General features: G+C 46.2%; 1 long non-coding RNA gene across 1 annotated transcript; it reads left to right on the plus strand.

Annotated features, from left to right (window-relative positions):
• The first annotated feature begins 14,131 nt into the window (after positions 1 to 14,131).
• Positions 14,132 to 59,522, plus strand: LOC119970462. Its single transcript, XR_005461622.1, has 5 exons — positions 14,132 to 14,445; positions 14,835 to 14,909; positions 49,165 to 49,281; positions 50,840 to 50,922; positions 57,258 to 59,522. It is a non-coding gene; the product is annotated as an uncharacterized LOC119970462 (long non-coding RNA).
• Positions 59,523 to 72,089: the final 12,567 nt, after the last annotated feature.

The raw sequence follows: 72,089 nt of genomic DNA on the forward strand, positions 1-72,089 counted from the left end.
TTCGGGGAGGAGATTAGATTGGAGCTGAAGAAGACAAGATTCATAGTGTATTACAGAGCTAGTTAAGATATAATAGTTAACGTTAGTAGATAGAGATAGTGTTAGTGAGTGTAGTTTAATTCTTACATGTATGTTTGCTATTTATAATAAGTGTCAAACTCAAATTTAGCAGTGTTAATAAAATTAGTTTAGTTCTTCAAAAAAGCTTTGTGTGTCTTTGTGATCACTATGCCTTACATCCTGGAAACCCCTCATACAGATCACCACAGATGCCATACAGTCATAAGGGAGTTGCCCTTGGAGTCCTCAACATTGAAGTTTCACAGCATTAGGTCAAACATGGGCAATCTTGCTGATTACCACCTACTGCAGCTCCTTTCTCCAGCTGATGAGTTTTTACTCCTCCCTGTGGGCATCCCTAACTAGGCCAACATTTATTGCCCTTCTCCTTGAGTGGGTTATACATCGTGGCCTTTCTGGATGAAGATATTTACAAATGATGGGCAAGAAATGTTGGCCTTGCCAATGACATCCACATCCTGTGAAATAATATAAAATGTACTGAGGCCAAGAAAAGGAAAATAGGCAATCCAGAGTAAAAATAGTTAACTGGGGGAGAGTTGACTTCAATGGAGTAAGAACTGAGCTGGGCCGGATAGGTTGGAATAAAAGGTTGGTGGGAAAAACTGTAGCTGAATAATGGACTATCTTCAAAACAGAAATGGGTCTGGACACAGTTAAGGTACAGTCCCTTAAAAGGAGAAGGTAGGAAAAACAAATCCAGAGCTTCCTGGATGAAAAAAGAGATAGAAATTAAAATAAGGACGAAAAAGTGTTCTTATGACAGGTGTCAGGTAGAAAATACAATTGAGAGCCAAGAGGAATACAGAAGGTTCAGAGGGAGGTGGAAATGCATATTAGAGAAGCGAAGAAGGATAATGAGAATAGACTGGCAGCTAACAGAAAGGGGATCCCAAGTTATTTTATAGCCATATGAAGAGTAACGGGTGGTAAAAGGAAGAGTAGAGCCAATTAGGGACTGAAAGGAAAATTTACACATGGAGGTATAGGCATGGCTGAGGTGATAAATGAACACTTTGCATCTGTCTTTACCAAGGAGGTAGACGCTACCAAGGACATAATGACAGAGGAGGAAATTCCCCCTAGAAGGTTTGAAAATTGATATGGGGGAGTGTTGAATCGACTCTCAGTATTGAAGTCCTTGTTCACAAAAGGATGTAAGGTTAGCCCAGCAATTACAGACCAGTCAGTTCAACATCAGTAGTGGGTAAGTTTCTAGAAACAATTATTCAGTGTTATTAGCAATCACAGAGGGACCTGGATGTATATGTGCATAAATCATTGAAGGTGGCAGGATAGGTGGGCAGAGCAGTTAATAAAGCAGATAGTCATAATAATAATCACGTATTGTCATAAGTAGGCTTCAAATGAAGTTACTGTGAAAAGCCCCTAGTCACCACATTCCGGAGCCTGTTCGGGAAGGCCAGTACAGGAATTGAACCCGTGCTGCTGGCCTTGTTCTGCATTACAAGCCAGCTGTTTAGCCCACTGTGCTAAACCAGGCCCATGTATATAGTATTCTGATGTGGAGATGCCGGCGTTGAACTGGGGTGAGCACAGTAAGAAGTCTTGCAACACCAGGTTAAAGTCCAACAGGTTTGTTTCAAACACGAGCTTTCGGAGCGCGGCTCCTTCTTCAGGTGACTGGAGAGGTATGATCCAGAAACATTTATATAGACAAGCTCAGACGAGGAGGAGCGTAACAGACACCTACAGATGCTGAAAGATGCCCTCGTACGAACGGGATATGGCGCTCGACTAATCGATCGACAGTTCCAACGCGCCACAGCAAAAAACCGCACCGACCTTCTCAGAAGACAATCACAGGACACCACTGACAGAGTACCCTTCGTCATCCAGTACTTTCCTGGGGCGGAGAAACTACGACATCTTCTTCGCAGCCTTCAACACATCATCAATGAAGATGAACATCTTGCCAAGTTCATCCCCACACCCCCACTACTGGCCTTCAAACAACCGCGCAACCTCAAACAAACCATTGTTTGCAGCAAATCACCCAACCTTCAGAACAGCGACCACAACACCACACAACCCTGCCAGGGCAATCTCTGCAAGACATGCCAGATCATCGACTTGGGTACCACCATTACACGTGGAAACACCACCCACCAGGTATGCGGCACATACTCGTGCGACTCGACCAATGTAGTCTACCTCATACGCTGCAGGAAAGGATGTCCCGAAGCGTGGTACATTGGCGAGACCATGCAGACGCTGCAACAACGAATGAACGGGCATCGTGCAACAATCACCAGGCAGGAATGTTCCCTTCCAGTCGGGGAACACTTCAGCAGTCAAGGACATTCAGCCTCTGATCTCCGGGTAAGCATTCTCCAAGGCGGTCTTCAGGACACGCGACAACGCAGAATTGTCGAGCAAAAACTTATAGCTAAGTTCCACACGCATGAGTGTGGCCTCAACCGGGATCTTGGATTCATGTCGCATTACATCCACTCCCCACCATCTGGCCTGGACTTGCAAAACCCTACCAACTGTTCTGGCTTGAGACAATTTACACCTCTTTAACCTGTGATTATCCCTCTCCCTGGATCTGTAATGATTTGATTACCTGCAAATTCTCGCATTCCAAGCATTGTCCGGCATCGCTGACTTTGTCTATATAAATGTTTCTGGATCATACCTCTCCAGTCACCTGAAGAAGGAGCTGCGCTCCAAAAGCTCGTGTTTGAAACAAACCTGTTGGACTTTAACCTGGTGTTGTAAGACTTCTTACTATAGTATTCTGGGCTTTATTAATAGGGGCATAGAGTACAAGAGCAAGAGGCTATGCTGAATTTATATCAAGCACTAGTTAGAGAGAGCAGAAGAGGTTTAGGAGAATGGTTCTCAGAAACAGAAACATAGAAAATAGGAGCAGAAGAAGGCCATTGGCCCTTCGAGCCAGATCTGCCATTCAGTATGAATATAAGGGCTGGTTTAGCACAGTGGGCTAAATTGCTGCCTTGTAATGCAGAGTAAGGCAGCAGCACGGATTCAATTCTTGTACCAGCCTCTCCGAACAGGCGCCGGAATGTGGTGACTAGGGGCTTTTCACAGTAACTTCATTGAAGCCTATTTGTGACAATAAGCAATTATTATATTATTATTATGGCTGGTCATCTATCTCACCGCCATATTCCCACGCTCTCCCCCATACCCATTGATGCCTTTAGAGTCCAGAAGTGTATTTCCTTCTCAAATAATTCAGTGACTTGGCCTTCACAGCCATGTGGTAGAGAATTCTAAAGGTTCACCACCCTCTGAGTGAAGACATTACACCTCATCTCAGACCTAAATGGCCTACCCCGTCTTCTGAGACAGTGAGCCCTTATTTTAGATCTCTCAGCCAGAGGAAACAACTTCTTTGCACCCAGACTGGCCAGTCCTGTCAGAATTATACACATTTCAATAGTAATAATCTTTCTCATTGTCGACTTCCGGTGGCGGTTTTGAAGGAGTAAGCCGCACATTTGGTGGCTCCCGCTCTGGTTGGACTTTTGGACCTTTTCCCCGATTTTCTACCGGACTTGAACTGTAAAACTGAAGACAGAGGCAATTGTGTACTGAATGCCCACATCGGTGCATGGAGAGAAGGATTAGAAGTGCTTGTAAAGGCAGAAACAGAAGGACAGAGAAGACTTGGGTTGAAGCTGCAGCGGGAGGCAGCATGGCGGAGGACTGGACCTCTGGTTTGTCGACCCAGCGGTCAATGGAGCAGCTGATGCAAGTTATTCAGGAAGGCTTTGCTAAGCAGAAAAGGGACTGCTTGGACCCGATTAAAGAGTCAATTGCGCGGCTGGATCTTAGATTGGATGCCCAAGATGGGGCGATCCAGAAAGTAGAGAAGGCGCTGGCTGAGGAGGAGGAACATCAAACTGCGGTGGAGTTGGAAGTGGGGATGCTGAGAGACCAGCAGAAAAGGCTCCTGGAGAAGGTGGAGGACCTAGAGAATAGGTCCCACCGGCAGAACTTGAGAATCGTCAGTTTCCCAGAGGGGTCCGAAGGAGCGGACGCTGGGGTATACATAGCGGGTATGTTTGAGAAGCTGCTGGGAGAGGGGACATTCTCCCGACCCTTGAGATGGACAGGGCTCATAGAGCGCTCACAAGGAAGCCGCGAAGGGCAACGGTGGTGAGATTCCACAGGTACTTGGATAAGGAACGCATTTTACAGTGGGCCAAGCAGACCGGAGCTGTAAATGGGGCAACAGTATCCTGCGGGTTTACCAAGACCTGAGTGTGGAGGTGGCCAGGAGAAGAGCAGGCTTCAATCAGATTACGCCGATCCTTTTTAAGAAAAAGGTGAAGTTCAGACTGTTGTATCCGGCCCGTCTCTGGGTCACGCACGAGGAACAGCACTTTTATTTTGAGTCGCCTGAGGACGCGCTGGACTTTGCGAAAAGGAAAGGTCTGGTGGTGGACTGAGAACTTTTGAACTTTGCTGCAACGTTTTTTTTTCTGTTCTTTTTTTAAAAAAAGTTTCTAATTTTTCGTTTTGTGGAAGCTGTTTGTAATGCCTTTTGTATTGATCTGGGACCAGTGGCAGAGCTGAGTGAGTTAAGGTTTTCATTTGCACTGTTGGGGGATGGGAGGTGTGCTTGTTTAGATTTTGGTGTTTTTCTGTCAGGCAATTGTGTGGGGATTGTTTGATGTTGGAGTTGGAGTATGTTTGTATGAGTGGGGGGTGGGGGGGGGGGGGGGGGGGGGGGGGGGGAGGTAATAATAGGTGGGAGACTATCCGGCACCAGGGATGGGGGCCCCCCATGGGCGGGCTAGCTCATAGAAGTGCAGTGAGAGGTGTGCATATGTTCAGTTTATTAAAGGGGTTGGGTTACAGAGTGTTGTTACTAGGAGGAAGAGGGAGGTAAATGTTCTGCTGATGAGGGAGGGACTTGGGCTAAGGGACAGAGAGGAGGTTGGGGGCAGAGGCTGCCTGGGGGCGGACCGCTGGAGGCGCGGAGCATGGGCTGGAGGGGGGCCCAAAAAAGGGGATGGCTGATCTGCAAAAGGGGGGGCAATGAGCTCCCCAACTAGGCTGATCACCTGGAATGTTCGAAGGTTAAATAGGCCGGTCAAGAGGGCACGTGTGTTTGCGCATCTTCGGGGACTGAAAGCGGACATGGTAATGTTGCAGGAGACGTACCTTAGAGTAACTGACCAGATTAGATTGAGGAAAGGCTGGGTCAATCAGGTCTTTCATTCGGGACTGGATTCAAAGACTTGAGGGTCACGATCCTGATCAATAAGCGAGTGGTGGTTGAGGCGGGTAGAAAAGTTTTGGATGTGGGAGGTCGGTACATTATGGTCAGTGGGAAACTGGAGGGGGTGCAGGTGGTATTAGTAAATGTGTAAGCGCCAAATTGGGATGATGTGGAGTTTATAAAGAGGAAGATACCGAACCTGGACTCGCACAGGTTGGCCATGGGAGGGGACTTCAACACAGTTATTGACCCTTGCTTGGACCGGTCAAGCTCAAAAACGGGCAGGGTACCATCAATGGCAAATGAACTAAAAGGGTTCACGGGGCAGATGGGGGGGTGGATCCATGGAGATTTGGGCAGCCAAGGGTGAAGGAGTTATCCTTCTACTCACACGTACATAAAGTGTACTCCCGGATTGATTTCTTTATTTTGAGCAGGGCCTTACTAGCAGGGGTGGTGGGCACGGGGTACTCAGTGATCACAATCTCAGACCATGCTCCGCACTGGGTTGACCTGCAGGTTAGTAAAGACAGTAACCAACGTCCGCACTGGAGGTTAGATGTAGGACTTTTGGCTGATGAAGGGGTGTGCGAGCAGCTGAGGAAATGTAGTCAGAACTACCTGCAGGTCAACAACACGGGGGAAATTTCAGCAATGATGGTCTGGGAAGCACTGAAGGCGGTGGTCAGAGGGGAGCTGATCTTGATACGGGCCCATAGGGAGAAGGTGGACAGGGCAGAGACGGACCGACTGGTAAAGGAGATATTACAGATCAATAGGAGGTATGCAGAGACCCCAGAGGCAGGGCTTTTAAGGGAATGGTGGAGGCTACAGGCGGAGTTTGGCTTGTTAACCATAGGGAGGGCGGTGGAGCAGCTGAGAAAGGCGAGGGGGGCGATCTATGAGCATGGAGAGAAGGCCAGCTGAATGGTTGCACAGCAGCTGAGAAAGAGGGAGGCAGCCACGGAGATAGGGAAAGTAAAGGATGGGGACGGGAACCTGGTTGGAGATTTAGCAGGGTTGACTAAGGCGTTTAGGGAATTTCTACAGTAGGCTGTATCAGTCGGAAGCCACTGCGGGGCCGGAGGGGATGGGGCACTTCTTGGGGAGGACTGAATTTCCCAAAGGTGGACGGGGAGCTGGTAGAAGGGCTGGGGACCCTGATCAGGTTTGGAAGAGATAGTGGAGGGTCTGAACGCCATGCAGTCGGGTAAAGCCCCGGGGCCGGACGGGTACCCAGTGGAGTTTTATTAAAAAATCACTGGGATATTGGGGCCCATGTTGATGAGGAAGTTCAATGAGGCAAGGGAAAGAGGGGTGCTGCTCCAGACGATGTCACAGGCCATGATTTTGCTGATTCTGAAGCGGGACAAGAACCCGGAGCTGTGTGGGTCCTACAGGCCGATATCCCTGTTGAATGTGGATGCCAAATTGCTGGCCAAAATTTTGTCCTCCAGGATTGAGGATTGTGTTCCGGACATTATTGGGGAGGACCAGAAGGAGTTTGTTCAGGGAAGACAGTTGGTGGCCAATGTAAGAAGGTTGTTAAACATGATCATGATGCCCCCGGAAGGTAGGGAGGCGGAGGTAGTGATCGCAGTGGATGCAGAAAAGGCTATTGATCGGGTAGAATGGGATTATCTGTGGGAGGTACTGGGAAGGTTCGGATTTGGGCAGGGCTTTATTGACTGGGCCAGGTTGCTGTATCAGGCTTCTGTGGCAAGTGTACGGACAAATAGGACAACATCAGACTATTTTAGACTGCACCGGGGGACGAGACAGGGGTGCCCCCTCTCCCCAATGTTGTTCACGCTTGCTATAGAGCTGTTGGCAATTGCTCTGAGAGCCTCAAGGGGCTGGCCGGGGGTGAGGGGTGGGGGGGGGGGGGGGGGGGGGGGTGAAGCTCAGAGTCTCGCTCTATGCATACAAACTGCTTCTGTATGTAACAGATCCATTAGAGGGGATGAAAGAAATCATGAGGATTCTAGGGGAATTTGGCCGATTTTCGGGGTATAAACTAAATCTGGGGAAAAGTGAAATGTTTGTGGTCCAGACGAGGGGACAGGAGAGGCGATTGGGGGTGCTGCCGTTTAGATTAGTGGGGGGAAGCTTTAGATATCTAGGCATTCAAATGGCACGGGAATGGGACCGGCCTCATAAATTAAATCTGGCCCGACTAGTAGACCAAATGAAGGACGATTTTCGGAGATGGGACGTGCTTCCGAAGTTACTGGCTGGGAGGGTGCAGACGGTGAAGATGACGGTCCTCCCGATATTCCTGTTTGCACTTCAGTGTCTCCCCATCTTTATTCCACGGTCCTTTTTTAAACGGGTCAACAAAGTGATCACTGGCTTCGTTTTGGCGGGCAAGACCCTGCGGGTAAGGAAGGTAATGCTTGAGTGGAGTCGGGGAGAGGGCGGGGAGGCGCTGCCAAATTTTAGTAACTATTACTGGGCGGCTAATATAGCCATGATCAGGAAGTGGGTGGTGGGGGAGCGTATGGAGGCGGCTTCATGCAAGGGCACCAGTTTGGGTGCATGATAACTGCGCCTCTGCCGTTCCTGCTGGCACGGTACTCTACCAGCCCCGTGGTGGTGGCAGCCCTGAGGGTCTGGGGGCAATGGAGGAGACATGTGGGAGCAGAGGGAGCATCAGTCTGGTCCCCAATCTGTAATAATCACCGGTTTGCCTCGGGAAGTATGGATGGGGGGTTCCGGATATGGCGGAGAGCAAGGATTGAGAGGATGGGGGATATGTTTATAGAGGGGAGCTTTCCTAGCCTGAGGGAGCTGGAGGAGAGGTTTGGGTCGATGAGGGGAAACTAATTCAGATATCTGCAGGTGCGGGACGTCCTACGTAAACAGGTGTCAACCTTCCCGCTCCTACTGCTAAGGGGGATTCAGGACAGGGTAGTTTCCAGAGGGTGGGTGGGAGAAGGAAGCGTCTCGGACATTTACAAGGAACTTATGGGGTCAGAGGAGATGCAGACCGAGGAGCTGAAGCGCAAGTGGGAGGAGGAGCTGGGAGGTGAGATAGAGGATGGTCTCTGGGCGGATGCATTGAGTAGAGTCAACGCATCCGCAACATGTGCCAGGCTCAGCGTGGTACAATTCAACGTCGTTCATCAGCTTCACATGACAGTGGCCCGGATGAGCAGGTTCTTTGGGGTGGAAAACAGGTGTGCAAAATGTGTGGGAGGACCAGCGAACCATGTCCACATGATCTGGACATGTCCGAAGCTTAGGGGATTTTGGCAGGGGTTTGCGAATGTCATGTCCACGGTGTTAAAAACAAGGGTGGCGCTGAGTCCAGAGGTACCGATTTTCAGCGTGTCAGAAGACCCGGGAATCCAGGAGGAGAAAGAGGCAGATGTTCTGACCTTTGCTTCCCTGGTAACCCGGAGACAGATACTATTCGCTTGGAGGGACTCAAAGGCCCCGAAGTCAGAGACCTGGCTATCGGACATGGCTAGCTTTCTCTGTTTGGAGAAAGGCTTAAATTAACACTGCAATGAAGTTATTGTGAAAATCCTCTAGTTGCCACACTCCGGTGCCTGTCCGGGTACACTGAGGGAGAATTCAGAATGTCCTATTCACCTAAGAAAGGACGTCCTTCGGGACTTGTGGGAGGAAATCGGAGCACCCGGAAGAAACCCACGCAGACAAGGGGAGAATGTGCAGACGCCTCACAGTGTCCCAAGCGGGAATCAAACCCGGACCCTGCCGCTGTGAAGCAACAGTACTAACCACTATACTATGTGCCGCCCTTGCTGCCACACCACCCAATTAGATCCCCTCTCATTCTTCTACATTCCATTGAATACAGGCTCTGTTGACCCAATCTCCCCTCATATGACTATCCTGGTATTCCAGGAATCAGTCTGGCGAACCTTCACTGCACTCTCTGTGGCAAGTATACTTTTTCTTAGATAAGGAGACCAAAACTGCACACAATCCTCCAGGTGTGGTCTCACCAAGGGCCTATAGAGCTAAAGTAAGACATCCTTGCTTCTGTACTCAAGTCTTCTTGCAATGAAGGCCAACATTATATTTGCTATCCTATCTGCTTGCTGTACTTGCTTTCAGTGATTGATTTACGAGGGCACCTACATTTCTTTGTATGTCAACACATTACAATTCATAACTTCACTTATGAAGATAGGTTCGAGAGGTTGGCACTGTCCTCCTTGCGAGGGAAGAAAGCTCAGAGAAGATTTACATAGAACAGTACAGCACAGAACAGGCCCTTCAGCCCTCGATGTTGTGCCGAGCAATGATCACCCCACTTAAACCCACGTAACCCGTATACCCAACAATCCCCCCATTAACCTTACACTACGGGCAATTTAGCATGGCCAATCCACCTAACCCGCACATCTTTGGACTGTGGGAGGAAACCGGAGCACCCGGAGGAAACCCACGCACACACGGGGAGGACGTGCAGACTCCACACAGACAGTGACCCAGCCGGGAATCAAACCTGGGACCCTGGAGCTGTGAAGCATTGATGCTAACCACCATGCTACCGTGAGGCCCTTTGATAGAGATATTCAAGGTCATGAGTACACTGATCACATACACTGTGTCCAAGGAAGGTTCCAGTAGCAGCGTGGTCTGCTTCAAAATCTATTAATTTTTAAAATTACCAAAAATGTACTAATAAATTACTTGCCATCAGTCTACCATTATAAAACCACTTTCATAGAATCATAGAACCACTACAGTGTAGAAGGAGGCAATTTGACCCATTGAGTCTGTACCGACCCTCTGAAAGAGGTGCCCTAATCAGGCTCCCGCCCTAATGCTGCAACCCCATCTGACCCACACATCCCTAGACACTAAGGGGCAATTTAGCATAGCCAATCCACCTAACCTGCACATCTTTTGACCGTGGGAGGAAACCATGGAACCTGAAGGCAACCCACGCAGACACGGGGAGAAAGTGCAAACTCCACACAGACAGTCACCCGAGGCCGAAATTGAACCTGGGACCCTGCAGCTGTGAGGCAGCAGTGCTAACACTGTGCCACAGTGCCACCCCTGTGTCAGTTCTGTTGTTTATCAAATGTTATTGTTCACATCGCCATTATGAACCCATTGCACCTGTTTGAACAAGGTGTAACATTTTATGTCAGGGTTGGACAACCTGTGGCCGGGGGCCACACGCGGCCCATCAGAGTTCTGAGTGTGATCCACAAGACATTTGTTGGTTATTGCCCATGTGCAGAGCTGCCACATTCCGCTGGTTTCCATCTGCATAATTTTTCTTCCTACCAATTTGACTGAAGCGATACTCGCATAAAACAAGGGCCAGTGAAGTGAGGTGTATGCTGATTGCACATAACATTGATGTGGAGATGCCGGTGTTGAACTGGGGTGGGCACAGTAAGAAGTCTTACAACACCAGGTTAAAGTCCAACAGGTTTGTTTCAAATCACTAGCTTTCGGAGCACTGCTCCTTCCTCAGGTGAATGAAGAGGTGGGTTCCAGAAACACATATATCGACAAAGTCAATGATGCAAGACAATACTTTGAATGCGAGTCTTTGCAGGTAATTAAATCTCTAGAGGTCCGGATGGAACGACTGGAGAGAGGGATAACCCCAGGTTAAAAAGGTGTGAATTGTCTCAAGCCACGGCAAATGGGAGGATTTCACAGCCCAGGTCAGATGGTGGGGGGTGAATGTAATGCGACATGAATCCAAGGTCCCAGTTGAGGCCGTACTCATGTGCGCAGAACTTGGCTATCAGTTTCTGCTTGGCGATTCTGCGTTGTCACGCGTCCTGAAGGCCGCTTTGGAGAACACTTACCCGACGATCAGAGGCTGAATGCCCTCGACTGCTGAAGTGTTCCCCGACTGGAAGGGACTGGGGCTAGTTTAGCACAGGGCTAAATCGCTGGCTTTTATAGCAGACCATGGCAAGCCAGCAGCGCAAGTTCAATTCCCGTACCAGCCTCCCCGAACAGGCGCCGGAATGTGGCGACTCGGGGCTTATCACAGTAACTTTATTTGAAGCCTACTTGTGACAATAAGCAATTTTCATTTCATTTCAACATTCCTGCCTGGCGATTGTCGCGCGATGTCCGTTCATCCGTTGTCACAGCGTCTGCATGGTCTTGCCAATGTACCACACTTCGGGACATCCTTTCCTACAGCGTATGAGGTAATGTTGGCCATGTTACACAAGTATGTACTATGTACCTGGTGGGTGGTGTTTTCACGTGTAATGGTGGTACCTATGTCGATGATCTGGCACGTCTTGCAGAGGTTGCCATGGCAGGGTTGTGTGGTGTTTTGGTCGTTATTCTCCTGAAGGCTGGGTAGTTTGCTGCAAACAATGGTCTGTTTGAGGTTGCGCGGTTGTTTGAAGGCAAGTAGTGGGGGTTTGGGATTGCCTTGGCAAGATGTTCGTCTTCATCGATGACGTGTTGAAGGCTGTGAAGTAGATGTTGTAGTTTCTCTGCTCCAGGGAAGTACTGGACGACAAAGGGTGCTCTGTCAGTTGAATGAAAATTGCTTATTGTCACAAGTAAGCTTCAAATGAAGTTACTGTGAAAAGCCCCTAGTCGCCACATTCCGGCACCTGTTCGGGGAGGCTGGTACGGGAATTGAACCCACGCTGCTGTGGCGCATTGGAACTGTCGATTGATGAATTGAGCGCCATATCCCGTTTGTATGAGGGCATCTTTCAGCATCTGTCAATGTCTGTTACGTTTGTCCTTGTCTGAGCAGATTCTGTGTATACGGAGGGCTTGCCCATAGGGATGCCTTCTTTAATGTGTTTAGGGTGGAAGCTGGAGAAGTGGAGCATCGTGAGGTTATCCGTGGGCTTGTGATAAAGCAAAGTGCTGAGGTGACCGTCCTTGATGGAGATGAGTATGTCCAAGAATGCAACTGATTCTGGAGAGTAGTGCATGCTGAGTCTGATGGTGGGATGGAACTTATTGATGTCATTGTGTAGTCGTTTCAATGATTCTTCACCATGGGTCCAAAGGAAATAAAATGTCATCGATGTATCTGGTGTATAGCGTCGGTTGAAGGTCATGTGCTGTGAGGAGGTCTTGTTCAAACTTGTGCATGAAGATGTTGGCGTATTGAGGTGCGAATTTGGTCCCCATGGCTGTTCCATGCGTCTGGATGAAGAACCTGTTGTTGAAGGTGAAAACGTTGTGATCCAGGATGAAGCGGATGAGTTGTAGAATTGTGTCTGGAGATTGGCAGTTGTCGGCGTTGAGTATGGAGGCTGTTGCAGCAATGCCGTTGTCATTGGGAAGCTGGTGTAGTGTCACGTCCATTGTGACGAGGAATGTTCCTGGTTCAACTTGTCCATGTGTGCTGAGTTTCTGTAAGAAGTCCATTGTATTGCGACAGAACGACAGAAGCTGGGTGTTCCATGTAAGATGGGTTGCAGAATATATAAATGGTGAAGCATTTTCTATAACTTGTTCTGAAATATTCAGTGTGCATTAAATGTAATAAACCTTATTCAAGTATCATAGTTAATGAACATCCGCGATTTCAATCTTGTGACCCACTGAGATGAAGGAGGGCCACTCATGCAACCCACTCACTAACGTCGGCCACCCACCACTGCTTGATGTGGGAGTGGGACCGCTGAAATTCTCACTGATTCAGTGACTGCTATCTCTGGGACTGCGGGGACAGCGCAGTCTGTCAGAGTGATAGCTCCGAACTTTAGGATTTCCGCGCTAATATGAATATGCCTGAAATTGGGGTGGGGATTCAGTTTCAGACGAGTATTAAGGGAGAACGTTGATAGTTGGACGTTAATATCCACACCCCATGCCTCCGGCGCTTGAACTGTGCTTCTCTTTCCACAGATGCTGCCTGTTCTGCTGAGTATTTCCAGCATTTTCTGTTCTTGCCATTTTTTCAGGATCCCCAGTATTTTGTTTTTTGTTGTAACATGAGGTTTCCATGGCAGTTCAATCCCATCCGGAAGGATGTATCTGTCTGGAAGCTGGAATATTTTACAGTCTCAAAGGGCAGAGTCTGGATCTAAAAGATGTATCGCCAGGACAGCGTTATTAAAACTTAGGATGGTAAATTTTTTTTAACATTTGCGGCACTTCTGTCTGCATTGTACGTACCGATTACATCATTATAACCCCAGTCTGTAGCCGTTTGAGGGAACAGTAACAACTTGGTAGAATGAATTTAATCCAGTCAACGCAGATTCCAGGGTTTTGTGTTTGGCTTGTGAAACAATAATTAGATGGCATTTTCGAAGTAACTTGCAACTTTCATACTAGTGTGCAACACATAACGAAAACTGTGCCATCTTGCGGTTATTCCGGCAGGGGCATGCCAATCGTTCTTTTCTACCCATATATTCATGAAGTGGGGGGAAAAAAGCATTGATGTGGGTCTCCCCCCGCCCGCCCGCCCGCCTGAATAACGTGCAATCTCCGAATGCTGGGAGCGCACTGGATTTTTGAAGATAAATATGAGATTATCTGCATGCTTTTTTTGCTGTTTCTGGCTGGTGTCTGAAATGTTTCTCCGTCACCTTATATAACACCAGCTCCGAGCCTCCCAGTTGGAGAGTCTCTTGGCAATGAGTCAACACAGCAGCATTGAGATAGCGCCTCGCACCCTAACCTGCTGGGGGCTCCTGCCGCCTTGATTGACAGCGAGCTGCGGCGCTCGCGACGCCCTTCAAGGCTAGCAACGTTCCAAAATAGAATCCCGGTGACGTCATGGGACCAATGGGAGGCGGAGGGAGGCTTGGGCCCGGATCAGCAGGCTTGGTTGAGCGGTGGCTCCCTGGGCTGTGCGCGCGCTGATTGGCTGGCCGTGCTAGACTGGGGGACTGAGCAGTTGATTATTAATGCAGAGTAAGCAGTCTGGCTTTGCAGCAGCACCACTACCGGCGCTGAGTGTTTGGAGCAACGCCAGCAAGCTACAGAATTAGCTCATTGTTCTGTACACTCCAACTACGGGCACCGGGGTAGACAGTAAAGCCGCTTTTTTTAGGGGGAGCTTTTCAAACGCTGGCTGTACTTCATTTCTGGAGTACAGTAAGTATTGCTTTTATGAAAAAAAATGCTCCCTATTTTGGGAGCTCTAATGCAGGTCTCTATGTAGGGTAGGAGGTGGAACGGGGCAGAGGGCTTTGTCTGTAAGTATTGTACCGTGAAGCAATCTGTTCTGCAGTTCAGTAAAAAAAACATTCATTTTATTTAAGAAATCGATTTTGTTTCTGGTCAGCTCGTTCTGTATTAGCTGGCGTGGTAAGCGCTGAGCTGAGCTATCCTTATGAGCATTCTTTTGTTCTTTCTATCTGAGAACCTAATACTCCGACTTAGTTTTCTTTCAACCCTTGCAGATTTAAAACGGTGGTTTTTGTACTGAGTATTGGCACATTTAGCTTGTCTTAAATTACAACTTTTTTTTTGAATTGCCAGACATTAACATCGTGAAGTTAACAAATGTATGTTTGAAAAGATCATTGTTACGTGCATTGCAAATAATTAGAAATAAAAGCTGTACATGTGCTTTCCTTTATAGTTTGTTGCCTTTTAGGAACTGGGGAGATCTGCCTGCAGTCCCACCACCTCTGCCAGAAAAAACATGCAGATAAGGGTAAGGATTGACCGTCTCAGTACAAAAATGTGTAGTTGTGATGTGTCGTTCGTGGTTAATAAATCACTAAAACGAGTTCCATGCCTATTTGTACAGTAGTGCAAACCAATGCCGTAGGTTCGTGGGAAAATGTATGCGTTTAATTGCGTTAATCAATTCCAGTTATATTCATGTGCTGTTTTAGGCTTATATTATCTAAGCTCTTTAAGTATGTGGATATAATTTCAAACTAAGAGCTCAATGCACCTCAATTTATCTTTTCTGAATCTAGACATTTTGAAATTGTATTATTTTTGTGAATCTAATACCTTTTAATACAGCAAATACATAATTGCATTTTCCAAACTAATTGACCCATTAGATTATTTGCCAGTATATTTGATGCATGCATATGTGTAATAAAATATTATGGATTTTAGGCCTCCGAACGATGTTTCTGCTCAAAAGAGGCCTTATTCTCATTACATTGACTCTTTTATATTTTAAAGTACATAGGATAGACATCAAAGCCAAATCCTCTGTGTTGGAGGTTATTCTCCACAGGAGTCACCTCCCATTCAATCTACCTCACCTCAGCCTTTCAGAAAACCTTTCCAAATTTCGTGATCACGTTCTTATTTACACTTAAAAGGTGGTATCTGAATCATTTTGTTTCTTGTTTATTTTTTCCATTGAGTTTTCAGATTGCATTTTTAAAACAAAACTCAAATCAATAAAACGTCAAATAAATCAGTATGATATTAAATTATTATTTAAACTTTCAATTGATACATCAATTTGCAAAGTGTAAATAAAGTCCTATGACGAACAAAAGCTGAAAACCATTGATTATTTAATTCCACTGTAATATACTAAATTTGCTTTGTGACCTTTCACTGATCCTATGTTAGTCTGCTACTTCACTAATGCAGTCCAAAAACAATTTCCTTCTTTTAAAATCAAAACCTGTATTTCTGGGTGCGAATTGTTTTGTTAGTCAGATTGAATTATGAATACAACAACAACTTGCATCTTTAATGAAGTAAAATATTCCAAGCAACTTCACAGAGTGTTATACAAAATTTGACACCGAGCGATATAAGGCGATCAAGAGCAAATTCAAAGGCACCATGTTTACCAAGGTTCAGCCTTGAGTTTGTCGGTGGGGTGGAGATGAAATCAATGACAAGGGCAAAGAGTTTGTGGAAGGAGCCAAACACAATTGTTCAAGTCTTCCCAATGCGCAACATGCTTGGAGAGATTCAGACATGGAATTGTGAGAAATACTCACATGAATTTGGCTGGGCCGTGTGCTTCCAATAACTTTTGGAGAGGTAAGAGAGGTTGGAGATAGTATACTAGTGTTAAGTGACAAAGGTTTGTGGTACTTGAAAGGAAGAAGAGATGATGGCGGTTTTGAAAAGGAGAAGGAACCAATTTTGCTGTCATTTAATATTTGGGCCAGGAGGGCAGGTAGGGTGATCAGCATTTTAGCAGGAATGGGTTCATGGGAACAATAGTCGGAACTCTTGAATAAGAGGAGCACGGTAGCATGGTGGTTAGCATAAATGCTTCACAGCTCCAGGGTCCCAGGTTCGATTCCCGGCTGGGACACTGTCTGTGCGGAGTCTGCACGTCCTCCCCGTGTGTGCGTGGGTTTCCTCCGGGTGCTCCGGTTTCCTCCCACAGTCCAAAGATGTGCAGGTTAGGTGGATTGGCTATGCTAAATTGCCCTTAGTGTCCTAAAAAATAAGGTTAATGGGGGGGGTTACTGGTATAGGGTGGATACGTTGACTTGAGTAAGGGTGATCATTGCTCGGCACAACATTGAGGGCCGAAGGGCCTGTTCTGTGCTGTACTGTTCTATGTTCTAGGAGCCTGGAGTAGCCATGAGGGGGACAAATGAGAAAAAACAAAGGAGTAGGTTCAGCATGGCAGCAAAGTAGGGGTGTGGGTGGAAGTAGGAGTGACAATCAACAGATTGGTCTGCATTTTAAGGAGAAAAGAGCCCACACTTAGTGGTGGAGAAGATGATGTGGAGATGCCGGTGTTGGACTGGGGTGAGCACAGTATGAAGTCTTACAACACCAGGTTAAAGTCCAACAGGTTTGTTTCAAACATGAGCTTTCGGAGCACTGCTCCTTCCTCAGCATGAGAACCATGAGAAACCTATTTTTATACGTTTCCTCACCTGAGGAAGGAGCAGTGCTCCAAAAGCTCGTGTTTGAAACAAACCTGTTGGACTTTAACCTGGTGTTGTAAGACTTCTTACAGTGGTGGAGAAGGCAGGGGTAGGTGACTAGTAGCGTTGGCATTGAAGAATGAAGCTTGGGAATGCTTGATGAGGTTCAACCAGTCCAGTAATGAATGATTAAATTAGTTCAACACCAGATATGATTATGTCTGAGATCCTTGGACTTGAAGGTACTTTGCCAGTGGAATGACAAATAGTAGTATAATATAAATCCAGTGCACATGTTTTCTCACAGTGTAACCTCCTAGGGAAAAGGGGCATTGTGTGAACTATTGAGGAAACATATTTTTATATGTTTCCATAGAAATGGATTCTTAGCTCCTGTTTGCCATGGGCTGCAATTAAAAAAACTACTTTATATTTTCAGGAACTATTAGTTGTTTTTCTTTGCTTTGCAACAGGTTTACTTACCTCAGTATGAAACAGTTTGAAAGGGTGGCTTTTTTCCTCAGTCAGACCTGACGCTATTTAATGTTACTCCAAGAGGCGGGGCTGTTTATCAGTATTGTTTTTTCTTGCATAAAGTTAAAGGAACATTATTTGGTTAAACTGTCATTATAAACTAAATGGCATTTTAGATTAGCTATTTTTCATTGCTTGTACCTGCAAAGGCAAATGTACTCTCTGTTACGTATTGGAGAGTCACCAAAGTCCCAGATGATCAGAGGCTGCTTTCCTCTTTGATGGGGAGAGCTGACTACTGGTAATTTAACCTGAGGATCACCACACCTCAGGCGAGGGGCAAGGTTGAAAAGGCGGGGCCTTCATGAATAACCTCAGCCAGTACGGGAATTGAACCCACGCTGCTGAGCTCGCTCTGCGTTACAAACCAACCGTCCAGCCAACTGAACTAAAGTTTACATATAGACCGGCATGGGTAAGGACAGCGATTTTTCCTTCCCCAGTGGATGTTATTCCACTGGCTGAGATTTAACAGCAAAAATTACACTCAGGCCTTGGGATTACCAGTCTAGTAACATAACCACTCCACTACCATAATTACTTGGCTTCTCCTGCACCTGCACCCAATGATATATACCAACATTGTACCATTCATGTCATCCCCATTGTAAATCTGGAGAGGTAGAATTAACTTGGAGAATATCAGTTGGGTTTGTGTGTCTCTCCCAATTTCTTATTAGAACATAGAACAGTACAGCACAGAACAGACCCTTCGGCCCTCGATGTTGTGCCGAGCATGAATCACCCTACTCAAACCCACGTATCCACCCTATACAAGTAACCCAACAACCCCCCCCTTAACCTTACTTTTTAGGACACTACGGGCAATTTAGCATGGCCAATCCACCTAACCTGCACATCTTTGGACTGTGGGAGGAAACCGGAGCACCCGGACAAAACCCACGCACACACGGGGAGGACGTGCAGACTCCGCACAGACAGTGACCCAGCCGGGAATCGAACCTGGGACCCTGGAGCTGTGAAGCATTTATGCTAACCACTATGCTACCGTGCTGCCCCAAATTCGATTAGAAGTGGCATCTACTGTTTTCATAGTAACACAGGTGTGCATCCTTGTTTAAGATGTTCTTGGAGGCAGTGCAATAATGACTCTTGCTTTGTAAAGCACTTTTTTCTGAAAAAGAGACATGAATAGATGTTAGTGGTAAACTTCATTCAACAAGACTAAGGTTTACCCATTGGCTTTTAAGTATTGTTATGGTATGTTCAATGAAAATGTTTTTTAAAAAAGTATCTTATTTGTGATGTTTCACAAAATTATTTTAGTGCTTTTTCAGGATTAAATTTGTATTTTTATAACAGTTTATTCCATCATACGTTGTCATATTACAACACTTGATGTGATTGTAAAGGCTGTAAATATTTTATTTTCATATTTATTCATTTATACATTATACAGAAGGACCTTTGGACTTCTGAAAGCACTTTACAACCAATGAAGTACTTTCAAAGTGACTTGTATGTAGGAAACATGCCAGCCATTTAGTGCACAATAAGCATCTATTAACAGCAATGAGATAAATGACCAAATTATCTGTTTTATTGAGGTTGGTTAAGGGGTAAATGTCGGCCAGGATAACGGGAGTGCTCCCCTGCACTTTTTCAAAGTTCCACTTGTACTGTGGAATCTTTTATGTCTGACTGTAATTTTTCAGATTCTTCCAGGAAACCAAATATAAAAGGCCCCATTGACCACTCGAACAAATAAAATCAAGATTTGTTGATGGATATCCGTTCTTGGGTCTAGTCTAAGAAACATTCAGGGCTGCTCAACATTTTCAACTTCACTAATCCTGCAAGAAGAAACCAATAACAACACATTTGGAGAAAATGGCTTGATGTGCTTTGCAATTTCCCCCCTCCTATTTCCAAATATTTCAGCTTCAATGGCATAACCTTATGCAAAACTATACAATATGAAAGATACTTGTCCTCAAGCTAAATTTATGGTTCAGGAAGGAAAAACAGACTTTCCTCTTCAATCCTCAATAGTAATCAAGTAAAATCTCCTTTAAATTCATTTAATGTTGTGATGCGCATCACTTAATCCTCATCAGTTGCACAGATAGCGTTTCCATGCTTCCAATACAATTGGATCAAAGTATATACGACCACATGGGAACAGGGCTAGGCCATTCACTCTTGGGCTTGTTTGTCGCCATTCAGTGAAATCATGACTAATTTGCATCTCAACTACGTCCACCTGCCATAGCTCCATTTCTGACATTCCATTTGGCTAGCTAAAATCTAACAATCTCAGGTTTATATAATTAATTGAGCGAACATCTACTGTTTTCTGTGTAAAAGAGTTCCACATTTTTACCATCTTTTGCTTGAGGAAGTGTTTCCTAACTTCTCTCCTGAATGGGCTGGCTCTAATTTTAGAGTTGTTACAGCTCAGAAAGAGGCCATTTGGCTATCATGTATGCGCCAGCTGTCCGAATGAGCAATTGTTTAGTGCCATTTCCTGCCTTCTATCTGTGACCATGCACATTCTTCCTCTTCAGGTGACAGTTCACTTTGCGTTAAATGCTTCGATTGAATCTGCCTCCATTACACTCAGAGTGCTGCTTGAAAACATTTTTTCTCATACAGCTTGTGCTTCTTTTGCCAAATGCTTTAAATCTGTGCCCTCTCATTCTTGATCCTTTTACAGGTGGGAATAATCTCACCCTATTTACTCTTCAGATGCCTCATTGTTTTGAAAACCGCTATCAAATCTCCTTTCAGCCTTTTCTGCAAGGAAACAAGTCCCAACTTCTCCAATCTGTCTTCCTAACTGAGGTTCCTCAACCCGGTACCTCTCTTGTGAATAAGTCTCCTTGTTCCTGATTCTCCTGCCAGTGGACCACAGTTTTTCTATCTAGTTATCAATTCCCTTAAAAATCCCCCAAACTTCAAACAAATCACTCTAGAACCTTCCATATTCCAGCAAATCCACTATCAGTTCATGTAGTTTCTCCTCAAATGTAAATACTTGAAGCCCTGGTGAATCTACTCTACATTTCTTCCAAAGTCCGTTATTCTTTCTATGGTGTTGTGCTCAGATCTGTATTCAGTACTTCTGAGGTTGTTGAGCCAGGGTTTTGTCCGCAAACAAAACTTTAATTTACATAGCCATCAGCCCTTTTGATTAATTTTCGTATGTGACTGCTACATTTTGGTGACCTGAGGTAAAGGCTGGGATTTTCCAGTCCCTTCGTGGCGGGATCTGCTGCAGGCGGTGCGGTGGGCCAACCAAAAATCCATTGACTTGCGGCAAGACCAGTCAATCCTGGCAGTAGGCAGGGCCAGAAAATCCTGGCCAAAGATCCAGACAACTAGAACTCAGAATCGATAGGAAACATCCGGAAAGGCAGAAAATAAATTCCGTTCGGGCGGCATGGTGGCATAGTGGCACTGCTGCCTCACAGTGCCAGGGACCTGGGTTCAATTCCTGCCTTGGGTGATTGTCTGTGTGGAGTTTGTACATTCTCCCTGTGCCTGCACAGGCTTCCTCCGGGTACTCCGGTTTCCAACCACGGTCCAAAGGTAGTCGTATTGGCCATGCTAAATTGTCCCTTCGTGTCCAGGGATATGTAGATTGGGCTGTGGGTGGGTGGGGGTGTGAACCTGGGTAGAGTGCTCTTCCGGTGGGTCAGTGCAGACTCAATGGGCTGAATTGCCTCATTTTGCATTGTAGGGATTCTATGATACACTAGAACCTCAGGTGATGCTTTTTATCCATGATCCCAGGCAAATTGCATTTAACTTTCATGCCAGGATAGTTCTAATGCTAAAAGTGACAATACGGAATAACTTGATGTTGGGTGAGGTTGTTGCTGTTAGTAACTACCTCTTATCACAATTCTGACCTGCTCTGGTAGCCACGCTATTTATAGGCTAGTCCAGTTAAGTTTCTTTTCAATGGTGACCCCCAGGATATTGGCAGTGTGGGATTCAGTGATGGTAATGCCATCAAATGTCAAGGAGAGATGACTAGATTCTTTCTTGTTGGTGATGGTCATCTCCTGGCACTTGTGTGCTGCGAATGTTACTTGCCACTTTTCAGCTCAAGCCTGAAGGTTGTCCTGGTCTTGCTGTATGCGGGCACGGACTGCTTCAGTATCTGAGAAGTTGAAAATAGTAAATCCCCACTTCTGACATTATGATGGAGGGCAGGTCATTGATGAAGCAACTGAAGATTCTGGGTTTCCCATTGACTCCAGTTTTGCTGGGGCTCCTTGATGCCATATTTGGTCAAATGTTGTCTTGATGTCAAAGTCAGCCACTTGCCTCCTCTCTTGAATTCAGCTGTTTTGTGCATCTTTAGACCAAGGCTGTAATAAACTTTGGAACCAAGTGGCCCTGGCAGAACCCAAACTGAGCAACATTGAGAAGGTAATTGCTATGTAAGAGCTTTTGACACCTTGCTAATGAACAAGATTAGACTGATGGGATGGTAACTGACCGGATTGGCTTAGTCCTGCTTTTGTGGAAAGGACATACCTGGGAAAATGTACACGTTGTTGGGTGGATTCCTGCATTGTAGCTGTATTGAAACAGCTTGGCTCGGGACACAGCCAGTTCATGGAGAACAAGTCTTCAGTCTTACAGCTGGGGTATTGTCAGACTCCATAGTCTGCTGTGTCCAGTGCCATCTATCATTTATTGATATCATGTGGAGTGAATTGTATTGGCTGGCATCTGATACTGGGGACCACAGGAGGAAGCCACGATGGATCATCCACTTAGCATGTTTGTCTGAAGCTGTTTGCAACTCTTGCTGCCCTGTTCACTTCACTGAGATACTGGGCTCCTCCATCATTAAGAATATGAATATTTGTGGAGCCTCCTTCTCTAGTTAGTTAGTTAATTATCCACCACCATTCAGGACTTGCTGTGATAGAACTTTGCAGGCCTTTGATCTGATCTGTTGGTTCTGAGATTGCTTCGCTGTGCCTATTGCATACTGCTTGTACTTTTCAGCATTCATCTAATCCTTTGTTGTAGCTTCATCAGGTTGGTACCTTATTCTTAGGCTCCTGCTGGCATTTACGCCTACATTCCTCATAGAACCAGGGTTAGCCCACCAACTTGATGGTCGCATGGCAGAGTCAGGGATATGCCGGACATGAGGTTACATATTGTGGTTGAATGCAATTTTTCTCCTGGTAATGACCCATGGCACCTCATGTATGCCCAGTTTTGAGCTTCTAGATCTGTGCAGAATCTGTTCTATTTAGCATGGTGGTAATGCCGGAGAACAAGGTGGAGGGTAACCTAAGCATGATGGTGACCTTCCATTCTGCAAGGACATTGCGAGGGTCACTCCTGCCAATATTTTCATGGACAGGTGTATCTATAACAGGTAGGTTTGTGAGGACAAGGGACATATTTTTTCTTTTGTGTTAGTTCCCTCACCATCTGCCGCAGGCCGAATCTGGTGGCTATGTCCTTCAGGATTCTGCCAGCTCGGTCAGTAGTAGTGCCACTGAACCAGTTTTGCTGATGGAGTGCCCCTTCCAGAGTACATTCTCTGCCAATACCACCCGCAGTGCTTCATAGAAACCATATAGTGCAGAATGAGGCCATCCAGCCCATCAAGTCTGCACCAACCCTCCAAAGGAGCCCACACCCTGCCCTATCCCCGTAACCCCACCTAATATTGTGGACACTAAGGGGCAATTTAGCATGGCCAATCCACCCAATCTGCACATCTTTGGATTGTGGGAGGATAACCAGAGCACCCGGAGGAAACCCACGCAGACACGGGGAGAAAATGTGAACTCCACACAGGCACCCAAGGCCGGAATTGAACTCTGGTCCCTGGAGCTGTGAGCTGTGGGTGCTAACGTCTGTGTGCCACACCACAGGAAGGACGTGAAAGCATTGGAGAGACTGCTGAAGAAGTTTCTAAGAATAGTTACAGGGTTGAAAAACTTCAGATAGGAAGATAAATTGGAGAGGCTGGGACTGTTCTCCTTGGAGAGAAGAAAGGCGAAGAGGAAATTCAATCGAGGTGTTCAAAAGCATGAAGGGGCTGGATAGAGTAGATAGGGAGAATCTGTCCCTGCTCATAAAAGGATCAGGAATGAGTGGGCACAGATTTAGAGTGATTTGCAACAGAAGAAATGTGATGTGAGAAAATCTTTTTCACAGAGTGAGTAGAAACCTCCATGAAACCTCACCTTTATAGACCACCTTTACCAATTTGATTGGTCCAGGCTATGTGAAGATTAAAGTCACCACGATTACACTGCCTTTTTAACAAGCTCTAATAATTGCTTGGTAATGCTCTGCCTATCAGTATAACTACAGTTATGGGGCTGTAAACTACTCCTATCAGCATTTTCTGACCGTTGCCATCCCTCATCTCTAACCATACTGGTTCTACATCCTTACTTTCTGAGCCAAGATAATTTCTCACTAACACCTTTATGTCATCCTTTATTATCAGAGCAACCTTCTTTTCCACTGTGTCTGTCTTTTCAAAATGTTTTGTACCCTGGAACATTTATTTCCCATCACTGGTCACCATGTACCCATGGCCTGGATTTTCAGAGTCAGAAAGACTCTGGAACAAGTTGAAAATGGTGGATGAGACCTATCTTCCAGCTGGAGGCCAGGTCAGGAAAAAGAGGCTGGGAAGAGAAATCAGTGGCTAGTAGAGAATCAGAAGCCCGTTAAAGGGAATTTAAAGGGCTGTGATTGGAGCGGGCACGAGAGGTGAAAATCCACATTCTTTAAATGTGGAATCAGAGCATTCCTTCTGGCTCTACGTTCAAGCTTGTTCTTGGTGTATTTTCATGCACACATTTCTTTCCCTTGGGGAAATAATGGAAGGATTCCTGAGCTGATTTTCAATCCATTGAACTTCGTTATGAACACTCATTCCATGGCCAATAAGTCCTGATGGTCGACTTGAACCTGGAGCGTTTTGGTCCAGAGGTAGGGTCGCTACAACTGTGCCACAAAACCTTCTACTCTACATTCAGGTAAGTATATTTCAAAAGAATATTCTGTCAGTAAGAAATGGCATGGTTTTCCTTAATGCAGCTTGCTGCCTCAGGGAAACCAATCTTGCAATAGAGGCTCGAGTGCAAAAGACCTAATGCCTGTTACAGGAAGGAACATTTCTAGACAATTTCTCATTTACTATGAAGGCATGTTTGGTGCTCTTCCTGCTCTCCACATTGCAGACTTGGCAGGCTGTTTAGCCCCTGAAAAATGGGTGCTGCACAGCTGAACAGAGTACTTGATTATTAATACCTAGACAATTGTCTGCTCAGAACATACACGCAGGAAAAGCCATATAATAAAGTGACTAACTGCTCATGGTACTTAACAAGTAAATTGCTATGTAAATTCAAAAAAAAAGCTGACTATTTTATTCCAGGAAAACAGAAATACACCTGAACCTCTGGCTGGCCTGCCACCTTGGCTCTAAGCCAGATAGAAGAGTTGCAACTGAATGTTCCCTACCATCTGCAGCTTGAAACCATTACCCATAGTGCTTAGATTTATTGGATAGATTCATGTCTGTGCTTGTACTTATCCTTGTATGAACTCAGAAACTGACAGACAGCCCTTTGAGAGGAGTGCTGTGCAAAAATGTACATTCGTTATGCCCTTCACAGGAATGAGGATAGGCCAAATATGATACATTTTACAACATTCTTTACACTGCAAAAATAATGTCTATATCAGTTCATGATTAATTTGTTAATCAGTATGTGAAGAAGTTTAATTTTTTTGAAATGATAGAAGCTGCTATTTTAGACTTTTCTTAACCTTAAAGTAGTGCACAACAAACAGTAACTTTAAAATATGTTAATTCTGTAAGTATTCCTAAATGGCACCTGCTAAATGGCAAAATTAAAAATAATAAAGCATGTATTCAGGCACTGATTAATTCCACATTTTAATGTTAAAAAAAAACAGCTAAAGTTTGCATTGGACTCTGATTTACCATATTGTTCAGTACTGCTCGTGAACTGGAGTTGCTATTTGCTAAATTGTCTATTTGAAGCAGAGAAATCATAGTGAGGTTTCTATTCATTGATGCCGATAAAACCTTGGGGCTTTTCAGAGTAACTTCATTGCAGTGTTAATGTAAGCCTACTTGTGACAATGAAGATTATTATTAGTATTAGTCTAAAGCTAGCAACACATTTATGTTCATAATTTGAAGGACTTTGTACCTTGTCGTAAGCGACAGATCCATTTTAAGAAATTCCAAAATATCTCCAATGCAAAAAGAATATGAAGAGGTAAATAAATCTGTGGCAAGCTCCGAATCTAATAATAATAATAATCTTTATTAGTGTCACAAGTTGGCTTATATTAACACTGCAATGAAGTTACTGTGAAAATCCCTTGTCGCCAAACTATGGCTCCTGTTTGGGTTCACCGAGGGAGAATTCAGAATGTTCAATTCACCTAATAAGCACATCTTTCAGGACTTAAGGGAGAAAACCGGAGCACCCAGAGGAAACCCAGGCAGATATAGGGAGAACGTGCAGACTCTGTACAGACAGTGACCCAAGCCGGGAATCAGACCCAGGTCACTGGCACTGTGAAGCAACAGTGCTAACCACTGTGCTATTGGAACAGTAAAAGGCAGGGGGCCTTTTGTCTGTTTTCTGTGTATAATAGTAAAAGCTAATACACTCCTTATAGAATTACCACATTGTTCCCGCGGTTATGGGAAAATATGGACTTGCCATTCTGTGGTGAGTGGGGTGTGTGGGGATTATTTCCCACTGCCCGATCGCCATTTAGGTGTAAAATCTGTCAAAATTCTCAGGTTGCATTGTTTCTCTGAAGCCGGTTTCCTGCTGAATTTACAGTGAGACACCTGGAGAAACCCAGCAGAATTTCAGGTTGTATGTCCTTTATAACGAGAGCTTGAATGTCTTTTCCAGTTCAATTATTATTGAGCACTGCTGTGGAAGTACGGTCATAATTCCTCAGCACTGGTAAGGATAGTAATGTTATAACAGTTTACCTATTATTTTGCATTACAAATAAAGATTATTATTAAATATACCATTGGTCAAATGAATACTCTGAAATGTTAGTATCCTTGCTCTGTCATCAGGAACTGCAGAGGAAGGGTGATCTGTTAAAGTGGGTATTCACCCTAACCACAAATCCTGCGAGTGGGGAACATCTTAATAATTAGGGCAGGTAGTGGGACCTCTGGTGACGTTATGTAGGGGGAAGACCTGTATGAGGTGCCTCTGACTAGGGTACTGTTTTTTTTAGTCCTTTATGTCTGTTTCAGAGGGTATTTTTATTTAAAAACTCCCTCGGTTAATGGAATAAGGTGCCTACATGTGAGAAATGCCTCGAAAAACCAGGGGAAAAAATCATGAAAGCAGAAGTTCATTGACTGAATTAGAGGCTTTTCGGGCTCACCGGTGGAGAAACTGGTGGAGCTGCTTCTGTGGCTCCGGCCACTCTACTTTTTTTTAAAATTTAGAGTACCCAATTATATATATTTTTCCAATTAAGGAGCAATTTAGCGTGGCCAATTCACCTAACCTGCACATGGGGAGAATGTGCAAACTCCACATGGACAGTGACCCAGGGCTGGGATTCGAACCCAGGTCCTCAGCGCCACAGTCCCAGTGCTATCCACTGCGCCACATGCTGCCCCTGACTCCAGCCACTCTACTAACAGCCAAGATCCTTACTAGCACCGTTGCTGCAGAATTCAACAGGCACTGGTGCGTTGTCGGGGCACCTCTACAAATCAATGGAGGAGGCCCTGGCCCCCATTTCTATGGTGCTAGAGAGAACCAACGAGATGGCAAACGTGCATGGCGACACGATTCCAGGCATGGAGGTGACTCTTTCGAGGCATAGCGATCAGATTGCCTTTCTGAAGCGGAAGTGTCTCTGATGGCTGATGCAAATAAAGCGTTGAAGGCCAAAGTGAATGATTTGGAGAATTGATCCAGGAGGCAAAATACCTGTGTTGTGGGGTTGTCAAGGGGGGATGGAAGGCCCAAATCCCACAGAATATTTTGTGAAGATGCTGGGGGAGGATGGACCGGTGTCCCCTCCCGAACTGGACCGTGCCCACCGAGCACTCTGACAGAAGCCCTGTCCAAAAGAACCGCTGAGAATAGTAATTGGGAAGTTTCCAAGAGAAAGCGCGGTTCCTGGGATGGGCAAAGGAACATCGCGATTATAAATGGGAAGGCTATGCCATCAGGTTTTATCAGGATGTGGGAGCAGAGCTGGCAAAGAAGTGGGCAGCATTCAACAAGGCCAAAGCCGTCCTGTATAAAAGTAGAGTCTGATTTTGGAGTGGTGTACTTGGTGCGGCTAAGGATGGCTTATGTGCTGGAGGAGGTGGATTGCTTTGTAAGAAAGCTTGGCTAGGAATGGAATAATTGAGGCTTTTTGGATATTGGCGATGGGCATGTGATATGTGGAATTGTTGGGGTTCCTTGTTTATTTTTGCATTTTGCTGTTCTTGTTTGAGTTAAATGTTTTGTAAGTGGGACTTGGGTAGGGGGTTTAATCTTTATTTGCAGTTTTGCTCTATTTGTTATAACTGTTGTGTAAATATATAGCTCCCTGTTGGAGTACCAAGTGTTAAGGGATTTTTATACATTGTGTCTTTTTTCTGTAAGCATTTTCCTTAACTCGGGGTGGGAGCCACCCTGTTAACCGAAGAGTTATCTAACTAGAGTGGTGCTGAGAGGTTGACTGCAGCTCATTATATTAGTTTGGTTTTGGATAATGAACTTAGTGTTTTTGTTCTGTAGGGGTTAGGTTTAATAGTAGTAGATTTTAGTGATTCATGTTCATCTTACTGTTTTCTGTATGTATATTTGGCTGTAGTAATGTCTGAGGCCTGGGTAGGGGGGGGGGGGCATGGGCATGGGAGATAGAGGTAGTTTGCTGATGGCGATTGCAGACTTTGCTTTATTTTATCTTGTTAGTGGGTTTGGTGGCCATCTTGGGTGGGTCTGTTTGCTGTACTTTCTATGTAACTGTTGTTCTCGCCCCCTCTTCAATGCCAGAACTGGAGGCGATTGTTTCCCTGGACGCCGAAAAGGCTTTTGATAGGGTGGAGTGGGGATATCTTTTTGAGAGTCTTGGACAAAAGTTTATATCTTTTGTGAGGGCCACGAAGAATCCAGCACGAGTTGAAGGATAGAAAGAAATAATATTTATTTACAATAACATATATATATATATATATATACGCAACAGCAGTAGCAACTTCCTTACTGCTCACTCTCCTCTAGCCGGTTCCACATCTGGCCAGCTTTATTTATGCTGGGAATCTGCTAATGATTTCTCCGCCCCGCTCATTGGGGAAGCTCATACTCCCAAAGGATTGTGGGATGGTCATTAGTCCCCAACCAGTGGTAAGCAGGCAGGTTATAACAGCCCTCCCCCCCCCCCCCCCCAAAGTCCAAGGAATCTACCGAAGACCCTGGCGAAGGAGGGCGTCGGACTCGTTTTGCCGCAGGCCGGACACCATTTGCACGAGGCGCTGGGATGGGCAGCGTTTAACGAGACGGAGAACGGCGCTTCCGTGATGAATGGCGTAACGGTTGTACATCCACAGCCCGTGGGCCCGAGGATTCCCCCTCTGATGCGTCCTGTGTCTCCATCTCGGAGTCGGAGTCCGCTGCCTCCGTCATCTCGGCGTCTCTATCTCCACGCGGTTCTGCAACGACCTGCGCAGGCTTTGAGTGCGGCACCAGAGGAAGATTGTGAGGAACACTCTCCACTGTGTCTGGTCTCTGTGGCTGTAGAAATGAGCTCCGGGAGTCGGGGAATCTTTGGAAGGGATGGTCTTCTGGACCGAACGTGGTCTATATGCTTGTGCTGGAGACGACCCTGGGCTTGCACCTGGTAAGAGATGGGGCCCGTTTGGCAAAAGATTACGCCAGGGATCCACTGGGCACCACCAGCAAAATTCCGAATGAACACTGGGTCACCGGGCGCAAACTGCCAAATCGGCCAATGCCAAGAAAAACCACATCCCTGCCATTCTTGTGTGCGGCGTACTTTTGCGCCAATATCCGGGAAAACCGTGCTGAGGCGGGTGCGAAGTCTCCGGCCCATTAGGAGTTCCGTGGGAGCTACCCCAGTCACCGCATGTGGGTTGGTCCTATATGAAAACAAAAAACGAGCCAGTCTCGCGTCCATCGACCCAGAAGACTGCTTCTTTAGGCCTTGTTTGAATGTCTGCACTGCGCACTCCGCCAACCTATTTGAAGCCGGGTGGTATGGGGCTGTGCGGATATGGCGTATGCCGTTCATCTTCATTAATCTCGCAAACTCCTCACTTGTGAACGGAGTGCTGTTGTCCGTGACCAGCACCTCGGGGAGGCCATGCATACTGAAAGACAAACGCATCTTCTCGATTGTTGCGCTGGACGTTGTGCCTACCATCTTATGCACCTCTAGCCATTTAGACTGGGCGTCGATTAATAGCAGGAACATAGATCCTTGGAAAGGGCCAGCGACATCCGCATACAAGCGCGCCCATGGCCGCCCTGGCCATTCCCAGTGATGTAAGGGCGCGACCGGCGGAAGCTTCTGATGCTCCTGGCAAATGGAGCAGTTTTGGGCCACTTTCTCGATGTCAGTGTCGAGGCCTGGCCATTAGACATAACTCCGGGCCAACATTTTCATTTTGGTCACACCCGGATGCCCATTGTGCAGGTCTCTTAATATCAGCTCCTGTCCTTTTTCCGGGTCAATCACACGCATCCCCCACAAGGGGGGCCTGTTCTGTGCTGTACTGTTCTATGTTCTAAGAGGATACCGTCTTCCACGCTAAATTCTGACAGCTTGGAGGAAAATGCCCGCAACTCGCCTGGGAGCTGTCTATGCTGCCCACCATACAGGACTATGTGCCGAACCTTTGACAGGACTGGCTCCATCTGGGTCCACTCACGGATCTGTGATGTCGTGACAGGCAAAGTGTCCATAAAATTTAGGTTTGCAACCACCTCGCCGGTCGTGGGGATCGACATGGGGCCGGTCGATAAAGGCAATCGGCTCAGTGCGTCGGCATTCACTATCTGGATTCCTGGTTTGTGCTCCAGAGAATACTCGTCGGCTGCGAGCAACAAAGCCCAGCGCTGGATCCGTGCGGAAGCAATGGACAGTATTGGCTAATCCTCTCTGAAAAGTCCCAGCAGAGGCTTATGATCAGTCACGATAGTGAAGTGGTGGCCATACACGTACTGGTGTAAGCGTTTCACTGTAAAGACCACCGCCAAGCTCTCCTTCTCGATCTGCGCGCATTTCTTTTCTGCTGCAATCAATGTGAGGGAGGCGAAAGCTATCGGCCGCTCGGCCCCGTTCTCCATCTTGTGGGACAGGACGGCCCCAATGCCATAGGGGGATGCATCACACGTGATGACCAAAGGCTTTCCAGGATTATAGTAGATTAGTAACCTAGACGACGACAATTGTTGTTTTACCCGCCGTAAAGCGGTTTCTTGCGGCTGACCCCAAACCCAGGTGTGATTCTTCTTTAGGAGAAGGTGCAATGGGGCCAGCGTAGTTGCCAGATTGGGGAGGAACTTCCCGTAATAGTTTACGAGACCGAGAAAAGAACGAAGATGTGAAATGTCATTCGGGGCGGGGGCCTGTTGAATTGCGCGTACCTTCTCTGCGACGGGGTGCAAACCTTCGTTGTCCACCCGATAACCCAGGTAGACTACTCCTTCGCCTGAAAGACTCACTTTGTGCGACGTAAACGGACTCCGGCCTCTGAAAAGCGTCTAAGGACAGCCTCCAAATTTTCCAAATGTTCCTGCTCTGACGTCCCTGTAATCAAAACATCGTCTAAGTAGACAGCGACACGAGGTAAACCTCTCCAAATGCCCTCCATGACGCGTTCAAAAATAGCGCAGGCAGAGGATACCCCAAAGGGCAACCGTGTATATTCATACAGGCCCCGGTGTGTATTAATCGTTATATATGGCCGGGAGGCAGGGTGCAGCTCCAACTGTAGGTAGGCGTGACTCATATCTAATTTCGTAAACGAGAGTCTGCCTGCAAACTTCGTGTAGAGGTCCTCTATGCGAGGCATTGGATATCGGTCGAGCTGGGAAGCCGTATTCACTGTAAGTTTATAGTCGCCGCACAAGCGAACTCTGGCGTCTGGCTTCATTACAGGTACAATTGGTGCTGCCCAGTCAGCGAAACGGACGGGCCTGATAATACTCAAAGTCGCCAAACGAGTGAGCTCCCCTTCTACCTTCTCGAGCAAGGCGTAAGGCACCGGGCGCGCCCGGAAATAGCGCGGCGTGGCTCTTGGTTCGATTTGGATACGGGCTACGGCCCCTTTTCTTTTCCCCAAACCGGGCTGGAATACATCTGGGTACCATCCTAGCACCTCAGTCAACCCTCCAGAAACTGTTTGGAGGATGTGCTGCCACTGCAGCCACAAATGGCGCAACCAGTCCCGACCCAACAGGCTGGGCCCTTGGCCACGCACCACAATACCCCGAACAGGTGCTGGAATGTGGCGACTAGGGGCTTTTCACAATAACTTCATTTGAAGCCTACTCGTGACAATAAGCGATTTTCTTTTCATTTCATTTCAATAAGTGGGAAACGCCCCTCCTGGCATCCATAAACAACAGGGGTCATCGTAGTTCCTGCAATGTCCAATGGTTCCCCCGTATAGGTGGCCAACCTGGCCTGTGTGTCAGTTAATGTAAGGGTCTGTATACCCTGCTTGATGTGGTCGAATGTCCTCTGGGCGATCACGGAGACTGCTGGCGTCGATCCGGACGTTGCCTCACCCAAGGTACCGTAGGGGTGCGGGGGGACGCTTTTGGATGGAAGGGGTTGTGCCCCAAGGCATGCACCTCCATTCCCTGTAGCTCCTGCACTCCCCATTCTGCGCTCTCTCGGGACAATATTATTTGAATGGCCTGCTGAAAAGTCAATGTTGGCTCAGCTAACAACTTTCTCTGAGTGGCCGCATTGATAATACCGCAAACCAAATGGTCGTGTAACATTTCTGACAAGGTCTCACCATAGTCACAGTACTCCGCAATCCTGCGTAGCCTGGATAGAAAATCGGCAAGGGATTCTCCTGGGTCCTCTCTGCGGTATTAAAACCGGTAATGCTGGACTATCGTGGACAGGGTTGGGTTAAAATGTTGCCCCACTAAGTTCACAAGTTCATCAAACGTTTTGTTGTCCGGCGCAGCTGGGTACATAAGGCTCCTAATCACCCCAAATATATGCGGGGCGCAGGCAGTGAGCAATATGACCACCTGGCGCTCATGTTTGGTGATGTTGTTTGCCCGGAAACAGTAACACATCCTTTGTGCGTACTGGTTCCAGCTTTCCAGCACAGCATCAAAAACATCCAAACGTCCATACAGAGGCATGGTGTAATAGAAAACAACTTCCAACCTGTATCCAACAAAAATCCAGGGAGGTGGCTTCAGCAGTGTAGACAGCTATTCACTTTAACTCTCGAAGCCAGTTTTGTGAGGGCCCACAAACTCGAAGCCAGTTTTGTGAGGGCCATGAAGAATCCAGCACGAGTTGAAGGATAGAAAGGAAAAACATTTATTTACAATAACATATATACAACAGCATTAGCAACTTCCTCGCTGTTCACTCTCCTTTGGAACAGTCAGTTCCAAACTGGCCAGTTTTATTTATGCAGGGAATCTGCTAATGATTTCTCTGCCCACCTCATTGGGGAAGCTCATACTCCCAAAGGATTGTGGGATGGCCATTGGTAAGCAGGCAGGTTATAATAATATCCTAGATTTGTTTATTGTACAGGGCCCCTACTGCAATGTTAGCATAAATGTTATTTTTCGCTGAAAAGGGGCACGAGGGAGGGGTGTCCATTCTCTCTACTCCTATTTGCCCCGGCAATAGAGCCCGCTTGCCATAGCGCTTAGATCTTCTAATAAGTGGAGGGGGATAAATGGGGATGGGGTGGAGCGTAGAGTGTCCTTGTACATGAATGACTTGCTTCTTTACATAATGGATGGAGACAGTGGCACAGTGACGTTGTCATTGGACTAGTTACCCAGAGACAGCGGGTGATGCTCTAGGGAGCCGGGTTCAAATCCCGCCATGGCCAATTGGTGAAATTTGAATTCAATAAGAATCTGGAATTAAAGTCTGATGATGACCATGAAACCATTGTCGATTGTTTTAAAGATCCATTTGGTTCGTTAATGTCCTTTTAGGGAAGGAAATCTGTCATCCTTACCTGGTCTGGCCTAAATGTTACTCCAAACTCATCGCAATGTGGTTGGCTCTTAAATGCCCTCTGAAATGACCTAGCAAGGCACGAAGTTCAAGGTCAGTTAAGGATGGGCAATAAATGCTGGTGCAGCCAGCGATGCCCAGATCCCATAAATGAATAAGAAAAAGGACCCAGTATCCATTATGGATGAGATAACAAAGCTGCGTGGGAACTTCTCTGGATATAAGTTGAATTTGGAGCGAATCCTTTCTGGTTAACCCTCCCCCGGGGGAGCCCATATGGGGATGTTACCATTTTGATTTGCCAGATCTAGCTTTTGTTATCTGGGAATTCAGGTGGGTACGATTGAGCCTTGCTCCATAAATTAAACTATACGGTGTGCTTAATGGGGGTTAAGTCTGACTTACAGAAGTAGGATAACCTCCCCCTTTCCTTGTCGGGCAGAATCAAGATGATGTGCGTCCGAGATTTTTATTTCTTTTTCAATGTTTCCCCATTTTCATTCCCAAGTCCTTCTTTGTCAAGATTAATAAATTAGTGTCCTATTTTATTAGAGCGGTTAAGACCCCAAGGATCCGTAGGGCGTTTCTTGAGAGATCGGCAATCAGGTTTGGCTTTACCCAATTTATGACTTTATTATTGGTCAGCCAATATTGAGACGGTACTGGGGTGGTTTAGTGATCCAAGTTCAATATGGGGGCAAATGGAGGTGAGTTCTTGCAAGGGTTCTCGCCTGGGTGCATTAGTAACCACATTGTTGTCATTTTCTCCGTCAAGATTTTCCTCGAATCTGGTGGTGATGTCCACCCCGAGAATCTCAAAGCAGTTTGGACAGCATTTTAAACTTGGTTCCATGTCTTTGTTGGCCCCTACCTGTAATAATCACCTCTTTCTGCCAGCGGGTTTGGATTCAACCGTTAGGTCACTGGAGGGTAAGGGTTTGGAGTGGTTTAGGGACTTGTTCGTGGAGGGTAGGTTTGCTATCTTCACGTAGTCTCGGAGAAATTTCAAATCCCAGGTTTAGATACTATCAGATTCACGATTTTACGCACAAGGCTTTTCCCTCTTTCCCTTTGGCACCACCCTCCTCCCTGTTGAACAGGGTTTTGTCTTTGGCCAGGGGTGGCGGGGGCAGCATTTTGTACGTATAGAGTCAGATCTTACCTGCAGAGTCAGCTCCGTTGAATGAGGTAAAGGTGAAATGGGAGGGTGAATTGGGTCCCATTCTGGATGATGAGATATGGAGTGAGGCTCTTTACAGGGTCAACCCCTCGCCCTCTCGTGCTCGGCTTAGTCTGATCCAATTCAAGGTGGTGCACAGGGCCCATCTGACCAAGGCGAGGATGAGCTTTTTTTCCCTGAGGTGGAAGATAGGTGTGAGCATTGTTCTCGGGGGACCAAACTCGCTGGTGCTGCAGACTGGGGTGATGGCGGATGCCCTCACCTTTGCCTCATCAATAGCTTGAAGACAAGTTCTGTTACTGTGCCGAGTGCTACTGCTTGGTTAGGTGACCTTGTGTTCTTGCATCTGCAGAAGGTCAAGTACACCATTAGAGGGTCTGTAGAAGGTGTCTACCTAAGATGGCAGCCATTCATATCCGTTTTTATAGAGCTAGTCACCGTCAGTCATTAAGGGGTTCAGTTCAATGTTAGGGGGTTAAGTTAATTTGTGCATCAGGTGCCCGGCCTGATGAAGTTCTGAAAAACTGGAGTGGTTACTTAACCGTACTGCTCAGGTGTACAAAACCAGAGGCCCTGGAATGCAATTATCATAAATTGAAAATAAAATTTTTCCTTCAAGGAGCCAAACTGGTTGAAATTAACCTCCACACTCCCTCCATATCATTCACGAGAGAGACTGGAGGTACGGAAATGAAAAATTGCAAAACGCAACCCAACCCATAGCAAATATGCCTGCCGCCATTTTTACAGCAGTGGGTTGCATGGCGTTTTTGTATATGGCTGTGGAGAGGCAGGACAGTCTATTATAATATTTAAATCAGGCATTCACAGTTCAGTTGGGAACCTGATTAATCTAGTTTTGGGCCCCGTATCTAAGGAAGGATGTGCTGGCCTTGGAAAGGATCCAGAGGAGCTTCACAAGAATGATCCCTGGAATGAAGAGCTTGTCATTTGAGGAGCGGTTAAGGACTCTGGGCCTGTACCCGTTGGATTTTAGGATGAGGGAGATCTTATTGAAACTTTCAGGATACTGCGAGGCCTGGATAGAGTGGACATGGAGAGGATGTTTCCACTTGTAGGAAAAACTGGAAGCAGAGGACACAATCTCAGACTGAAGGGACGATCCTTTAAAACAGAGATGAGGAGGAATTTCTTCAGCCAGACGGTGGTGAATCCGTGGAACTCTTTGGCCATAGTCCTATTCAGCTGTACCAGAACACACTCAGCTGTAATACCTGTCATGTGAGAAATGGGTGTTTATAAATGGGTGTGTATATAAATATCAGTAGTGAGAGAACCTTTAAGAAATTGGTGTTTACTACTGCAGTGATGTCAGTGAGTGGGTGGAGCTGGGCTGTCTGTCAGCTTTTTACTTTCGTTTTTGAGCAGGCTGCAGGTCGTGTTTTAGTTTTGTTTTCAGCCAGACCAAGCAGGTGTACTGCTGTTCTCTCTACCATCAAAAGACTATGTCTTGATCCTTTAGTGAATTCAGAATTATAAATGTTCTCAGTAGTGAATGTAAACCTAATGTGCTTCTGTTGAAAGGTGTTTCTTCTGTCTTCTGGATGTTGTTTGGGAAGTTATTAAGCATTACTTAGTGTTGTATTCTTTGGAGGTTGTATTTGAATTAATGGTTGCTAAGATGTTCACTGTATGTTTTAAAAAAATTTAACTTGAGTTCATAGAATAAACATTGTTTTGCTTTAAAAAATACTTTTCCATTTCTGCTGTACCACACCTGTAGAGTGGGTCATGTACTCCCCATACCACAATCTATTAAAAGTTGTGGGTCAGGTGAACTCCGTGTTACACTTTGGGGTTCTCTAAACCCTGGCCCATAACATACCTTTCAGTGACCTGTCTTAACTCCTTTACTCCCAGGGCCTCTAATTTTAAATTCTTGTCTTGAGGGTTTCAGAAACAGCAATGAGGTTCTTTTCTTTGTAAAAGAGAAGATTTGGGGGCTGACCTGATAGTGTTTTTTAAGATTATTAAAGACTTTGATGGGGTAGATACAGAAAATTAGTCTCCAGTTTGTGTGGGAGACCAAAATTAGGGCCATAAAGATGCAAGTGAATCATTGGGTAGAATTTTCACAGTCCCGAGCTAGGCGATGTGACCAGAATCAAAGTTGAAAAGAAACACAGATTGACTACCGCATTACCACACCTGAGTGTTTTTGCCAGAGGCAGGATTAATGTGGCAGAGTCTGCCCACCTGGCAGCAGTACGTAGACAATTTGGTCCATTTGTAGGTCGATGGGGTGAAAGGTGATGGCAGAGCCAAGATCTTCCCAGTGGCAGATGGGCCCCCTGTTGAGGCTGGAGCCCAGAACTTTACTGGGGGAAGATTGGGAAGCCATCAACAACACCTATCATTCATCCCAGCATGAACGTGCTGCAGTGCAGCAGTTCTAATCGGTCTGAATAATATTATTCTTGTTTTTGCTTTCGGTCAGGGTTGTTCATTATTGTGGCATTTATATTCACTCTGGACAAATGCTTTGTTTCTTTACTACGAACATTACCACTCCCTTTGCCGCTTTCTCCATGGCATCTGTGTCATTTACTCTTTCCCACCCTCTCTCCTGTCCCAAAGCTTTTTATTCTTTTTATTCTTCCTCTCATTAGAAACCGGGAAAAGGCAGGGGAATGGCATTACGTTATGATGCTGGTTTGGAGAGTCGGTGCAAACACTTCAGATCAAATGGCTTACAATTCTACAATTCTAAAAGTCATATTTCACTCAAAACTTGAATGTTTATCTCTGCACCAAAACTGCCAGACCTACTGTCCTTTATTCTGCTTTTAACACCGACATTCCTGAAGAACTTTGGATCATAGGGAAAGAAGTAGCTAGCAAAGCTGTTAACCAACATTTGCAGCACAAGCACCATTCCAAAGATGTGGCGTCACTCCAAGATAGTGCCCACTGCCAAGTCAGGGAAACCACTCAATGACTCATAGAGCCTGTTCTTAGTAACATGTCCTGCAACATCTCCTGCTGAATGCACTGAATCCAACTCTAGAAGCAGCAGTTTCCCCAACAGGTGCGGTGACATTTACACTGCTGCCTCACAGCTCCAGGGACCCGGGTTCAATTGGGTAACTGTGTGGAGTTTGCACTTTCTCCCCGTGTCTGCGTGGGTTTCCTCCCAGTCCATAGATGTGCAGGTTAGGTGGATTGGTCATACTAAATTGCCCCTTATTACCCAAAGGTATGCAGGTTGGTGGGACTACGGGGATAGGGCGGAGGAGTGCACATGTGTAGAGTGTTCTTTCGAAGGATCAGTGTAGACTTGATGGACCGAATGGCCTCCTTATGCACTGTAGGGATTCTGTGATTCTATGAACAGGCAGTTTTTCACACATGTCTCAACTGTTCCGACCAAGTCCAGAGGTCCTCACCTTATTGAGACCAATTTCCAGAAAGGCCTGAAGATAGCATTCACCTTTGTTAACTTATCATGTACCTATGGCCAGAATGGCACCCAGGAATGCTGCTGAAATTCTCCAAACCCATCTGCTAGGTGAAAACCCTGCAAACCAATCAACTCCATGATAATAATAATCTTTATTAGTGTCACATGTAGGCTTACATTCACACTGCAATAAAGTTACAGTGAAAATCCCCTAGTCGTCACACTCCGGCGTCTGTTCGGGTAAATTGAGGGAGAATTCAGAATGTCCAATTCACCTCACAAGCATTTGTTTCGGGACTTGTGGGAGGAAACCAGAACGCCCGAAGGAAACCCACGCAAACACGGGGAGAACGTGCAGACGCGGCACAAACATATACCCAAGCCTGGATATCCTGGGCGTGGGTGCATTGCTGGCGCAATGGAAAATCCCACCAGCGGAGAATCCATCCCATGGTTCTTTACATGTGTTGACGACCTTGCCTTGGCTTTCCATGCTAAAGGACATAAAGAAAACATTTACTGAAGATCTATGTTCTCTGGAAGCCTACTTCAAAAAATGGAGACTTCGACCAAATGCTGAACAACTGGAAGGCAAGGGACCAAGATCATTATCTGAGGAAAAATATACTGAAAGGAAATGAAAATCACTTATTGTCACGAGTAGGCTTCAATGAAGTTACTGTGAAAAGCCCCTAGTCACCACATTCCTGTGCCTGTTCGGGGAGGCTGTTACGGGAATTGAACCGTACTGCTGGCCTGCCTTGGTCTGCTTTAAAAGCCAGCGATTTAGCCCAGTACGGCATGGGAGGCAGCCAGAGAAGGTTCTCTAGGTTGATCCCAGGGATGGAGGGATTTTCTTATGAGGAGAAGTTGAGTAGGTTGGGCCTGTACTCATTGGAGTTTGGAAGAATGAGAGATGATCTTATTGTGAGACATAAAATATTCCCAGGGAGCTTGACAGCGTAGATGTTGAGTGGCAGTTTCCCCTTGTCAGAGAGTCTAGGACCAGAGGGAATACTCTCAAGAGTGAAGGGTTGCCCGATAAGGAGGAATTTCTTCCCCGAGAGGGAGTGAATCGGTGGAATTGTTTACCGCAGAGGGCTGTAGAGGCTGGGTCATTAAGCATATTCAAGACTGAGATCTACGGATTTTTAATCAGTAAGGAAATCACTGAATAAAACAGGAAAGTGGAGTCGAGGATTCTATCAGATCAGCCTTGATCTCATTGAATGGCAGATCAGACACGATAGACTGAATGGCTCCTTCTGCTCCTACATATTATGGACAGTTCTGTGGTGTGTAGGAGCCTTCTTGTTGAATCCCTTAGTTCCTATTTCTTCTCTTTTGTCTTTATAATCTTTGGTGCATGGATAGTTAATGGAGATATACCTTTAAGTAGAGCAGACGAAGTAAAGAACTCAGTGTCAAAATAGTACACTGTGTTACGAAGTTTTGGGCAGAAGAATCCAGACTTTATGGCACCCAAGAGAATGGAGGGGTTGTTTCAATTGGTTGGCTGGTGACCAATGGATTGTCCATGGACAGTATTATGCCCGGCAACCAACAGCGATTTGTTCCTCGCAGGTTAGGGTTTTACGAAGAGAACCCAGGAGAAACCCCTGTACACTGATGGAAGCAACTCTCTCTCTCTCTGCTTAGCTGCCAACAGTCTGAAGGCAGAAGCTTCTAGATCTTTAAAGAAGAAGCCGTATCTGTTTCTCTCGAATGCTGACTGCCCGCTATTTCTGAGTCTACAATGAAAATCATTCCAAGCTGAAAGAAACGTTAACATCCATCTGAAAACTTAGACTAAAGAAGAAACTATCTAGGAGACGGCCATCTGAAAGACTGAGTTCCTTTTACTTTCATCATTATTTTACACCCCTCTTTTCCCTCTGTGTTTGCTTGTCTGTGGGGTGGGTTAGAGATTAAATAGTAGTTAACCAGTTGTATTTGTTGCCTATTAAAATATAGTTAATGTTAATAATAGAAAGCTAATTGTGTTTAAATTTACAAACCTGCTGACTGTAGTTATTGGGCAGCTGAAGACCTCGGGTATTTTAAAATGAAAGTTAATTTCAACCGTGTTGTGACTGTGGTCAAGTGGTGCTGAAATTGACCAGGCACTGGTCTTGGGTGTGATACAGGCGGAAAGCCCAACTTGGGATCACACTTGATCATATATCGTCCAGCTGGCAACACCTCCAGAACACTGGAGTTAAGGTCAAGATGAGAGTGAATCTCATACAGAAACTGGTAGTAATACCTGGGGCAGCAGGACCAATACACAATGCACTGCTTTACCCGGCCTGGTCTATCCAACAGCAGTGTACTACTGCTTAACCTGACTCAGGAACATAGTAGATATCCATCACCAGGAAGTTATGAGGACTATTTCTGGTTTGTTGAGACCAACAGAGCTCATGTGGCTTCCTTTGGTACCAGACATTGAACCCCTTGATTTCCGCAGTGTTACGGCCCCCTGGGCAGTCAATTCCAGCCCCACTTGACCCGGAATCGCAACACAATTGAAATCACTAAATAATTCTTAGAAAACACCCAAAGTCTTTGACCCTTGGCTGCCCAATAAGTATGGTCATCAGGTTTGTAAAGTTAAACACAATTGATGTTATTAACAACAATAATTATAATTAAATATGCAGCAAATGCCACAGATTAACTATTATCTAACCGCCTAACCCTCTCCTTAAGTCGCCCCACTCTCTTCACATATGCACATGCACAGAGGGGGGAAAGGGGGACTTAAAAATAATAAGTAAAAAAGAGTCTTTGTTTCAGATGGCTATTTTCGAGACAATGTCCTTCAATCTAGGATTTCAGTTTGAAATTTCTTCTTTCAGCCCCTAATGATTTTCACGATAGATTCATTCAGGTCTGCAGTTTCAGGAATACAGCAGCTACACAGTTTTCTTGGAGAAAACAAATGAGAAAGAGAGCAGCTCCTTTCCTCTGAGCGTCCAGGACCTGACTGGGTTTTCCTTAGTTTTCTGAAAAATCATCCAAATCGGGCATGACGTGGCCACTGAATTGCACCTATTACATAAACGCATGAGGGAGAAAGTAATCGGAGGATATGTTGGGTAGATTCACTAAAGTGGGGTGGAAGGAGGCTGAAATGGAGCATAAATGGACTGTTATTATGCTGCACATTCTGTGTAACTCCCTCCCCATAGCCTTTGCCATCTCTGTCAGGCTTGATTTCTTCTCTCCCCACTCTTCTTATTTACTTTGGATTATCTTGTGTTGGATGACATAGCCATGTGTAAAGTTTTGATGCCCAAACTAGTCAGTGACTAGTGGGTACCACAGGGATCTGTGCGAGGACCGCAACTGTTCACATTATATATTAATGATTTGGACGAGGGAACTATATGTAGTATCTCCAGATTTGCAGATGATACAAAGTTGGGTGGGAGGGTGAGCTGTGAGGAGGCTGCAGAGATGCTTCAATGGAATTTTGACAGGCTTTATGAGTGGACATATGCATGCAGATGCAGTCTAATGTGGATAAATGTGAGGTTATCCACTTTGGTAGCAAAAATAGCAAGGCAGTGGGTGTAAATTGAAAGAGATGGATACTCAGCGTTACCTTAGAGTCCTCGTGCATCAGTCGCTGAAAGTAAAGGCGTACATACAGCAGCAGGCAGTAAAGAAGGCAAATAATTTGTTGGCCTTTGTGGTGAGAGGATTCGAGTATAGGAGTGGGGATGTTTTACTACAATTGTATAGGGCATTGCTAAGGCCATACCTAGAGCATTGTGTGCTGTTTTGGTGTCCGTATCTGAGGAAGGATGTTCTTGCTATGAAGGGAGTCCAACAAAGGGTTACCAGGCAGATTCCTGGAATGGCGAGACTGTCATATGAGGAGAGACTATGTCAGATGGGATTCTATTCATTGGAGTTTAGAAGAGTGAGAGGGGATCTCATAGAATCATATAAAATTTTAACAGGATTAGACAGGGTAGATTCAGAAAGAATAGAACATAGACCATAAGACCATAAGACATAGGAGCGGAAGTAAGGCCATTCGGCCCATCGAGTCCACTCCACCATTCAATCATGGTTGATTTCAACTCCATTTACCCGCTCTCTCCCCATAGCCCTTAATTCCTCGAGAAATCAAGAATTTATCAATTTCTGTCTTAAAGACACTCAACGTCCCGGCCTCCACTGCCCTCTGTGGCAATGAATTCCACAGACCTACCACTCTCTGGCTGAAGAAATTTCTCCTCATCTCTGTTCTAAAGTGACTCCCTTTTATTCTAAGGCTGTGCCCCCGCGTCCTAGTCTCCCCTGCTAATGGAAACAACTTCCCTACGTCCATCCTATCCAAGCCATTCACTATCTTGTAAGTTTCTATTAGATCTCCCCTCAACCTCCTAAACTCCAATGAATATAATCCCACGATCCTCAGACGTTCATCGTATGTTAGGCCTACCATTCCTGGGATCATCCGTGTGAATCTCCGCTGGACCCGCTCCAGTGCCAGTATGTCCTTCCTGAGGTGTGGGGCCCAGAATTGCTCACAGTATTCTAAATGGGGCCTAACTAGTGCTTTATAAATCCTCAGAAGTACATCCCTGCTTTTATATTCCAAGCCTCTTGAGATAAATGACAACATTACATTTGCTTTCTTAATTACGGACTCAACCTGCAAGTTTACCTTTAGAGAATCCTGGACTAGGACTCCCAAGTCCCTTTGCACTTTAGCATTATGAATTTTGTCACCGTTTAGAACATAGTCCATGCCTCTATTCTTTTTTCCAAAGTGCAAGACCTCGCACTTGCCCACGTTGAATTTCATCAGCCACTTCTTGGACCATTCTCCTAAACTGTCTAAATCTTTCTGCAGCCTCCCCACCTCCTCAATACTACCAGCCCCTCCACCTATCTTTGTATCACCGGCAAACTTGGCCAGAATGCCCCCAGTCCCGTCATCTAGATCGTTAATATATAAAGAGAACAGCTGTGGCCCCAACACTGAACCCTGCGGGACACCACTTGTCACCGGTTGCCATTCCGAAAAAGAACCTTTTATCCCAACTCTCTGCCTTCTGTCTGACAGCCAATCGTCAATCCATGTTAGTACCTTGCCTCGAATACCATGGGCCCTTATTTTACTCAGCAGTCTCCCGTGAGGCACCTTGTCAAAGGCCTTTTGGAGGTCAAGATAGATAACATCCATTGGCTCTCCTTGGTCTAACCTATTTGTTATCTCTTCAAAGAACTCTAACAGGTTTGTCAGGCACGACCTCCCCTTACTAAATCCATGCTGACTTGTCCTAATCCGACCCTGCACTTCCAAGAATTTAGAAATCTCATCCTTAACGATGGATTCTAGAATTTTGCCAACAACCGAGGTTAGGCTAATTGGCCTATAATTTTCCATCTTTTTTCTTGTTCCCTTCTTGAACAGGGGGGTTACAACAGCGATTTTCCAATCCTCTGGGACTTTCCCTGATTCCAGTGACTTTTGAAAGATCATAACTAACGCCTCCACTATTTCTTCAGCTATCTCCTTTAGAACTCTAGGATGTAGCCCATCTGGGCCCGGAGATTTATCAATTTTCAGACCTTTTAGTTTCTCTAGCACTTTCTCCTTTGTGATGGCAACCATATTCAACTCTGCCCCCTGACTTTCCTGAATTGTTGGGATATTACTCATGTCTTCTACTGTGAAGACTGACGCAAAGTACTTATTAAGTTCCTCAGCTATTTCCTTGTCTCCCATCACTAGATTACCAGCGTCATTTTGGAGCGGCCCAATGTCTACTTTTGCCTCCCGTTTGTTTTTAATGTATTTAAAGAAACTTTTACTATCATTCCTAATGTTACTGGCTAGCCTATCTTCATATTTGATCCTCTCCTTCCTTATTTCTCTCTTTGTTATCCTCTGTTTGTTTTTGTAGCCTTCCCAATCTTCTGACTTCCCACTACTCTTTGCCACATTATAGGCTCTCTCTTTTGCCTTGATGCATTCCCTGACTTTCTTTGTCAGCCATGGCTGCCTAATCCTCCCTCTGATAACCTTTCTTTTCTTTGGGATGAACCTCTGCACTGTGTCCTCAATTACTCCCAGAAACTCCTGCCATTGCTGTTCTACTGTCTTTCCCACTAGGCTCTGCTTCCAGTCGATTTTCGTCAGTTCCTCCCTCATGCGCCTGTAATTACCTTTATTTAACTGTAAAACCTTTACATCTGATTCTACCTTCCTTCTTTCAAATTGCAGACTGAATTCTACCATATTATGATCACTGCTTCCTAAGTGTTCCCTTACTTTAAGATCTTTTATCAATTCTGGCTCATTACATAACACTAAGTCCAGAATAGCCTGTTCCCTCGTGGGCTCCATCACAAGCTGTTCCAAAAAGCCATCCTGTAAACATTCAATGAATTCCCTTTCTTTGGGTCCACTGGCAACATTATTTACCCAGTCCACCTGCATATTGAAGTCCCCCATGATCACTGTGACCTTGCCTTTCTGACATGCCCTTTCTATTTCGTGGTGCATTTTGTGCCCCTGGTCCTGACCACTGTCAAGAGGCCTGTACATAACTCCCATTATGGTTTTTTTGCCTTTGTGGTTCCTCAACTCTACCCACACAGACTCCACATCGTCTGACCCTATGTCGTTTAGTGCTATTGATTTAATTTAATTTCTAATTAACAAGGCAACCCCACCCCCTCTATCCACCTCTCTGTCTTTTCGATAGGTTGTAAATCCCTGGATGTTTAACTGCCAGTCCTGAACCCCCTGCAACCACGTCTCTGTGATGCCTACTACATCATACCTGCCAGTCACAATCTGGGCCACAAGCTCATCTACCTTGTTCCGTACACTGCGGGCATTTAAATATAGCACCTTTAATTCCCTATTGACTGTCCCTTTTTGTTTTAACATTACAGCGCAGTACGGGCCCTTCAGCCCTCGATGTTGCGCCGACCTGTGAAACCATCTGAAGCCTATCTGACCTACACTATTCCATTTTCATCCATATGTCTATCCAGTGACCACTTAAATGCCCTTAAAGTTGGCATGTCTACTACTGTTGCAGGCAGGGCTTTCCACACCCCTACTACTCTCTGAGTAAAGAAACTGCCTCTGACATCTGTCCTATATCTACCACCCCTCAATTTAAAGCTGTGTCCCCTCGTGTTTGTCATCCCCATCCGAGGAAAAAGACTCTCACTGTCCACCCTACCTAACCCTCTGACTATCTTATATGTCTCTATTAAGTCACCTCTCGGCCTTCTTCTCTCTAACGAAAACAACTTCAAGCCCCTGAGCCTTTCCTCGTAAGACCTTCCCTCCATACCAGGCAACATCCTAGTAAATCTCCTCTGAAAGCTTCCACATCCTTCCTATAATGTGACCAGAACTGCACGCAGTACTCCAGGAGCGGCCGCACCAGAGTTATGTACAGCTGCAGCATGACCTTATGGCTCCGAAACTCAATCCCCCTACTGATAAAGGCTAGCACACCATAAGCCTTCTTAACAGCCCTATTAACCTGGGTGGCAACTTTCAGGGATTTATGTACCTGGATGCCGAGATCCCTCTGTTCATCTACACTACCAAGAATCTTGCCATTAGCCCAGTACTCTGCATTCCTGTTACTCCTTCCAAAGTGAACCACCTCACACTTTTCCGCATTAAACTCCATCTGCCACCTCTCAGCCCAGCTCTGCAGCTTATCTATGTCCCTCTGTAACCTATAACATCCTTCAGCACTATCCACAACTCCACCGACCTTCGTGTCATCTGCAAATTTACTAACCCATCCTTCTACACACTCTTCCAGGTCATTTATAAAAATGACAAACAGCAGTGGCCCCAAAACAGATCCTTGCGGTACACCACTAGTAACTGAACTCCAGGATGAACATTTGCCATCAACCACCACCCTCTGTTTTCTTTCAGCTAGCCAATTACTGATCCAAGCCGCTAAATCACCTTCAATCCCATACTTCCGTATTTTCTGCAATAGCCTGCCGTGGGGAACCTTATCAAACGCCTTACTGAAATCCATATACACCACATCAACTGCTTTACCCTCATCCACCTGTTTGGTCACCTTCTCAAAAAACTCAATAAGGTTTGTGAGGCATGACCTACCCTTCACAAAACCGTGTTGACTATCGCTAATCAACTTGTTCTTTTCAAGATGATTATACACCCTATCTCTTATAACCTTTTCCAACATTTTACCCACAACCGAAGTAAGGCTCACGGGTCTATAATTACCAGGGTTGTCTCTACTCCCCTTCTTGAACAATGGGACAACATTTGCTATCCTCCAGTCTTCCGGCACTATTCCTGTCGACAAAGACGACATAAAGATCAAGGATAAAGGCTCTGCAATCTCCTCCCTGGCTTCCCAGAGACTCCTAGGATAAATCCCATCTGGCCTAGGGGACTTATCTATTTTTACACTTTCCAAAATTGCTAACACCTCCTCCTTGTGAACCTCAATCCCATCTAGCCTGGTCGACTGTACCTGAGTATTCTCCTCGACAAAATTGTCTTTCTCCAGTGTAAACACTGACAAAAAATATCCATTTAACGCTTCCCCTATCTCCTCTGATTCCACACAGAACCTTCCACTACTATCCTTGATTGGCCCTAATCTTACTCTAGTCATTCTTTTGTTCCTGATATACCTATAGAAAGCCTTAGGGTTTTCCTTGATCCTATCCGCCAATTACTTTTCGTGTCCTCTCGCTCTTCTTAACTCTCCCTTTAGGTCCTTCCTGGCTAACTTGTAACTCTCAAGTGCCCTAACTGAGCCTTCATGTCTCATCCTAACATAAGCCTTCTTCTTCCTCTTGACAAGTGCTTCAACTTCCTTAGTAAACCACGGTTCCCTTGCTCGACCACTTCCTCCCTGCCTGACAGGTACATACTTATCAAGGACACGCAGTAGCTGTTCCTTGAATAAGCTCCACATTTCGATTGTACCCATCCCCTGCAGTTTCCTTCCCCATCCTATACATCCTAAATCTTGCCGAATAGCATCATAATTGCCTTTCCCCCAGCTAGAATTCTTGCCTTGTGGTATATACCTATCCCTGCCCATCGCTAAAGTAAACATAATCGAATTGTGATCACTATCACCCAAGTGCTCACCTACATCTAAATCTAACACCTGGCCGGGTTCATTACCCAGTACCAAATACAATGTGGCGTCGCCCCTTGTTGGCCTGTCTACATACTGTTTCAGAAAACCCTCCTGCACACACTGCACAAAAACTGACCCATCTATAGTACTCGAACTATAGTATTTCCAGTCAACACTTGGAAAGTTAAAGTCCCCCATAACAACTACCCTGTTACTCTCGCTCCTGTCGAGAATCATCTTTGCAATCCTTTCCTCTACATCTCTGGAACTATTTGGAGGTCTATAGACAACTCCCAACAGGGTGATCTCTGAATGTTCCTGATGGTGGGGGAGTCCAGAACTAGCTTTTAGGACTGAGGTGAGGAGAAATTTCTTCACCCAAAGAATGCTGACTCTGTGGAATTCACTAACACTAAAAGTAGTTAAGGCGAAAATATTGTGTAATTTCAAGAAGAAATTAGATGTAGTTCTTGGGGTTAAAAGGATCAAGGGAAATTGGGGGAAGGTGGGATCAGGGTGTTGAACGTGATGATCAGCCATTAGAATAATGAATGGTGGAGCAGGCTCGAAAGGCCAAATGGCCTCCTCCTGCTTCTATTTTCTGTGTATGTTTCTAGCTTTCTATGTTATCAATTTTGGGTGCAGCATTGAATACATTTTTTAAAATCCAAGAATACATGATGTGAGTGGAGGTCTGTATGGGTAGCATTCTTGTCTCTGAATCAGAAGCTCCGGGTTTGAGAACCGTGCCAGGAATTGATGGTCAAGGAAGATATGTTCATAACACAGCAAACAGGTTGCATATCAACCTGTAAAATCCTTCTGACACACCTATGGCAAGTGGTAAGAGATAGAGAGATTCCTGGCCAGCCATGCTTGATGTAGAGTGGCACCCTCAAGCTATAAGCCTTTGGCAACAGGCTAACGTCCTCTTCCAGTTAAAAACCTTATGATGGGATCAGATGAAAGTCTGCCTTAAGCACCACTGGTTATGACCCCCCTTGGAGGCCAAGGATTGTGCTCCATTCCATTTCCCCCTTGCGCAACTGCGTATGAATTCTCCTGGTAATTGGGGCCGGGGTGTCCCCTTAACATGGGGAAACAACTCCGTATAAAAACCCTGACCTGGGTGCACGTCGGGCAAGGTGGCCCTTCGGAGAGAGGAGTAGCAGTTTTTGTGATTTTGTGTATACCATAATAAACCAGTCATTCATTCTACCCTACCATGTGTTCCTGTTGTCTCTCCCATTTGGGTTCTACACAGTATATGATATTAGTTAGTATGTTTTAAAGTTGGTCTTTCCATGTAAATTACACATGCATAAATTGTGCAATATATAAAGTCATGACATTCAAACATGGAATTATACTTTGATATTCCTATATAAAACCAGATTGGAATAAAAATCACTGCAAATTATATCTAGTAATGCTATTGAATTCACAGAGTTCTGTTGCTGTAACACTTCCTCTTCCACATGGAATGGATTTTATTGCAGCTGTACTGTTCCTCTTTATGTTCTCCTTGTACTGCATGTAACAAAATGCCAACACTCTACATATTTTTACTTCCTTAGTGCTCCCCTGATATCATCCAGGCCTGGGGTAAATTTTAGAATTACATCAGTGAAGTTTGCTGCAGAAAACTGGCTGAACCGCTGTAGCTATATTCTGGAATGAATCCATATGGAACAGTAATGTACCTTTTCTCATCTCAAGATTAACCACTGTACTGAGATAAGTGTTGCATGCTTAATTTTTTCGGTGTATGAACAATTCGGAATATATTTTACTTAAACGGGAAGTTATGTAATTCTTTTGCAGATGCTGCATCTTTTCCGTGCGTTATGTTTGCATGAGGCCAATTGTTTTGGCAACAGCCTTGCAACAAAGTGCAACTGTAGCAAAATATATGTGTAAATGAGTACAGGAGACCCTCATTTTTATAGCTCAATGTGTTTGGTGTGCTATTCCTTTAATGAAGTTTCAAGTACACTTACTAAATTTTGGGTCTACTAAATTCATTCCATTCATGACGCATTCCACAAATTTTGGTTACATATTATGTGAAGACTTGATTTCTTTTTTTATATATTAAGTGGGCGGCATGGTAGCACAGTGATTAGCACTGTTGCTTCACAGCGACAGGGTCCCAGGTTCGATTCCTGGCTTGGGTCACTGTCTGTGTTCAGTCTGCACCTTCTCCCCGTATCTGCGTGGGTTTCCTCCGGGTGCTCCGATTTCCTAGCCACAAGTCCCGAAAGACATGCTGTGAGGTGAATTGGACATTCTGAATTCTCCCTCTGTGTACCCGAACAGGCGCTGGAATGTGGCGACTAGGGGCTTTTCACAGTAACTTCATTGCGGTGTCACAACCTACTTGTGACAATAAAGATTATTATTATTAAGTGGCTTAACAGAGTCACCAAGGTATCTTTGAGGAGGGGTGTTTTATGACTTTGACCTTTTGTTTTTAAAAGTATAAAAATACTTGAAGGCTTTGTACTTGGTGCCAGAATACAAGCACGAGATTTTTTTGTAGTCTAATGTCTGCTCCAACTACCAGCTTAAATATCATGTTGTTATTTATTGACCTATTTCCTCTTGTAAAGGACTGTTTTAGCTAACTGAAGTGCTGGTAACTGAATAAAATATTGGCGAGCAATGCTTTGGTGATAACTCACAAAAATGAAGTGTAAAATGCTTAACACACCACTTGGAACCCCTCACTTGAAACTACAAAACAATGGGTAGATCATGAACAACTTTTTAGATGTTTTCCATTAGCTTGAAACACTGTCCCTTCGTAGAACTCTATTCTTGATTATAATTTCCCATTGCACAACTGTTCCCTACAACTCTGAATGTTCAAACAGACAGTGCAACGTATCAAAGCCGAAACACTGGGTGGGATTTTCCGCTCCTGATACGTGCGGGCATCGTCACGGACAGGATGGGAACGTTTGGCGAACTGTTAAAAGTCAACAGTCTCCAAATTTTCCTATCTCACCCCGACAATGACAGCTGGTTTCAGGGCCCGGAAGTCCCAGCCCAATGTGTCTTGCATCTCTCGTTGTGAGTGTTGTAACAGCCACTTAACATTTGCATGTTATCAAACTATATCCAGTAAATATTTTATACATGTCTGCTCTTCAATCGTGTAAAATAGATTACATTTAAATTCTTGCTATTATTTTGGCATTTACTTAAGAAAACCAATGCAGTTTATATTCTCCCTTTATTCTTTTCAAGGGCTGGCAAAGTTTTGATCTGGTATCACTCATGTCACCTCGAGACTGCTGAAGACCAGCTCCAAGGATGGAAGCGTTTCTTCGGTAAGAAATTTAAATGTGAGGTAAATATGTTGGAGCTATCACCTTTAGGAGGCACCATTGATTTATTCAAAGTGATTTGTTCACATACTGCCAAACAAGGCACGACTCCAAAGTTAACAAACCTTGGCCTAGACACCCATGCAGGGAATCACAGATCTGGGTTTTATTTACTGATCTCCTATTACAGTTCGCGGTAACGTTAGCTTTATTGAACTAATCTAGTTGGCAATAAATTATCTGTTCGGCTGAGACTGCAGTTAACTTAATTCATTTAGCCAAATTCAGAGTCATTAATATTAACAGTGCTTCTTTCTTCTTATTCTTCCTGTTCCGCTGGCTCAGAAATTCAGAAGTCCCCTGAATTCACTCGGATTAATTTCAATAACAACATTGAGGATATTATGGTAACAGCACCATGTATTTGTGTAGTGAGGGTGAATCTCCATGGAGATTCTCTATTTGCCAGCCATGGACTTTGGCGAATGGACCACCAAATTGCCCGACAACACAAAGTCGACATTGCTTATACAATTTTTCCAAGTTCGTCCACCATTATAGCGGACGAACGGGAGAGCACTCATGGAAATTCATCCCCGTTTCTTCAACAAGCCCTTTAAGGACATAAGACGGGGAAAGATTGGTTGCGAAACCGAAAAGGATTAGGACAAGTTACCAATGAATCCCTGTTTTTTATTAACACAATTGTTTTGCAACTGTCCTTTTTCACATGCTTTAGATTCCTCCAAAAACTTGTTCTCTTCTGGGGCCGAGTAGAAGGAATTTACTTTTGCATCTGCTAAATAGCCTTTAGTTGGTTTCATTTTGAGCGAACTTAATGCTAAAATGATTAAAAACTCATTTTGTGCACATGTTTAGAACATGCACAACAATGGTCCCCACTTGTGTGCTTCATGTTCTACGGCACAAAGGGTCACAGCTTGTTCAATGAAACTTTGACTGTTCTATATGTGAAATTTCTGCTGTTGAAGATAAGACTCCTCCAGATAAATCTTTCCTAAACAAACTCATCTTTGTCTCTAATTCTGAAAAATAGAACAGTACTACACTAATAAACTGCACTTCCTCTCCTTCAGGAGAATCAATAATCTCTGACCGTATGGGATTTTAAACCCTTTTTACGATGGAAAAAGTTCAAGAACCAAATGTTTTTGCAGCTGGAAGGAACTGCACAGCACAATGCCTCTTTGGATATCATCCCAGATTTTAGCTTGCCTCTCACAACATCATTTGATTATTCTGAGTCGTAAATTAGCCTCAAACCCAAGTTACCTCTCTTCCATAGACTCCGATCATTATTATTAGACACATTTTCACTGCACTCTTTGTTACTGCTGTTATGCAGGCGTTGTCATGAGATGGTCAGAGGACAGAGGTTGAAAAGGAATGGAACAGTTGGTGTATGAAAGTTTTCAAATGCATTTTTTTGTAAAGCATGAATATTTGGAGATCAGTTCCAGAAAATTGTTTCTCATTTTATATTCTGCTCATTCCTCTCCCTCCAATATATTTCATGACCGTTACTAAATCAACAGTAACCAAAAAAAGGAAAATGTTGTATAATATTGTGTATTGGGAAGGATATGGTAAGGCAGTAAGTGCATCTAGGAAATTCAGATCACAGATCACTTGAAACTGAGTGAAGTTTGAGAAATTTCTGAATATCTCATAAACACACAGATGAAATTCAAGGACAACATTTTCCACATCTCCAGCCCCAAACAATTTTTCTACTGTTCTGGGTCAGACAGACGCGGTTAGCTACTTGGGGAGTCGCTTCTGCAGCATTTTATAGTGGCTGGTTTTGTCCATAGCCCCGTATACAAACTAGCAAAAATTTAAGGAATGCTGTTATTTAGAAGAGAGGCCTTTGCGTAAAGAGTAGAGAATGCACTGCCCGAAAGGACAGTTGAGGCAGATTCAATCTTGACTTTTTGGAGGGAACTGGATAGGCACCAGAATGAAAAAGAAAAATGTAGGGCAGTGGGGAGAGGATGGGTGTCAGTCTAGCTAAATTGCTCTTCCAGGAAGCCAAGATGGACTTGTTGGGTGAAATGGCCTCCTGTGCTATAATCATCTATGATTCTATGCAATGGCTCTATGGGCACAAGCTCTATTAGTGCAGTAAAGGCTTCTTTTTGTAATATTATTTTATTCCATGATACTCCATTGTGCATGTATTCATCTACAGAATCTCTGGTGAAGACTAAGTTGCCTGTAAATAAATGACAACTGCACTGGAAAAATGACTGATGTCAGTGTTTTTTCTCCAGGACAGGAGGATGTTCTACCTCACTGCAAATTTACCTAAATAAAGTGAGGGTGGGGGTGATCAGCAGGGAAGGAAGCAAAAGGCTTAGACCACTCACTTTAATTCTTGACTTGGCGAATCATACTCTAGATGAATAATGGAGATATTCATGCATCGAGTGGCAAACAAGAGCAGAATTACCAGGAAGTCTGGAGTAATTTGCTGTGCAAAATATTGCAAATTTCAAAAATGGCAAATTGGGAAATCCACTTAAGGTTTTGTTCATTTTTCATTTTCTGATATTCAACTCTATCCTGTATACAGCTGCTGTGTCCCATGTTTAAAATTATAAGGAGGAATTAATGCGACAACTCCATCCAGCCTCCTGTCCAGCCTTCCGGTAAAAGTGATGTCAGGGGCAGCGACTTCATTAGTAGTGCATGTTGGCGTTGTTAAAGTGAGAAGTTGGACTTTTAAAATAAAACCATGCTTCCTTTGTGTCCACGGTATTTTCTCCATGTATGAACTTTAATAAGAGGCAGTGAGTTCCAGGAAACTACATGATGTTCTACCAGGGGACGGGGGACACGCCGTGAGTTGGGAGATACATGGGCTATATCTCCCCACAATCAGCATTGGGGAATCTCCCCCACAATCAGCATTGGGGGATCTCCCCACAATCAGCATTGGAGAATCTCCCCCACAATCAGCATTGGGGAATCTCCCCCACAATCAGCATTGGGGAATCTCCCCCACAATCAGCATTGGGGAATCTCCCCCACAATCAGCATTGGGGAATCTCCCCACAATCAGCATTGGGGGATCTCCCCACAATCAGCATTGAGGAATCTCCCCACAATCAGCATTGAGGAATCTCCCCACAATCAGCATTGGGGAATCTACCCCACAATCAGCATTGAGGAATCTCCCCACAATCAGCATTGGGGGATCTCCCCACAATCAGCATTGGGGAATCTCCCCACAATCAGCATTGGGGAATTCCCCCTACAATTAGCATTGGGGAATCTCCCCCACAATCAGCATTGGGGAATCTCCCCCACAATCAGCATTGGGAAACTCCCCACAATCAGCATTGGGAAATCGCCCCCACAATCAGCATTGGGAAATCTCCCCCACAATCAGCATTGGGGAATCTCCCCACAATCAGCATTGGGAAACTCCCCACAATCAGCATTGGGAAATCGCCCCCACAATCAGCATTGGGAAACTCCTCCACAATCAGCATTGGGGGATCTCCCCCACAATCAGCATTGGGGAATCTCCCCCACAATCAGCATTGGGAAACTCCCCACAATCAGCATTGGGAAATCGCCCCCACAATCAGCATTGTGCAAACTCCACATGGAAAGTGACCCGGGGGCCGTAATCGAACACGGGTCCTCAGCGCCGTGAGGCAGCAGTGCTAACCACTACCCTACCGTGCTGCCTGATATTAAGGCTTGATATTGAGTCCGGTTTTTTTATTATTTTAGGGCCCTATCCTATTTTGAGGCGCTAAGCTGCAGGTTAATTAACTTGAGCCTAAATCCTGCACTACGTCCTGAGTAATCAGTAATACACCACCACATTTGAGTTATTCGGTCAGCTGCAGAAATTCATGGGCTTGATTCTTCAATTTTAAGGTTATGTCCGGAGGAAGTGTCTGGTTTTACGATGGAAAAATCGGCGAGGCCCCAGCACCGATCCTCCGACCAGTGAGGGGCTAGCAGCCATGTCACTTAAAACGCATGGCCTTCCCATTTTAAACTCCTGGAGAATTGCTGGGTCTGTGGCCGCGCATGCGCACGGCGACGACCTGCAGCGGTTGCGCCGTGCAACATAGTCGCGGTCGCGCACGGACCCGTCCTGCCAGATAGTGCCCCCGGGCCACCCCCCACCAGTCTTCCCAGCCTTTGCCGAAGTCCCCCCCCCCCCCCCCCAGCCAGCAGCAGAGCTGGACACAGTCCGCAGCCGCCACGCCGGGTTCACGAAAACTGAGAGCACACATCTCCCGCTCTGTCGGGAACTCAGCCCATGGGGGGGGCGGAGCATCAGAGAAGGACCTTCAGGTTACGTCCTGAGGCCGTCCCAACGACATGTGGCATACTTCTCGATGACGCCGTTTTGGAGGGGGCAGGGCATCCGAAAACAGCCCCCGATTCGATTTGTAAACAGGGATTCTTCGCCCGATCGCCGATTTATGACATCGGCGCTGGGTAACAGAATCCCGCCCAACATTTTTTTTCAGGACCACTGCTGCTTTTGGTAGATTGAGCTTATGTTGACAGATTTGAGTGCTACATGTTTTGAGCAATTAAAAATGGAAGCAGACTTTCTGTACTGTTCATGGAGAATATTCTTTTGCCGTGACCATTGGGCCTCGCCATGCCCGACTCGGTGACACGGCGAGTCCAGCCTCGCGAGATTTACAAGGATCGGGACGCCTTGCGAGTTTTAACGTGATCTCGTGGGATGTTGCGATCTGGATCTCGCCCTCAATGGATGGGATCCAGATTTGCATATTTAATTGTGTAGATAAGCTCACTTTAATATGTTTGTGGCGTAGTCGCCCAAGACCCAGGATCGAACGCCCGTGCCCTGGAAACCTCACCGTGGCACCGTTTAGCACTAATCTACACAAACGTGGACCAGGTGTAATGGCACCTGGGGGGGGGGGGACTCCCAGGAGATCGAAGGCCCTTGGTAGCCGGGCGCTGGATAGGGTGCTACCCTGGCACTCCCAATGTCACCCTGGTACTTTGCCACTGCCATCCAATCACCTGGCTTTCCTCGCTGAGGCCAGAAAAAAAGAGTGCAATTTAATAGCGGGATCATTCTCGACACTGCAGATGGTGAGAAACGCCCCGCTAAACGTGCCCAAAACAGGACTCTGTTTTGTCCCATTAAATCGCGCTCTTTGTTGTTTTGATAAAGGTCAGTCCAGTACTGAGGCAGGACCAAATACTGATTGGAGGGATCCAAAATGGAATTGTGTTCAAGATGGGCATGGATTTGGGACAAGGTGACAATGACAACACTTTGAAGTTTGGAGAAGAAAGGGAGGTTAGAAACAGAGTTATAGTAAAGGACAGGGCACAAGGGTGGGTATGTTGAGGAGAGGGTGATGACAGCAGACAATCAGCAATATCAGCTAATATGGGGTCGAGGAAGAGAGGTTGGATGGTTTGTAGTTTGGTTTGAATGAGATTGAGGGAGCAGGAGACGAATCTCACGAACAAGATGAGCTTGGAGAGAACAGCAGGAGATCAAGCAGAATCTAGAGAAAGACATATATTAGGGCAGCGTGGCATGAAGGGGAGGTTAGGCCCAGTGGGCTAGAGAAAGGGAGGGAAGCGACAGAGACACTGAATGGATGGTCTCGATCTTTGTGACAAAAAGGCCCGGAGCTCTTCAGCCCAGGAGCAACTTATTGTTAGAGGTGAGGGTGGAGGTGGCAGCGGAAAGTGATTTCAGAAGACAATTTGTAGCCAAGCCAGAATTATCTTTGCATTCCTGGATTATCTTTGAATCATAAGCAGTTTTGGTGTTGCAAAGCAGGGTCCAATAATGCTTATATGATCCATCCAGATCTGGCGATGGACGGCTAAACCAATTGTCTGCTTAAGACGTTCAAACCTGTATACCTTTGACTTAAGGGAGTGTAACAAGAGGTTTGGCACCAGAATGACTAGGGTGAGAAAAAGTAGTGGTGTTAATGAGGAATTTTAAGAGGGGATAAATTCAAAGACTGCATTTTAAAATTTGAAAGGTGGGATGTTTCATGGGGTAGAAGTCATATTCATCGAAAAATCTATTGTTGATGTAATTTATTTTAACAAAATGTCTAGAACTGGCAGTGATTAATTATTGGATGATTTGTGCACTTTCTATATTGTGATAAATGTGAAAGTAAGTATTCATCTTTAATTAATACTACAATTTACATTCATTCCTGATATGTAATTTCTTTGTATAATTTTTAATGCTCTTGCTTAAAAATCCGATTAAAGAACAATACTGAACATAAATGGTTTGAGTTTAATTTAATGTTGTGTTTTCATCACAGGAAATGCTTCATGTCTCCCACCAGGAAAAAATACTGTCTTCAAGAAGGGGAACAAGAAGAGCGAGGTCCTGGAGCTGACTCCTTCAATGGAGGCAGATTCATGTTTTGCCAAAAGAAAATGGAGTCACTCTATATTCAATCATTATTCTTCCATGTGTATTGACTTGGTGTATGGGTTTTGATGAGATGGCACAGTTTCAGAGTTTGTGTTTTTTTTTAATTTTTAGATAAAACAAATTGAAGGGACTCTGAACCTGGCTGATTTGTACCATGGACAATATTACCACAAACCGACAAGTATCAATTTTACAAAACTGGAAACACTAAAATACACACACTGTGAACAACAATGTTTACAACCAATACAGGTGGGCCTTCAGGCCTCTTCGTACCATGCACCACATCGTCTTCCATTATTCCATTGGAAGTGTACAACCAAAGCGTTTCCTCTTTTACATGTGACTTTCTCATTGCTAACAAATAGAATACAAAGGCTGAGAGTCCCTTACATTTTATTTTAATGTATTAAGCTTGTTAGTTCATATTGTACGTCTGAAATCTTCAATTGCCTATGTAACCTCATATTTTAGCCATGTAAATGTTATGTATAGAAATACTGTATTAGTATGTAATGCATTGTTTCCTTGTGGTAAGTGATTGAAGTGCTGCCACGGGATATGAGACACTGATGAATGGTGCTATTTTGGATTTTAAACATGCTCCTTGGCAAGGTAGCTCTGATGGATTTTATTTTTATTTTCCTTGTTCTGAGAGGGCAATGATGCTTTTCTGATTGCTTTCATTTTTTGGACTGGATTGACTTGTTTCTGAATGTGTGGTGGCTTTCCTATTGAACCTTTTAGGCTGGGAGCAGTAACCTGTTGACTAAAGAGTTGAGTTGCAGTAAACTGGGTGCATGAAAGTGCTGGAGAGATAAAGGGACAATTGCAGCATTGCAGCGCTACCTTTTTAAATTACTTTTTCCCTTTAGGTACTTCTTTCGTGGTTTTCAGAAATCTTTTAAAAATACATTTTTAACTACTCAGCTGCAGGTTGAGACAGGGATTTTATTGTTTTGAATTACCTCCTGAATGGATAAAACACGAGCTGTGACTAGAAAGTAGGCTTGAAAGTGTTTCACGTGTTTCAATAATTTAAAAACTAGGTGATTGAAAGTAACATGGTGTTTGGGGAAAATTGTTAGGGTTATATCCATAGAATATAAGTGTTCTGAGAAAGAAGTACTTGCCAATAGAAGACCCTTTCTTTGACAGCAAACGGATAGCAGAAAAATGCATTGCCAAAAGTGGGATATGCAGAACCCAATTCTCTCATTTTACTTGAGAGTCAGTTCCATTTTTGCTGCATTTCAATACATTAGAGCCAGCATTTTTTTTTTCAGATTTATTAGTTCCAAGAGAAGCTCTCTCCAAGTCAATAGAATGTAATTCATTGTGCCAACTGCCTTTTTAAAAAAAAATTACATTGGCCTACACCAATCTCTGGTAAGCTTTTCCTTTTGTAGTAGTGAATGACATGTAAGAAGAAATCAGTTGACATCTTCACAGTCTTTGCACTAATTCCGACCATGGAACATTTGCCAACCTGCAAGAAAATACTTCAGAGCTGAACAGTGCACTTGACTGGTTAGCTCATGGTGGAAGCAAAGGTAGTGTGGTGTCACATAGAGAATAGGAGCAGGCCATTCGGCCCTTTGAACCTGCTCCGCCAATTGTTTTTATTTTCCCAAAGAAGCTATCCTTCATTTTTGCTGAAGAACAAAAGGTCTAAATACTCATTTCAAACAGAGGGAAAAAGTGGGGAGAAAAGGATGTTTGCTATTTTGTGTTTGCTCCCTTTTAAACAAAATCATATAATACCACCTAATATGAGGTGCTGCTGTGTTTGATATGGTCTGAAAGCCCACCTTAAGAAATATTTTAATGTCTTTGTAGCTCTTCCTTCTGTGCAGGCCTTCCTGCCTGTTCTAAACTATTCCAGTTTCTGTCTGTTAAATGCTGATGCATGTATTTATTATTTACTGTGTTTAAATTTATGTTTGATTAGAATTTAGTTGTATAACTGGCTAAGTAGTACATTAGTGGCACTTTGCAAATGTAAACAGATTGCTTTATGATAAAAATACATGTTTTTATTGAAAAGGTGACCTTCAACTGTTTTACTGTTATACCCCATATACTCAATGTAACAACTATTTTGTGCTTATTTTAGTGGGAATTCTTCAATAAATATTCAAAGTCAAAATTATGAGTGTATTTTGGAAAGTGTCTTTATTTTGTCGTGGCACATGGGTATCGCTGACCAGGCCAGCATTTATTGGCCGTCCCTAATTGCTCGGCCACTTCAGAGGGTATTTAATTGCAGTGGGTCTGGCGTCACATGTAGGTCAGACCAGGTAAGGATGGCAGATTTGCTTCCCTAAAAGATAAGCCCAGATGGGTTTTTGGACAATTGTTTCATAATCACCATTACTGAGACTAAAGGGCTCGACATAACTGAATAGGAACAAAGTCCCATAGCGAGCAAGTTTAGCTGCGTGCTTCCCGGCGCTTGCCGAGCCGAGGAACTAGGCTATATAACGGGTTGTATAAGAGGTCTCCGCGGGCAACATGCGGCCAAGGCTGCACATAGCCCCATTTTGTACACTGGGGTGCTCAGCTCGCTGGAACTCCCCAGTATAGTAAAAGATCTTGGCCTCCAAAGTGATCCCAGACCCCAGCCCGAATGCACCATCCAACACCCAAGCAGGGCACTCCCACCCCATAGTAGACACAAAAAATGCCAGGTTGGCAGTGCCAATTTGGAACTGCCTATGCTCGCTGACAGTGCCACCTGGGTATCTTGACAGTACCACCCAGCTGGCTCTGCCAAGGTGCTCGGGTGGTACTGCTAAAGTACCCAGGTGGCAGCAGCAGGACACCACCCTGCCCAAAGGGCATGCAGCTGAAGGCCTCCGATCCACTGGGAGACCCCCACGAGAACTGTTCCGTTTGGTCCTGTTTGTGGGGACCAGTGTTGCCCTAGGTGAAGGGGATGAATCCCAAAGCCTCAGGTACCTCAGGAATCTGTACATTGGAGGGAGACTAGCTGTTGGATCTCACGAGGCGAGCTAAGTAGATCCTGGGAGCAGGGTCTCCCAGCTTTTATCTGCCATGCTTTTCCGACGCAGCATGGCCGTTGGATCGCGCCAATTCCAGATTTGTTAACTGAATTTAAATTTGACTTCCTGTGAAGGGAATGTGCTGAGTAGTCGCACATCAGGTTGCTCTCCTCCAGAACACAATAAAATAGGCACTGCTGACTGAATTAAGCCTGAAAATTCGGACTTTTTCAACTCCTGAACAAAAAAGGAGCAATATGCAAGCAAACAGTAGCTCATAAGGCTGCAGGGAAGTCAGAAGCGGTGGAAAAGGGCAGAAGCAGCGAGCGAGTTGGCGGATCCACGAGGCGAGGAGTCCCCAGCCACACCAGAGAGAGGGAGACCGACGACCCAGACGACAGGCTCCCCCCTCCCTCCCCCCACCGCCATCTGGAGAGGGATGGAAGACATTCCTAACCAAATCGCTGATTGCGATGAAGGAAGAGATCAAAGTGGAGATTCAAGTGGCGGAGACGCTGGTCGCCATGCAGACGACGCTCGATAGGATGGGGAAGAAGCTGGAAACTCAGAGAAGAACAATACAAGAGCTCGAAAAGGCATTGACCAACCAGAGTGACAGGATCGTTTCCCTAGAAGCAGAGATAAAAAGGTTGGTGATGACCCAATGGAGCCTGAAGGGAAAGGTCAAGGACCTAGAGGTCCAGGTGACAGAATATTTGAATAGACGGCCTGGCAAAGGGGATCAGGGACAGAGATCTGACTGACTCCATGGCCCAGATGCTGGGCAACTTGGTTGGAAGGGACAGCATCCCCAAACCACCGGAGATCGACTGGGCCCACAGGTCACTCCGACCGATGCCTAAGGCGGGGGAGCAGTCGAGGTCGATAGCGATAATCGCCAACTTGCACGGGTACCAGCATCAGGAGCGGATCCTGCGTTGGGCTTGGCAGACCAAAGCGAGCTGTTGGGAAGGACACAGAATAAGGTTGTATCTGGACATGAGGCAGACCTGGCAAAGGACGAACAGAGTTTAACCACATGAAGTCGGCCCTATACAAGAACAATGTAAAATTTGGGAAGTTATTCCCAGCCAGGCTCTGGGTGACCCTCCAAAATAAAGAACACTATTTCACCACCCGGCGGAGTTCGTGTGTGTACAAAGAGGGGCTTGGGGGGGAGCAGGGAAGGGCAGAAAGGGGGATAGAGGGGGGATTGGAACCTGGGGGAACATTAATATAAGGAAAGGAAGGGTTTTAGACTGGCTTTGGCAGGTCACTTTCGGGTGATGGAACAAGTTGGCACCGTAAGCAGCCACTTTGGAGGGTCCCAAAACTAAGGGAAACCCCAGAGTGTAGGGGTGCATCCACCGGGATATGGCTGGTTGAACCCACAGGAAGAAGGGGCAGAAACCCCCCACCAGGATAGTCACCTGGAAAGTTCGGCGACCAATGACCCAGTGAAGAGATCCAGAGTCTTAGCCCACCTGAAAAGCCAACATAGTCTTCCTCCAAGAGACACCTGTGGATAAGGAAGGGCTGGGTGGAACAGACCTACCATTCCTGATACGGGACGAGAGCTTGGGGGGGGGGGGGGGGGGTAGTGATTCTGATAAGCAAGAAGATGGTGTTCATGGTGAAGAAACAATTACGGACCAAGGGGGACGGTACATCATGGTCAGTGGTGTCCTATACAGGGCACCGGTAGTCCTAGGAATGACATGGAGTTTGTTCAAAAGAGGGCAGAAATCCCCAACTTGAATACTCACCAACTGATCATGGGGGGGCTGCTTTAACAGTGTGCAGGACCCACTGACTGACAGATCACACCCCAGAACAGAAAGAACGACAGGCATGGCTGGGGAACAAGGAACGTCCATGGAGCAGATGGGGTAATTGGACCCATTCCAGTTCCTGCACCCAGGTGAGAAGGAATTCTCGTTCTTACCAGTACATAAGGTCTACACCCACATCGACTTCTTTGTGGTGAGGAAATAGGTGTTTCAAGAAATAGTCAGAGTGGGATACTCAGCGATCGTAATCTTCGCCCACGCTTCACGTTACATGGATGTGAAGTTAGAGACGGGCCATGCTGAATGCCTTACCTGGGGGTTAGACACGGCCCTGTTGGCCGACAAGGAGTTCTGCCAGAAAACATCACAAGCCATAGGGAGCACGTTACTAACAACCAGAATGGGGAAGTCTCACTTTCCGGGAGGCACTGAAAGCTGTGATTAGGGGAGAAATTATAGCCTACAAGGCATGTAGGGATAGATAAGAGAGGGCAGCCAGACAGCAATTGATCAACTCCATCATGGAGGTCGACTGGTGATACTCCGAGGCCTCAACCATAGCGTTTCTGGCGAAGAGGAAAAAGCTACAAATGGACTTTAACCAGCTATCCGTGAGGAAGACAGTGCACCAACTCCGCCAGGTACAGGGGACCTGAACACGGAGACAAGGCTAGCCGCCTGCTAGCTCACCAGCCGAGAAAGCCATCAGGGAAATAGCACAGGTTAAGGACAGCAGAGGCAGACAGGTAGCCGAACCAAAAAAGGTCAACAAAGCTTTCAAGGCCTTCTACCGGGGATTGTACACATCTGAGCCCACCAACGGGGACTTTGGATGAAACAGATCCTCGATGTACTGGACATGCTAGATGTGAGGGACAATGGACGGAGGGAACTGGAAGAACTGAGAGACATCATGAAGAGTACTAACTCCATCCAGGCGGGGAAGGCACTGGACCCAGTGGGTACCCGGGGAACTTGTACAAAAAATTTGCAACAGCTCTCGCCCCGTAGTTGCAGGAGATGTTCGCAGGCTCGCATGCAAGGGGCACCCTGCCTCCAATGCTATCACAGGCCATTATATCGCTCACCACGAAAAAGTCGATTCTGGAGTATACCCTGTAAACATGTGAGAAAAAAAGAGTACTCCCTTCCCCCTGGCTTCGTAAAGCACCACAAGCCCATCATGCAGGTGGGGTTCTTTTCCATGAACCCTTCCAGCTCCTTTAACATCCGCATCCTTCCCATTGACCAGAGGTGCAACCTGTCCACCTTCGGCTCTAGAACACAGTTAAAGTCTCCTCCCATGATCAACTGGTGCTTGGCCAAGTCCGGAATCGCTGTAGCAAAGAACCAACGGAATGTGGATCATACAGACCCATTTCGCTGCTCAATGTGGACATGAAAATACTCTCAAAATTCCTGGCCAAGAGGCTGGAGAACTGTGTGCCAGAGGTGGTCGCAGAGGACCAGATGGGCTTTGTCAAGGGTAGACCACCAGCTGTGAATACTTACCACCTGCACAGAGGAACATCAGACGGCTGCAGAATATGTACTGACCCCATCCAGGGAGAGAATACAAAAGGTGATTGTCTCCCTGGACGTAGAAAAGACCTTTGAAGGAGTGGAGTAGAAATATTTCATTGAAGTGCTGGAGCGGTTTGAGCTGGGGACGGGGTTCACCTCGGGGTGAAACTCCAGTACAATGCTCCCAAGGCGAGCATACAGACCAACACCACCAGCTCTGAATACTTACCAGCTGCGCAGAGGCACCAGACAGGGATGCCCGCTGTCCCCACTCTTGTTCGCCCTGGCAATTGAGCCCCTGGCGATCGCCCTGTGAGACACGAGAGGCTGGAGGGGTATCCGAAGAGGAGGCAGAGAGCACAGAGTCTCACTCGATGCAGATAATCTGCTCCTCTACATCTCGGACCCGCAAAACAGCATGAGTGAAATCATGTCCTGTCTCCACCTCTTAAAAGTAGCATCTAGTATGGCTGGTGGAAATCTGTGGGTGCTGCAGATGGGGACCATGGTGGACACCTCGGTTAGACCGAAGTGCTGCCTCATCGTGTTCCAGGTCCTTCATGTTCTTACTACCACTTGGCTGGTTGAGTGTTTTGCTGGCAGGGCTGGGAGTGCTGTCATGGTGAGTGCTTGGAAGGTCGTCCCTGTGCAGGAGGACTCCTCCATCCTCATCCATTCCGGAATTAGGGTGGGGACTCTGGAGCAAAATACTGAACAGGGCCAACTCAATCTCATTCTGCACATGGGTAAACCTCATGCAACTGAAAGTGGTGCACAGAACACATCTGACAAGAACCTGAATGAGCAGATTCTTCCCAGAGATGGGGATGCAAGAGAGGCCCGGCCAACCACGCTGACATGTTCTGGGCCTGCCCCAGACTTGTCCAGTTTGGGACAGCCTTCTTTGACGTGATGTCCAAGGTTGTGGGGGTGAGGGTGGAGGCATGCCCAAGAGTGGCAGTCTTCGACGTATCAGGCAAGCCAGAACTTCATATGGGAAGAAGACCGATGCCCTTGCCTTTGCTTCCCGAATCGCCTGCCAGATATTCTTGCTCAGCTGGTGATCTGCAGCACTGCCCCCAGGTGTAGACTGGCTGGCAGACCTATCAGAACTTCTCTGTCTGGAGAAGATCAAGTGCACCATCCAAGGGTTGGAAGATGGCTTCCACAAAGCATGTTCTAAAACAGGGGTGGGCAAACTACGGCCCGCGGGCCGCATGCGGCCCGCCAAAGGTATTTCTGCGGCCCACCAAGTCATTAAAAAAAAAAAAAAATTTTTTTTTTTAAAAAAAAAATTTTTTTTTTTTTTTTTTAAAGGTTAATGGGTGGGGGGGCTGTTGGGTTACTTACTGGTATAGGGTGGATACGTTGACTTGAGTAGGGTGATCATTTCTTGGCACAACGTCGAGGGCCGAAGGGCCTGTTCTGTGCTGTACTGTTCTATGTTCTATATGAGGCGCCCAGAATCATAACCGGGTGACGTAATTATTTTACTTAATATACTATGCGGCCCTTTGTGAATTGTGAATTTCTGAATGCGGCCCTTGCACGGAAAAGTTTGCCCACCCCTGTTCTAAAACCTGTTCAAAGCTAACAACAGATAGAACGGAGGGGAGGGGGCTGCACGGAAGCCATCAGGGCCACAGAAGGCAGACAGGAATGAGGAGGGTGGGGGTGTGGAACAGGGGGGAGAGACCCAAGGAAACGCCAATGGAGAGACTGCCACCAGGACCAGAGGGCCCATCACAAAGCCGCAAGAATAACACAAACACCAAACAAACCACCTACAGTGAAAGAAACGGCCCAGGATAGGACCCAGAAATGGCAGAAAACAGAGTAGGCCAAAGGGGGAGGAAGGGGTGCCGAAAAGGAACAACATGTAAATTGTCAAGTTTCATCCATTTCCTGTACAGTGTAAAATGAAAACTTTAATAAAAATATTTAATTAAATTTAAATGTCACTAGCCTTATGGGAATATCTTTTCCCCACTTTATCTGGATTTCTATGTTTATGTTTTCCTGTTAAAAGTACTTTTATATTCGGGGCAGTACAGTGGCACAAAGGTTAGCACTGCTGTTCAATCCCGGCCCTGGGTCACTGTCCGTTTGGAGTTTGCACATTCTCCCCGTGTCTGCGTGGGTCTCACCCCACAACCCAAAGATGTGCAGGGTAGGTGGATTGACCACGCTAAATTGCCCCTTAATTGGGAAAAAGTAATTGGGTACTCTAAATTTAGAAAACGTAATATACTTCTATATTATTTGTTAATGTGATGGGAGCATCATTGGCAATGCGAGCATTTGTTGCCCAATTGTTATTTGCCTCCAGAAGATGGTGATGAGCTTGAACTTCTTGAACTGTTGCAGTCCATGCGATGTAGGTACACCCAGTGTACAGTTAGGAAGGGAATTGCAGGCTTTTGATCCAGAGACAGTGAGGGAACATAATATAGTCCCAAGTCAGGATGGTGTGTGACTTGGATGAAAATTTACAGATGTGGAGCTCCCATACATCTGTTGTGCTGGTCCTTCTGTGTGATAGAGGTCACAGCTTTGGAATGTGCTGTTGAAGAAAGCTTGACAAGTTACTGCATTGCATCTTGCATTTGGTTGGTACGCACTCCTGCCACCCACTGTGTGCTAGTGATGGAGGGAGTGAACCTTTAAGGTGCTTGATGGATTGTGAATCTAGCAGATTGCTTTATACTGAATGGTGTTGAGCTTTTTGAGTATTATTGGAGCTGTACTCATCCAGGCAATTGGGAAGCATTCCTTTACACCTCTGACTTGTGCCGTGTAGATGGTGAACAGGCTTTGGGGAGTCAGGAGGTAAGTTACTATTTGCAGAATTTCCAGCCTTTGACCTGCTGTATTTTTGTGAAAATCCATTAATTTAAAGTATAATTTGCAATTTACTTTTTAATTGATATAATAATAATTTGGTAATTTACATATCTTGTGTTTTTAAACATTGAACATTTGTGTAATCATAACCTGGGTTTTAAAACAGCAATTAAAATTAATAGCTGCTCCATTATCATTTTGAAAAATACATGTAACAAGGTGCTAAAATAATTCTGAAATACATTGATTCCTAATAGCTTTTCCCGATTGACATAACTGCAATGACTATGGTCATCTAATATAAAATGAAAATGAAATGAAATGAAAATTGCTTATTGTCACGAGTAGGCTTCAATGAAGTTACTGTGAAAAGCCCCTAGGCGCCACATTCCGGCGCCTGTTCGGGGAGGCTGTTACGGGAATCGAACCGTGCTGCTGGCCTGCTTGGTCTGCTTTAAAAGCCAGCGATTTAGCCCAGTGAGCTAAATCAGCCCCTAAGGATGAAGGATGAAAGGATGACGGGCAGAGTTCTAACCAGCCCAAGTCGCATTTGGTGGCAGCCGAGTGGGATGAATCTAGCAGGATTTGAAAAGGTGGCTCACCAGCATAAAACCCCATTGCAATGCTCCCAATGGCGGGTTAGTCTTCCTGCTGGCAGGTGGCACAGAGACAATTTGCATTCATTAGCATCTCATGAATGCTCGTTAAAACAGCTGCCTGCCACTATCCCGGCAGGCTTTCCAATCTTGTGTCAGGCCAGCAGGAAGTCGCATCAGCGTCAAATCTGATTGATAAATGCTGCCATGCACAAGACAGCCCTCAGTTCGCCAGAGGCTTTGAGGTAAGTGACACTTGCAAAGCCTACCTGCCATAGTGCTGTGATGCTCCTGATGTGCTGTACTCCAGCAAACAAGGACACATCGGGTCCTGCTGTCTATGTCCATGCTGAATTGGTCTCCATGCGCAGCACCATGCTGCTGGACCCATGGACCCTCCTGTGGCACTGTCTCTGTGCTATGCCTGGGATTGGGGCGTATAGGGTTTCCTTCCGCCTAATTCCTTGCCGGAGTGTCTATCTGGACAGCACTGTGCTTTGGGACTCATGCAGACACTACAGCACAGGTCTGAAGTTTGACTGCGGGGTGGGTTGCGAGATGAGGGTGTAGGGTGGAGGCGGGCAGATGAAGACAAGGGGGGACATTGTGAAAGAGCTGTTCAAGGTGTGGAGTGGGAAGAAAGGCAAGGCCTCACAATGACAGGCAGAAGGACAAGGGGGTGGATAAAGAGGACAAACAGTGGAAGACTGAGAGAAGATTGAGGGGAGGGAGCTGGATCCTGACAAGGACCCTCGTGTGAGGGCTAGCACATGTATTACTGGAAGGGGATTAATGCAGATGACAGATGGGGGCCTGTTAGATCGGTGCATTAAGAATAGTTCACACCAACACAAAACAGGTCAGGGCTGTAGTGCTTTGAGAAGGACATTGTTGTCCATAGTCCTCTTTGGAAACTGGAACTATGTGAAAGCTCCCGATAAAATTCAGGGGCTGGCAGACAGGAGTCAGAGTGCAGAGATTCCTGCTGTGAAATGGAAAGGAGTCACAGATGGCAGGCAGTCCAAGTGCGATGTGAACCTCAGTCTGAAATCAGAGATAAGAGACAGTGCAGAAGAGCAGCGGCCATACAGCAGGAGCAATCATTGGAGGCATTGTGTACCCCAGCTGCAGGGAGGGGCAAGGGCTGTGTGCTCTACAGGAAAAATATACAGCTTGGTACGCCCTACGATCGATATCCGTCACCTTTGTGGGCTCTGTATTGGGCTGCAGATGGTCACAGGAGGCATCTGAAGCCTGTAGATAGGGGGCACAACATACAGAGGGGTAATATATGAAGCTCTCATGGGGTGGGTACAGATCCACATGAGGCATGAGTGTCTTGCAGGTGACGGGCTCGTGGGTGTGGACGTCAGTGTCCACCACCACAATGTGAGGATCCAAGATCAATAGGGGAGGCTGGAGAATACCAGGTCGCATCTCTACCTGCACATAGTGAGACTCCAGGTAAATTGGAGGCACACGGACAGAGGAGAGGGGGGGGGGGGGGGGGGGGGGGGACTCTATCCTGCAGTAAAGGTGCAGCACCACCATCTCGACTCACAGTTAAAATGGCATAATCTAAAATCAAAAGTAAGATCGGTTCTGTCTGGGAGGGGTATGATGAAGTTTGGGAGGACCGTAAAACTGGCCTCTGGGGCTCCTTCTTGCAACGCATTCTCACTTGTTGGTGCTGCTACAGTGGACAGGGCCCAGGTCAACAACACAGGACTCAGAGCCTGATGCCCAGGAAGCAAGAGCAAGCCAGATTTCTAATTTTGTCCTTTGAAAGGGATGACGGTGAGTGTCCAAAGTCTGAGAAATGTGGGGTTCTCAGAGAGGAGAGGATTTTGCATCCCCAGATTGAGATGGGTACACTGGGGACCCGATTTTCCCACCATGTGGCGGCCAGCACTGATTGGGCACGCCAGGTAAATCATGGGAGAGGCCCAAGATTCGCGGAGAGCACGAAGCATTTTTCAATTCACCTGGCCTGCTGCCGGTGGCAAGTTCTGGATCATGCTGACAAATGGCATGAAGGTCATTGAGCCTAATTTGTATTAATTTCAATCTCATAAGCGAGATCAAAGTCAAATGCAGTGGCCTCCCAGGAGTCACCCGACTCCCCAGTGAAAAGTCATGCAGGTGTCATTTAGTACTACCTCTACAAAAATGGGAACCCACCTCAATGGCTACCGAGGGAACTGAGGAGGAGAGTAGCCATTTACCGGCATGCAGCTCAAGGGCAGTGAAGTGCTGGCCCAGTGCTCAGGGGGTGAGGGTCTTTGTGTCTGTGAGACCTTCAAGCCATCTTTAAATATTGTGGAGGTCCATAACAGGGACAACCACAGCTGCCGCCTGCCTGCCCTAGCAAACTCTCCCACGACAGAGCCCTGCTGTGGCTTCCCTCCTGAAAGTCAATTTCACTCTCTTTGACTGTGAGCAGCCTCTAGCTTCACAGCTGAAGGTTATTTCATATGAGGAATTAGCCTTGTTAATTGCGATAGCATTTCACACTCCTCAACTCTCAAGTGCCTCCTCAAAGGAACAAGTACCATGTCTGAGAGGATGATTAATGGACTGGATGGCCTGCAACCTTTGATGCTTGAACAGTTTGCCTAAACTCCAGAGGTGGGATTCTCCCGCAATTGGCGGGGCGGCCCGTACCGGTGCCAAGAGCGGCGCGAACCACTCCGGCGTCGGGCTGCCCGGAAGTTGCGGACTCCTCCGCACTTCTGGGGGCTAGGCCGGCGCTGGAGGGGTTGGCGCTGCACCAACTGGCGGCGAAGGGCCGCCGCAGCTGGCACGGGTTGGCGCATGCGCCGGCCTCTGTAAAGCTCCGCCATGGCCGGCGCGGGGGGAAAGAGTGCCCTCATGGCACAGGCCCGCCCGCAGATCGATGGGCCCAAACGTGGGCCAGGCCACTGTGGGTGCCCTTCCTGGGGCCAGATCCCCCCCCCCCCCCCCCCCCCCCCACCGAGGACTCCGCAGGCCGCCCTCAGAGCCAGGTCCCGCCGAGATGGACCATGTCTATTTCACGCCGGTGGGACTGGCCATAGACGGGTGGCCGCTCAGCCCATCGGGGGCCGGAGAATTGCCGGGGGGGGCGCTGCCAACGGCCCCCGACCGGCACGGCGCGATCCCCAGCCCCCCAAAAACCAGCGCCGGAGAATTCGGCAGCTGGCGTCGGAGCGGCGGGGCGGAATTCACGCCGCCCCCCCCGGGGATTCTCCAACCCGGCGGGGAGTCGGAGAATCCCGCCCCAGGAGTATCAGCATCATATAGGCATCTGCCAACAATCAAACACTAAAGAGCAGGGTTACACCACTGAGGACCCTCCAGTGGCTAAAGGGTACGTGTGTGGATGAGTGGATCATGTTCCCGGCAGAGGTCTGGGGTCTAGGCGTTCCTTAACTGGACATGAGTGAGTGTGCAGAGCAAGGTTTGCCAGCACATCTGGCTTGCTGGATGGCGCTCTGAGAGAAGGTGGGGCAGTCATGGTAAGAGTGGGGGTATATGAGGGTCCCAGGATGGAAGCCCTAACTGATTGTCAGTCTCTCTTCCAGTTTCTTCCAGATGCAAAGATATTTGTTGGTGTGGATCTCACGGTGGCTTCCCTTACTGTGCTGGTAGCAGCTGAGGCGAGAAGATGCCGAAGACAGCAGTATCGCCTGGCTGCCCATGAGGCTGAGGAAGGGGCCAGAAGAGGAGGCCAGCAATGTGCCAAGCTGTGCAGGAGTCGTTCGACCTTCCGTGAGCTGATGGACAGCATACACCGCAGAAGATTGTGTCTCAGCAGGGAGACGGTGCAGTACCTGTACCACGTTCTCGCGGACATGGCACCCCATGGAGGAGGAGAACCCCTGCTCCAGGTGGCCGTGAAGGCCACTGTAGCACTAAACATCTATGCCACTGGACTATTCCAAAGTTTGAGCAGAGACTTGTGTGGCATATCTCAGTCGTCAGCCTACAGATACATCAAGGTGGTGATGGATGCTCTGTATGCCAGGGCATCAGGCTATATCACCTTCAACCTGGACCAGGCCCACCTGGATTTGCTGCCTTCTCTGGGATGCCCCAGGTCGAGGAAGCCATGTCATCCTGCATGCACTGGGGCATCAAGGAGTGCCCTATATTAACAGGAAGGGGTTCCACTCCCTGAATATTCAGATTATGTGTAATGACCGCCTCAGGATCATGCATGTGAGTGTGCACTACCCTGGGGGCGTGCATGACAGCTACATCGGAGATCCCCGGTGTTTTCTTGGACCACCCCAGGATGGCAGGTTGGTTTGTAGGGGAGAAGGGATACTCGCTGTGGTAATGGCTGATGCTGCCAGTGCGGAGGTCTCAGGCTGAGGCAGAGGCCTGATACACTGAGGCCCAAATTGGCACCTGTGCTGTCATTGCTGTCATTGAAAGGTATATCAGGCTGCTCAAGATGCAGTTCCAATGCCTGGACCGCACTGGCGGGACTGTACAGTACACCCCCAGAGGGCCTCCTGCTTTGTGGTGGTCTGCTGTGCTCGTCACAATATGGCACCGGAGCAACATAGAATCATAGAATTCCTACAGTGCAGAAAGAGGCCATTCGGCCCATTGAGTCTGCACCAACCCTCTGAAAGCGCACCTTGCCTCGGCATCCCCCTTCCCCGCTCTATCCTCGTGACCCCACCTAATCTGCTCACCCTTGGACACTAAGGGCAATTTATCATGGCCCACCTCACTTGCACACCTTTGGACTGTGGGAGGAAACCGGAGTACCCGAAGGAAACCCACGTAGACACGGGGAGAAAGTGAAAACTCCACACATACAATCACCTAAGGCTGGAATCCAACCCGGGTCCCTGATGCTGTGAGGGAGCAGTGCTAACCACTGTGCCAGCGTGCTGCCCCTCTAGGCAGTTGTAATGCATTTGCCTCATTTAATTCTTCCCCAAATGCCAAAGGAGGAGCTGGA

Source organism: Scyliorhinus canicula, chromosome 8 (genome assembly GCF_902713615.1).
Source record: "Scyliorhinus canicula chromosome 8, sScyCan1.1, whole genome shotgun sequence".
NCBI classification, from domain to species: Eukaryota; Metazoa; Chordata; class Chondrichthyes; order Carcharhiniformes; family Scyliorhinidae; genus Scyliorhinus; species Scyliorhinus canicula.